This window comes from Thunnus maccoyii, chromosome 17 (assembly GCF_910596095.1).
Source record: "Thunnus maccoyii chromosome 17, fThuMac1.1, whole genome shotgun sequence".
Classification (NCBI taxonomy): Eukaryota; Metazoa; Chordata; class Actinopteri; order Scombriformes; family Scombridae; genus Thunnus; species Thunnus maccoyii.
In genome coordinates this window covers 23635730-23707818 of record NC_056549.1, presented here as the reverse complement: position 1 = coordinate 23707818, position 72089 = coordinate 23635730, and the positions used below count along the sequence as shown (strand labels likewise).

The following is a 72089-nucleotide window of genomic DNA, read 5'->3' as shown; positions in this document are numbered from 1 at the left end:
AAACGTTCATACAGTGTGAGGCATTCTTGGACTGGTTATTTTGTGTTAGGTAGGAGGACTTGTTGTTGAAACCGCATTTAGAAAATTCATCTTAGGCACCCTTGACTATACAGTTTATTTTTCATGGGTTAGTGTCCTCTTAAAGCATGGTTACCCATCCCGAACCTTAAATAAAACTCTCCACCACACAGGGAGGCAATACTGTCCCGTCCGATCCAATGGGACGTCCCTGTGGTGTTTTCCTAAGATGATGATAATATTTCATCAGTAAAACATCATCCTCATTCTCTATAATTTATCACACTGATTTTTAAATGCAGATTATCTTGAACCTTTATCATGAACATCAGCCGACCACATATAGAAGTTAGAGGGCGACCATATTGTTGTCAGGCTGCTCACAAAGTGCAGGATGCCTGAATGTGTGCGGGTGTATATCTGTGTGTGTGGTGGGAGTAGAGAAATTGAGTCTAGGAGTGTGTGAGTCTAATTAAAACGATGAAAATAATTACTGATACAGGCTGACAGACAGCCTCGCCCTCAGACATCCTCAGTAATTAGTTAATTAACCAAACGCAAATTAGCAGCAAGAATTAGTCAGCCAGGCTTAACGGAGAAGATGGTGAGCCCTCCTCTCGCTTTCTGCTTTGCTACTCTCTGCTCCGCCTTTGCTATCTCTGCGTGTGTGTGTGTGTGTGTGTGTGTGTATGTGTGTGTGTGTGTGCTTGCAATGCTACACTGCACTGTTTTTAAAAAGTTAGAAATAGGGCATGTCTGCTTTATTACACTTTATCACTACTTTGCATGACACAGTCGCAACATGGTATGTAATATTTTTATGCCTAAGTCAATTCATTCAAATTAAAATGTGATTTCAGGATAATGAGGCAGTAATTTTCAGTTTTTTTTTTTTTGCCTAAAATAAGAGTGATGCATGAAGTCAGTGTTTACTGTTCCCCTTCAAATCACCCTAAACATATAAAATGCTAATTTAAACCGACGCATTTTCCTCAAAATCTTGAAGCTGAGTAAAGTCATCGAGGACGAGCAGATATTCTCTCCATTGAAAGCAACACATATTTAAAAAAAAAAATAATCATACCTCCTCATCATTTCAACTCGCATGAATCCAAACAAGCCACTGTACTTCCTCTGAAGCCCTGCAGGTCATAAGAACAACCCCTCGGATCCACCACACTGAAGTCAAAAATGATTAGGAGAGCAGGAATGAATATTCGCCCACTGTTGGCTCCAGCGGGCGAGTTGAGGCTCAGTGCTGTAAGGGGCTGGTATCCCTCTTGTTAACACTCACTTTGACTTGCCTGTGGCTCATTTTAGTGAAGATCTGAGAGAAAACAATGCTCCGACTGCACAACAACCCTCAGTCCCGACTCAGTGTGGCCACATACAGTATGACTAAAGGATCATTCTGGAGATGTTCTGCATTTTAGAACATCTAACATGCTCAATCTAGTGAAAATATAACCAATTAACAGCAGCATGACAATGGTTCATGCCGTGGTCAAGCTGTAAGTTAGAAAGGGTGTTTTTAATGTTCAAAATCGAGCCTTACTTTCAGCGGGTGATTAACTTTTCTTAATGTTAAAATTGATATAAAAGAGGTGAAATTAAGTCTATAGGCTGTGCTAACTTTACTGTACAGGCTGTTTCAACAACTTTGTTAAATCTATCTGAATGACTGCCATTTGGCATATTTGGTAAAACGCACAGTAAATGTTATTGCTTTTTATAACTTTCACTTCTCATAATGTATAACGATTTTATGATATTGATGAATGTTAGCCAAGTGAGAGCAATTTGGGCAGTCAACAAGTTCAAAATCCTTATAATGAAAAGTTACATACTGTATGTATTACGGCTGTGTGACACAGAACAAATTTATCATCATGGGTGAAAGTCATGTTCATGCTTGTCCTTTTTTACATCGCTGCAGGCACAGTTGCTATAGCTACAGAAAGAAACACAAAATGACAAATTAAAATAAATACATACACATGAATAGAGACATAGATGCATACATACACACATAAATGAATATATACATACATGCATACATACATACACAGATGGAAAAGTGAATAGTTTTGTCAGTGAGCATATGAATGCATGCATGCAAGAATATATGTGTATCATTGTGTGTGTGTGTGTGCGTTTGCTTGTAGCTTGAGGGAAAGGAGCCATGTGCACATTCAGGTCAGAGCTGTCAATCATGCTCAATCTGTTAGAGTGTGTGTGTGTGTGTGTGTGTGTGTGTGTGTGTGTGTGTGCATTGACTCATAAGAGTAACCAAGCCATAGCAGTAGTCACTGGAAAAGTTTCTCCTCTGTCCATTAGCGCTGTCGCTTTTTGGTTTTTAAGCAGTGCAGTTAAGGAATCCAAAACTGTCTCCATGAACTAAAGCCTAATAAAAATGTAAAGTGACTATGACCAGATTGCTAAAAAAAAAAAACTCCACCGTAACACTATATTTTCTGTAATATACTCAACCCCTGTAGGCTTGAAATGTTCCTATGGAAAGTTTTCTCCCCTGTTGAGGATAGCAGTTTCATTTCTAAATTTTGCAAATTTCTCCACTAATGCCACTTCTCCACTGTCAATCCACAGGCTGCGCACGTTCCAAACACTAAAATACAGCCAATACAGACAATTTCCATTTGTCACTACTATCACTGTTTGCATTTGTAGTTTTTGAACGATGTGCACTTCATGCAAAGTTTTGGTAGTGCAATGCTGACAACTGAGACTGGGGTTTACATTCTGACTCCAGACCAACAAGTCCTCCAAATTAAACTACCAAATTGGACCATGCACTCCAGAACGACACGTAGGAGCGTTTTCTAATCTGATGCCCCCATCAGCAGTAATTGGCATTATACCACAGTCTGGTTGAATACTCTTTTCTGATTGGCCAGCAGGTGTGCGTTAAAACCATTTAATGCACACATAGTTCGGCTCAAGTTTAATCACCATTTTAAATTCATCCGCTACCCAACCGGTAACCATAGCAACATTAAAGAATACAGCTGTCAAAGCTTACTTGTTATCAATTGCGGCAAGCACAGCAGAGTTATCAACTTGATAAACTAACGACCGAGAAGGAAAACACACCAATGACTAATTTTAACATTTCTTTCAATCTATTTGGAGAAGACAACAATTTTAAAGAATGAGACGCAGCAGAGGAAAAAGAAATGGAGAAGAAAAGAAAGAAACCAGGTGAAAAATGTCACAAGGAATTAACACCTGAAGAGCTTAAAATGATAGAGAAAGAGAAGGATGAGATTAATATAAGGCAACTAAATGGGCAGTTAATATACTTTTCTCTACCAAAAACAAAAGAACACTGATTTGGAGACATACTCTGCAGTTATGCTTAATGACACCTTACGTGGATTTTATGTCTCATGTCAGTCCAAGGCTGGTGGTGAGTACAGTATGCCACGTTTAATGAGCATTAGAGCTGGTATCAACTGCCATATATCAATATAATAAGTGATACAGAGTTCAAGTCAAGCAATGCTGTAAAAGCGGCAAAGACACCAGTGTCCATCATCCTTGTATAACCAAATCTGACCTGGAAATGATTAGAAATTCAGCCATACTGTTTCCCAATACACCTGTGGGTCTGGTGAGAAAGATATGGTTGGACATCCAGCTTTGCTTTTCACGGAGGGACAGAGAAGGGAACTGGGAGCTGACAAAATTATCCTCTCTTCTGCTGCATGATGAGGATGGTGTCAGATATCTCAGCCTGGCACACAATCCCTGACCAAAAACCATAAAGATCCCACTGCCTTGGACAAGGAAAACCTGAGAAGTTTCATGTTTGCCATGCCTGGGAATCCCTTGTGTCCTATTCAAAGTTTTAAAAGCTACGTCTCCAAGTGTCCAGACAAAGCCTTCTATCTCCATCCAAAACGCATCCCAGACTCGCGACTTAATGCCACTCAAGTGTGGTACACCCTGGAGCTGATGGGGGTGAATTACCTTGGATGTGGGCCTGGAAAGTCACCAGATTATGTCAGTGACAGGCTGTTGATGTGAGACCAGCCTCAAATTATACGGGGTCCCATCCGTATCGGACAGGAAGACATGGAGCCAGATCTTGTCTTGCCATACCTCCACAAGCACCATTGCCCATCGTCAATCCCCAGCTCGGCCACCTTCCAATAAGCCAGACTTGCCTGTTTCAATGACAAATTGCACCATTAAGCTAGACCTGTTCTAAATTGTTAAAATCGACTATTTTGTTATCTGCTATGGTTTAATTGAAATAAAAATGAACCAATGAAATTGATGAACTAACCAACTGATAAATGAGCACCTGTTTGGTATTTCTCTTATTTAACCTAATCAATTTAGCGAATGTCTATGAAGTAGCACTGCAACTCAATTAACTAAAGCTCAGCAACATTAAAATTTTGTCATTGCCTGGTGAGCTGTGAGGCCTATGTCTGCATATTGGGTCATGACATGGTGTGATCCTTTTGAATACAAAAACCATCATAGCAAACATACTGCGAGACAAGTTAATTTTAATACTTTGTAATGAGTTATGGCGATTGAGCCATAACCTTAGCTTACCTCACCCTGTTGTAATTTATAATGTGACTAACTGACTGGTTGTAAATGGGACTAGAATTATTCCTTGTCATGACAACGGTAAGCTCTTGCTTCATAACCTTTTGATTTTGAGTGTAAAACTTTCCTCAGAAATTTGCGAATGCTTTTATTTTACATTGTTGGCAAATGCCCATAGTATAAGCTTGATTATCACAGTGTGTTAAATGGTTTTAAGGCACTACGTGTCGGGTGGTTCTTCGCCTCCATGTCCTGCCTTAAAACTGTTTAACACACACCTACTCATTGATTATCGCTTATGTAACTGGCAGGACAACATAATTTGTCTGTGCTTTCCAAAACCATTTCAAATCACTGTTAAAAATACAGTCATTACTTGTTTCCATTAACTAGGAATATCATATTTTCTAAACTCTAAAAAAGTAAGCATTTAAGATCATTCTTAACCTTGAAAATAGTTTGATAGAACAATCCCAACTCAAGTCTGGAGTTTGCTCAGTTGTCATGGAGATGGATCTTTTTTTCTAAAGTGTTAGTTTCCTAAACTGTCACATCCTTGGTACCAGAATCTACACCACCACATCTGTGACTACCAGTGATACCAGGGCTCATGGACAGTGTATCTAACCCTAACAGAAAGTCTCTTATTTCTACTGATGAAGATGGTGTGATACGATTGAAAGCACTGGAAAAAGCCAGTGAGTGGACCTTGCTTTGTTAAACTATAGACATTTTCAAGAATTAACTTTGATGCTTAACTTTGAAGCCAACTACGGATAAAATCATAATAACTACTGACCTTACATGTCAGCAGATCATTTCCATGACAACTAACCAAACTTCATCTGCTGCTGAAGAAGGTGTGATGTGGTTGAAAACCTATGAAAAAGGTAGCAAATGGACCTTAAGTTGGGATTCATTAGTCAAACAAGGCAAGTAGTTTTAGTTTTCTAAACTTAACCTTATAACAATAAGTTAAGGTATGTGGGTCATTTTCTAATACACTGAAAGAAGATCCAATATGTCATTTATGTACGAGGACTTGCTGAAATGAATAGATTGAAGGGTACACGCCATCTACATGATGCTTTTGGTGCAACGTCCAACTTACATCTTTTGTTTCAGTCATCCTCTGTCTTCCTCTTCCCTCGTCTTTCCTGCCACACTCCACTGTGTACCGCTTAGCAAAACTAGAATTGCTTTAAAACAGTCTGTAAACAGCACAGTTTCTCTAGTGGGAACGTCTGACTGTGTTTCCATTTGCTAAGCAGCCAGCAGCCAAAGAGCTGGCGCATTGGGATTCAAACTTTTTCTCCAGGGACCCACACTGGAAGCTCATCTACCCAAAACACAAAACAGAAATCTAAAGTAATAATTTTTGACAGTAGCTAAAAATATGAGAAACAACCCCAGGGGAGTGTGTGTGTCAATATTTTTTCTAAACAGGATAAAAATGATTTCTTCTTCCTTCAGTTTTAAAATGTCAATTTTCTCAACTTTTGAACAAGAGGAAAGACACACATAGGCTAAATGAGAAATGTATCTAGAGCTGCATTGAATAGCTTGCAAACAATTATGAACATGTCAGACATAAGATGAAATAGCTGAATAAATATATGGGAAGATGGGAACCAGAGTTTTGTTTTATTTTTTCTCACTTTCTCATGGAAACCGTGATGTGCAGTTATCTTTGGTACCTTACATTTTGGCCCGGTCATTATGAAGCTACTTTATCCTTTGATCTGAAGCTGTACTTGGATACAATAAGAACTGAATGTATGTGTTTTGCTTGGCTCTTTTCAGGGCCATGTCTGCAGACCACAAACAGCAAATGACAGTCCTGGCTGATGCGTGTATCGAGTTATTACTCAAACACTGATAGGTATATTTCAATATAGCATTTAAATCCTGTGTATAGTAAATAGTCATATCTCCTGACAACAACTCCAGTCCTGGATGATTCTGCAAAACCCTGGATTCAGTTCAGTGGCAACATTTTTTAACATGTCAGTATTTTTAAAATAGTCACTTTCTACAAAATCTGTGCCTGGCAACTATGTTAAGGTCAGCAAAAGATTGTTGTTGTTGTTACGGTTGAACTCCAGTCTTACTCCACACCCTTTTCACTTTACATAAGTAAAAAAAACATTGACACTATAACTAAATATGACTATATCTATTAAATATGGGTTTATAATTACCTTGAACAACTACCTTACTATGCTACCATGAGCCATTCATGTTGAGTTTTCAGGCACTTAAGCGCCAAGTTGGATGTATCTGAGCTTTCAGAAAAAATCTGAGATTCCCAGTTGTAATGAATTACACAAACGCCACTTACCAGTCTGAAACTGTTAATTATGGTAACTCTGATAACACGAATGCAGCTTGAAGCTTATTTAAAAAAATTTCACTTTATGTTGAATACACTTTTACGCTCCTTTCACACATGCAGTGTGAAAAGTTCCTGAACATTTCAGGGAAAGACTGCAGGAAATGTTCAGGAACATTTCCTGCATGAAATCATGTGTGAATGTGAGCAGGGATCGATATTCAGGGAATTCTGTACAGCCAATTTCCCACCTTAAGACCTAGTAACATTCCAGGAAAAATGACCTTACAGCTGTGTTGTGAATGAAAGCAGTAATATTGCAGGGACAAGCACGTAAAGGGTTACATCCATCTGACAAAATGCTTTAAAGTAGAGCGAGTGAACCAATCACAATACTCCACTGATGGCGTATTTGGATCTGCGACTTGTTTACGGTTGCCTTGCCAATGCTTTGGCGCATGATTTGGCTCACAAACTTGTTGAATGTCAAATACATTACAAGAACATTGGCACTGGACAAAAACAGCTCCTCGCCCACCATGTTCCTGAAAATAATAGACATATTCCGCTGCATTCACGTAAATCCAGCCTAGCCCCATCTTCTTCTTCTTCTGTTCAGTTTTATGGTGGTTGGCATCCATAAGTGTTGCATTACTGCCATCTATTGGACTGTCCCTTGTCCCATCTATTGCGCCATTGCCATGGCACGTATGAAAAGTCGTAAGACAGAAATGTTCCTGAATGTAGCTTCATGTGTGAGCAGTGAAAATCACTAGTGGTACTTGAATGGTTATCCCAGTAATTTACAGGGAACTATGTGTAATAAAAGGCTTTAAAGAATGTGTCAGTTGGTTCAACTTTCTTGAGTGCTAACTGATAAATGTGAAGGACAAATGCATTATAATACAGTATCTAGAACCTTTTGTCAGTGATTATTCAAGACTTCTTACTTTGAACATGGAAAGTCAGCTGGAATAATTAACTAATTAAATAGCTTATGGCTAGATCATATTTTTAGTTATCACAAGATACATGGTTTCACATTTGCGTTGTCATCTTTTACCTCTTCCTGAGCCTCGGGGGAACGTTACTTTGGGGAAAGTGTTTTTGGCTCCACCCTTTTGGATTCAGAAAGAGTTCAAGAAGTTCAAGTAATTTCCATTATTTGTATTGGAAAAACTAACCGCCACCAAATATTGAAAAGAAAACCAGCAATATAGGATAATATGGTGTTTTGGCCTCATGCAGCACCCAGATCGGCTGCTTGCAAACTGGTATCTCTTTGTTTCCATTGGCTCGGCTTCCATTGACTTTGCCCTAATGTCAGAGATATGACATGACCCGCAGGCATCTGTTCTCCTTCCCTTGAACACACTCCCCACACCCCTGTCTTGTGGTATTTCTCGGGTGTCCACGCCCCATGTCCTGTGGTGTGTCTCCTGTAGAGGAGTGTATGTTTTGTTCATGGTCAGTGACATGCACAAGCACTGTGGGGCCTAACTGAATGTGAGCACTGTCAGAAGAGATTAGAGCCATGTGTGTTGGTGTGCATGTGTGTGTTGGCTAGTTGACTGGTGGGGAGACACCAGTACAGATGGGGGCTTCAGATGTGATGAGCGTCATTGGCCGGGCCTCCTCCTGTCCTCTTGGTTCAGCGTCAAGAAAAACCCTGCTGCTGCCATCCAAACTAACCCAAGCAGCCCATCGGCCACACCAGTGTCCCCTTTGTCTCCTTGTCTGCGTCTCATACACGCTCACTCGCAGATACACCCTTGGTTCATCTGATATGGGTATTGAAAGGCCCATATTGTACTTTTTGGAATGACCATCCAATATTCCATTTCAAGGCTGATAATTTTCAAATTTCTGAGTTTTTAAAAAGTTAAAACCAAATTTTACCTGGGATTTATGTTCACAGGAATCCCAGAGTTGTTGCGTTTCATACTGCAAGAAGACATTAATCACCACAATTCACATTATAGTAGGTCCTTATACAACTATAGCTCAGAAAATGATTGTGGAATAGGAAGTGAAAAAGAAAATGGGGAAGAAAAGCAAATATGCTCCTCTTTTCACACAAGTGAATAGTACCTACTACTGTAAGTAAATAGTATGTAAAATAATAAGTTAATAAGTAGTAAGTGGTAAGAAGTAAGTAGTTAATAAGTAAGTAATAAGTTAGTAAGTAAGTACTAAGTATATAGTAAGTAAGCAGTTAATAAGTGAGTAGGTAGTTAATAAGTAAGTAGTAAGTAAGTAGTACTAACTTACTACCTATATAGTGAGTAGGAAGGTAAAAAAAAACTCAATTGACTCAAACAAAACTTAATTTTAAATTCTAAAGGAGTTTAAAATAGTTTGAAAGTCTCCATATATATCAAATACATCAGGTTGAAATTTGGCAAATATGTATAAAACGATGCACAAGACATCTTGGATATTTTCATTTGATGGAATGGTGCAGCAATAAAAAAACATGAAGTTGTGGGTTAGAATATTTCATCATATAGTTTCAATGAAGAGTTGAAACAGTATAGTTGTGATGCTGCCAGGTAGTGTGGATTAAGATATGTTTTACAACATTAAGTCTACTTTGTGGGAAATGATAGAGGTAAAAAATATGTTAAGCGTTTAAACTAAATAGTCTACAAGCTACAAATAGTATTCTTATTATTTGTGTTCTTGGAATCTTATTTGCACCTTTAAAAACAAACAGAACAGTAACAGACGTGTGCTTTAGAGCCGTACATTAAATATGTATTCAAACAAACTGCATTGTATATGTCAGAAAACTGATTGTAATATAGTATATCTGTCCAGTCTTAATGCGCACACACATGCTCTCCGAATGTGTGTCTACTGTATCTGTATGTCAGTCTCCCACACACAAGCACACAATGTTAGAAGTATTATGAGGGTGGACTGTATGCTATAGGGGTGGATGGTTGGTTCATGGCCTTGCTCACTCGATCAGACCAGGCATTTTGTTCAGACACTGAACAGAGACCTCTATCGCCCTGAGGCCATCTCTCTCTCTCACTGTCTCACACAGTCTGTGAGCCAAAGCAGAATTTCTATTATATCTGTAACAAACAGCAGATAATACAGTTTCTGTTCTCTCCCTCATCATCCTCTTCTACAACAACAAATCATCAGCCTGCCTCACTCATCTTATCTCTCTTCAGAGATGTCTGCTTCACCAAATCTTTGATCAAACCATATGTGTTTGCAATGTATTTACGATATGTAGATACACATCAAGATGACACTGAATGGGTAGTGTGTGCTTGTTGACCAGATGTCATTGTCAGGTCAAAATTGGATATGAACACAAAGTTTTTCCTCAAAGGGGATGTATCATGTACATTTCCAGGTCTATATTTTTTATTCTGGGGCTCTACTGGAATATCTTTGCAAAAACAATTTTTACAGCTCAAAAAGATCCTTAATTATCTTCTTTCAGTTCAGCCTCTGTCTGAAACAGGCTGTTTTAGCTCCTGTCTTTTTAAGGCCCCCCTCCTGATGAACCCACTCTGCTCTGATAGGCCAGTTTCCAGAAGATACCCCTTGGCAGACTTTCAGTGGTTTTGGAGGCTATGTAAACAAACAGTAGTAGCAGGATTTTACTTCTTTTTCTCATTCCTTATTTTAGATATGAATTTCTCAAATACACCTGTACATGTTCAAGGCCAAATCCCAATCGAAATCTGCAAGCGGACAATGGAAACAACCCATGGAACAACCTTAGCAACAAAGGCTAATGAACGGACAGCTATTTATGGGAATACTCAAATAATCTAATGTCATCACGAGGAGGAAGTAGAGGTTACATTGCAAATGAAGTGTTGGAACAGGTTGAAGCCCTGGCTTTTGACTTGCAGGGAGCACTTTACATACATTCACTTTATGTTTTGGAACTGTAAATCATGCAAAGATATTCCAATGCACCTGGAAATGTGCATAATGTGTCCCCTTTTAAAAGAAAAATGTCCCACCTGAACACATTAACTTTTTAAAAAACAGCTGTTAGGGATCTGCCTTGCATTCCAGGGTTAATTTTGCTCTTTGGCAGTGAATTTATAGTCTGAAACATGACTGGCCAAATATACACAATGTCACGTCATATAAAGGTATAAAGGGCACTGATATAATCATGTCTGATGACCAAAAACTTGCCTAAAACTAGCCACTGTGTACTGCTCACTGGGGCTGATTCCTTGTCCATCAACACCCCATGTCAGCAACCCAAAACACAGCCAAATCTGGCAGCCATATATGGGCCAGTGCCACCTCACATTTGGTCCTCCAGTGCCACAATACAGCTGTATTGTAAAAGGAAGGATTAAGATTAACCGTGCCAATGTAACTTTTGAATGTAAATCAAGTTACGCTGCCTGACAGCAGGCTTTAATGGTATTTAGCAGGGTCAGTCAATCCAACATGTTCTCATTCCCAACTCATCACATAAGGACGCTTGGTTAGGAACCGTCTGCGTCACTTTTTAATGCACTGGGTACCCATTTAGTGTCATTTTTCAACATGTAGGGCTGTCCATTCACCTTAATATTAACCTTCCTGTGGCGCTATATAACACTGTGAGCATCAGTCTGGTGGGCCAAGCCGACCCAGTATCACTGCATTTTTTGAAATAATCACAAAATTTAATCTATAGATGCTTGTATATGGACACGAATTTCCCATTTTTCTCATGACACTCAGCACGACTTTCAAACTAATGTATTTCAATTGGAAGTATTTTTCCTGCACATTACACCTGCTACATTACTCAACATTTAATCATAAGATTTTTTCCTTTTTTTAAAAAATTTCTTTATTTTAATTTTCATCAGTACAGTCAATGTTCCGCATCAGTCTGGTGGGCAGACCAGAGGACCCAGCCTGGTATCACCAAATGGCGAATGAATAACATGTCAATTTCTTAAGTCATTTCACGCGTTATCACTACGGATTTTTTTGCTTCTTGCGTGTCATTTTATGCCATTTAGTCTCTACTGACTTACACTGTGCAGAGATGGTGTGTCCTTTTATGTTCAAATCTCAAAGAGAAAAAAAATCCATGTGTAAGTGGATGACTCGCCACCTGGAAGTATTTTCCTCACTGTCACTATATTTAACATTTCTCAACACAAAAACACAAAAGTGTCCTTGATAACTCAACAATATGATAGGTTAATGTCGAGGCCATCAGTTTTAATTATTTGTCCTTTGATTCTGAGAATTGAAGTGGCTACATTACCCATGAGCCTCATCAACTGTTACTATAGAGACGAAGACATTCCGCTTTGCGTTGCTACAAAACTTTTATTTACTATTATATCTGTTATTTAGCACCCCCCCATTCACTTACACACACACACATGCACACACACACCCTCACACACACAACGTTGGATGACGTGGTTCAAGGATAGGCAATGTGTTGTGGGTGGACTTGACGTGTTCGACTCCTGTTTTGGCTAAATTATCTGATATAAACCAACATCTTTACTTTTTCTTAACATAGATCATCCAGATGCAATGTCATTGCTAGTTCAGCTGTACTAGATATTTGATATATTTAGTAGATACAGTTTATCTTTTTTACGACCCCATTTACAACCCTACTTTATAAACCGGTAGAACTACAACTGTGGTGTAGATTTGTATCAAGCTGCATGGTGCATTTTTCCTTGGGAAATTGTAAATATTGAATTGAGAGCACACTGAGGAGTTTAAGGGGATGGTAAACACATTTGCGTAATCAGATATTAAATATCTAATTGTTAAATGAGTGAAAATGAATTTTAACCATATTTTACTCATATTTGACAGCACCCCCAGTTGTTGACTGTACTCACATGATAGGTGAGGTAAAGAGCTCTCTATAACAGTTGGTCCCATGTCTGAAACCCCTTTAGTTGCTGAATTATAAGCCTTCAAACATGCACCGAGGTCAAGGTTCAAAGGTCAGTATTTCAAAGCTGTGGCCATGTAGAATCTTCATACTGACATATGTTACTCTCCAGGTTGAGACCTTTCCAACAATGTATTTGGTTTTGCTCTACGACAAAGTTTTAATTTTCTCATTTCACAGACACAAGCCATCCCAGGCCTAGTTTCAGAGAGCACTTTAAAGGCCCAATATATATAAAATGAAGCTTTTTGTTTGTTTGTGTGTTTATTTTTTCTTTTTTAGTGGAAATAGTGACCAAAATGAGTCACCGTCAGAGATTGCAATACTGCTGACAATCTAGTACATTACAACAGGCTTGGAGGAAGGCCTGAACTGCTTGGGTTGGGTTTATGTTTAAGGTTAGGGTTAGGGCTGAAAAGTCCAACCCGTTCTCATTTCCAGATCGTCAAATACCGACACATGCATAGTCTGCCAATTACACAACCTTGGAGATTTTTGTATCTTTATGATTTTTCGTTTTGGGATTTTATGTCAGCATGGCATAATCCATTCAATCAGAATCTGTTTTATTAGCCGATGCAAACATACAAAGAATGTGTCTTGGTGTTTGCTCCCAAAAAACACAACACAGAAGAATAAAAATAAGTAAGGTAATAATAATAATAATAATAATAATGAAATAATATTAAAATGAAATTGAAATTTTAAAATCTATTTACACAATGGAATAGTAATAGTTTTGAAATGGGATATAAAACTTGAAATGAAATATTGACTATACAAAGGAAATATGGACTGTGCTACGGGCAAAGAAATGAAGTGTATGAAATATATGAAGGGAACAAAAGCAAAAATTAAAGGTGCATAAATAATTTAATTACGTAACAGTGCAGGTTGAATGCAATGTACAATGTTAAGTCCAGTTTGATGAAATATATGAAAGTGACAAGTGCAGGGATTAAATGAAGTATGTGAAATGTAAAGTCCAGTTTGATAACCCCATCTTCATCCTGTTTATATGGTCATGGTACAAGATTTGATGCACACACATACACTGATACAACAGCCCTACACGTTGAAAAATGATGCTTAAGGAGTACCTAGTGCAAAAAAGGGGTCCTGACCAAGCGTCTATATGTGTGGGAGTTAGAAGGTGTTGATCCATCAAGTGCAGCTCTAAATATTTTCTCGCTGAATGAAATTGGAAAAACACTTTTGATTATTGCCAATAACATCCTTAATTGCTTTATTTCACACCAGTGTTGGTAGTTTTTCTTTCTTTTTAACACAGTTAACATACAAACACTTCAAGTAGTTTGTGTCATCGATTAGGTCAGTTATGTTTTATAGTTTTTCAAATTATTTTCTCTAGTTTTCCTTTTTTGTATCTTGAAAAAATGACTACTTTTGTAATTCCAATTTAAGTTGTAAATAGATTACCATTTTTGCTTTCCACATCTGAGGTCCTTGAGCCTTACTGCTTGGTCCCCCTGTGGTCATCCTCATCCTCAGTCCTCAGGAAACTGTTTTAAGAGTTTAGTGCTCTTTCTAGGTATCCACTATGGACTAAGTGTGGATTTATTTCTCTTCTGAGTTGAAACCTCATCTTGTCTACGATACTCTTGTCTCATGCCTGATCTCCTATAATGACATCCCTCCTTCCATTCAAAGGTCCTGCCTGTTTGTGCCTGTAAACGGTATGACCCAAGCACGCCTCCAACAATAACTCCGACTGGTTCTCAAGGGAGTGTGTGTATATGTGTGTTGTGGCTGGAATGAACAAGGAGTTGATAATGAACACGCACTCTCCAAGCTGGAACTCAGTGGAGCTGGTGTTTGTATAGTAATCCTCATCCCGCCAAAAATGTCTTACTCATTTCCTCTTAGCTGATACCTGCATGTTTTGATTGATCTATATGGATTGAGATTTGTCTTATACCAGTGTGCCTTCACCTCTAGTGGTACTGAATCCACGCAATACCTTGCCAGTTTTCATTACAGCTGATCGCTACAGCAGCTGTTTTCAATGATTATCACCGGCCCATGGTGCAGTGTAGGAGAGGGTGAATTTCAAGGTCAGCTCCACCAAGTACAACATTTGCACAGTTCAGTATGTTATATAATAGTAGACTTTAAACCACTTTGAGCTAGTGTTAGAAAGAAAATGATGTGGGTAGCACCAATAGACAACCTATGAGTAGATATTATCTTGGGTTTCAATTTAGTGTGAAATCCTTAAAACTACTGCTGTTGTTTGGTTGTAATGAAAGCTCTCACTCTTCTCAACAAGTCCTCATATTTACTACAAAAAGGATGTTTGTCAATGCATTCCCAAATAACTATTGTGAGCATCATGCTGATCTGACATCCCCATCAGTGCAATGAAGACACAACAGTAGCAATACTTCTTCTCAAGTTTAGGCAACCAAACCTACATGGTTGTTAGAAAGCTTGTAGTTATAGCAAACAAGTTATGCTTAAAGGATATGGCTTTTTCTATATTCTTCTTATTGTCAACAAATCTCATGTGCAGAGTCAAACCAACAATGAATTGATCTACTCAGAATTATTGTGTGTGCATCCAAATCCTGATATATGTTATTCCTCTGTGCCATAGACCTCTATTTTTATCCAAAAACTATTAAAAACATGTCAATGAGTCACACTATTGCACGGGGTGACATGTTCCTACCCCACAAAGATTATGGCTACAGCAGCTTGTTTAGAAACGGCTCCAAAAAGTAATAACAGCGATCATGTTTTCAGTCTCAGGAGAGTAGTTCCTTGTACAGCAGACACCACTGTGCTGCAATGGAAAGCGATTCTGTTTACAGATCTTTGCTAGCTTGTTGCACTACATATCACAACCTCTTGACTTTGTACTACATTGTAAGTTTCTTAAAGAACTTCAGTAAACAGCTTTGTAAATGGAGCTGCTTTCCTGCAAATGGTCAGTGGCGTCTGGTGTACAAGGAACTTCTCTCCTGAGTCTGAAAATGTGATTGTGATCATGGAAAGACGAAAAGAGCTTATTGCTGAGGATGTTTACATCTTCTCACGTTAGTTAAAAGCATGTTCACAAGTTTGTTTTTCATGTGTTAAAGCATTCAAAAGTGGGTGAAACCACTTTTTCTGTGATATTTGGTATAGACCAATGTGGCAAAGTCACTTCTTTTTTCTTTTGCGTTTTTGTAGTGGTTTGGCACATCATTTTAAGGTGTTCTAAAGTTTATTCTGCAGATTCGTCACCCCTCAGTGGTTATAGTAGATGTACCATTCACAGCAACACATCACAGGGAGGTAATAATCATGTGACAAGCACATATCTCAGCAGAGCCCAAAACTTGAGCAGGTGCAAGAGCAACTGTAAGAGGCCACATGACCATATACGCAGGAATGAGTCAGCCCTTATTTGTAGTGGTGCTAGCCAATCGCATGGCAGCATCAATCAATATTGGCAAGATAACATGACAAGATATAACTTATTGACGTGTGTAAAGTCTTAAGATGCTAGATAATAACCCGTTAAGATGCTGAACATGTCAAGATCCTGTGTGATAACATGCTCAAGTAACCAGATGTTTTTGACATTGCGATGCTGATTTAGAGGGAGCGTTGCTTTGTGTGTTTGTGTTTTTATGCGGGTGTCTATGTGTGTAAGTGAGCGCGAGAAGCGATGTGGCATGAGTGTGTTCTCCTCTGTGTAACCTTGACCCGTCTGGAGAGGCAGCCTTGCCTCAGCAGCAGCAGCAGCTGTGTCACTTCAACTCAGCGTCTTCAGTCCAACCTTAAGGGACCCGGACTGCCCGTGTCCCTGCCTGCCCACACATCCAGCAAGGACCCCCCTGACAGAACAACCAGCCAGATCCCCACCCCCCCACCCCCTTGAGCTACCAGCAAACACACATTCATGCACACTGTCCGTCATGCATACTGATAAACGCGTTCACTATCAACAGCAGCAGACAGTGGCCTGGCTGGCTGGCTGCTTGACTGCTGACAAAGCCCAGACTCAGCCTGCCTGGCCCGCAGACACAAGAACAGCGGTGGAGACAAACACTGGCCTCCAGCCACTCCCAGTCAGCTCTACATATGTCACATGTTAATGACATCAAGTCTGTGGCCACCCACAGATCACGGTGTACTTGAGGGCAGCAGATTGAGAAATAAAGTCGTTTCTCCTTGGAATGCCAGTCTTATCCCTTCGCTTTGGCAATCAGTGTCAGGACCAGAAGGCTTTAAACCTTCACTACAGGTCTGCTGTCAAGTCTCTCACCTTCCTCTACCTTCTTCAGCTGCAAACTATACACCCTGACACAGTGGTTTTGGTTAGCGGGTGATTAAGAATAAAATGTATTTGTACAACACAAATATATCATTATAATATTTATGATACATGTTTTTCTTCCTGTGAAATAATGAATATTTGTAGCCTCCAGGCTTCCTCTGTTAATTAATTAAGTGAACTAGACTGAAAAGGGAAAGTAAAAGTCATTATTCTAGTGTCTGAGTTCATCATTCTGTATATATTCGACTGTTTCATGGGAAACTCAAGTAGATACCCATTTCTTTTTGTAGGGATTTGAGCCTAAAACAAGGACGGCTGAGCCAACAACATGCACAGCTTTAATCTTTATCCCATTAAAGGACTCAGTAGTGAAAATAGTAAACAGCAGCCATGCTAGAGTCCTCCATGTGCAGAAAGGAAACACTACGGTGTCTTTTGTCAAACATGACTGATTCACTTTCGCCTTTTGTGTGTGTGGGAGCTTTTCCTTTCATATCGATCACAGTTGTGCCAACTGTTTGTTTTGTCTTTTCATATAATGAACCCTGGGCCCTCGGTGAGGCCCCGGCGGAGCTTTACTCCATGCTAAAGGGCTTTTTGTGAGACAGTGTCACGCTCCCTCGTTCCGGCGAGGCTCCGCGTTTCTTATTATTCATGGCTCTCTCCCCGTTTGTTGAGAAGGCCGGGATCAAACAGGCCGATTTGCCACGCCTGACACCCACTGCTGCGAGTGTGTGTTTTGTGTGTGTGTGTATGTGTGTGAACTCGGCTCTGGCTCAGTAATGACAGGATTTGTTAAACAGTAAATTAATGAATAATGAAATATCCAGCACGCGCCTGCCTTGCCTGGAGCACAGTGCCCCGAGCAGGAATTACTCCCGACCGGCACTCGGCTGTCTGCATGCTGGATAACCTGTGTGTGTGTGTGTGTGTGTGTGTGTGTGTGTGTGTTGGATAAGCATTTTTACAGCCCATTGCGTGACAGAGCGCTGAGGGGCTTTGCTGATGGGGGCCTGCTCTCTCACTTTCTGGCAAACTGACAGACAGACCGACGGAAATCTAGACATAACTACATATAGAGAAGACTGTCAGTACTGCTCTCATACTCTGCCTCTATCAAATGTTTTCATTGTTTTCATGAGCTCGGTCTATGTTCATAACTGGATTACATTCCACTGCTCTTCTCATTAAAGTAACAACCTGTGACATTTTCATAAAAATAAATTTTGCCTCCCATTATCACCAATTCATCAAATACAAGTGATTCATATTATATCCAGCTTCTGAGCGCCTGTTTGCCATCCTAAACACTCTGCAGCTGGTGGATCTCTCCCTGGTGCACAGGAAGTGATGCGCTTTAGCATCATCAGCAGTAACCACAGAGCACTACATATAAAAACTCAAACTTTGACAGGTGATTTCAAAGCACTGCAGCATTTACACTTTACACAAACCAAAAATTCACTTGTGTAATAGTCCAAAGGTTGACATTCCTCCACGGCTTAATTTTAAGGTCTGTTGAAGTTCTCAAACTGTTATCCATCTCCAGACTGTTGGTGTCTCTATAGATTTTGGTGTAAGTGAGTTGCCTCAACAGTGTCACAGGATCACAGCATATTATCTCACTGTTGGAGTTATTCTGCTATGACAAAAGCTCACAGAAGACTTTTAACAAGTGTCCTGGTGGGAATATAGAAAAGGGAATCAGAGGGTTGCGTTAGAAAGCTCCACACAAACTCCTGTTTTAGCCCTACAATTTTATATTTTCAGTTGAGCTGTATGTGCATATTATTATGCATTTGTTGCCTGAGTAGTAACCAGTGGTACTGACACATCAAGGTTTTGTTGTCTGAAGGTTTACATGAGGTTTCAAACTTCTGTATTTGCATCGATTTCACCTACAGGAATTATTATCCTGTGACAAGCTGCAGGTTTGTAAGGTTTCATATTTTATATCCTTAACAAAACAAAGATAAAATACAGCTGCTCAATGCCAAAGCCCACTGGTTATGATTATTGTTTTAATTCTATTTTAAGTAGTCATATATAATATATACATATTCTATATAACTATGCACTGACTACAGGTACAGTCAAGAAAAAAGAGGGAAACTGTGAAACATAAGTAAACTCAAAACTCAACATTATCTTTCATTATTAACTGGTGACATCTGCATATGTGTTTGTAGGATTTTTAAATAATTTAAAATCATTTTTTAAATAATTTTGTGAATAATGAAGTGTTACAGTAAAGCATTTCTAACCTCATATTTTTAGCCATGAAACTTGCAATACTTTTTTTTTTTGGCTTTTTGAAAACAAAATCTACAAACTTTTAATTAAACCTATTTACCAAAGTAAAGTTTGGATTGCCTATCTGGAATAAAAGGAAATTCTACCAAAACAAGATTGAATTGAATTTAAAATATTTGCATGACCTTGGTGGACTCATTTGTGAACATCAGGTAGTGCCTGTATATAGATGGAACCTTGACTTCACAATGAAGCATTTTCAAGGAGGCCTGAGGCTCGATACACAGAATGAGAGAAGCAACTTTGTGACTCAATAGGAACAAAAATCTTCTCCAACTACTCGGTTTGGGTTCTTATTTTGAGGAGAGAAATAGGCTACATGTACACCAATACTTAATGAGCTGCCTGAAAGACACCTTACTACCAATTAATTATGTATCAGGGAGGAAACATGTTGTTTTTGAGGTATGGCCTTTGTATTCCCGCTCTTTTTGATGTACGTTATTGAATTGTTAATTGCTTTGAGATGTTTATCACTCTGAGCAGGTTGGATGCTTAAACACACCTGTCGTCATCAGAGCTTGTCAGCCTATCGGTGCACATGGATGTATAAATATGGGTGTATTTTTCTATTTTTACAAGCATTTTGAACAGACGAGGATCCATGTAGTATCGAAACGTTGTCCTAATTAAATTTTGTGGCTTGGAGTAATTGTGTAGGTGTTACTTTTTTCATTAGGGAGGATTTTGTCATGAATTGATTACATTTACCTTCACATTTAATACCAGTTTTTAGTGTATTGTCATTTTATTGAGCTTTAATAACATTTTAGGATGAATTTTTGCTCTTTTAACTTTCTTTAGTCTGGTTGTTTTTGTCTTCCACAAACTCTAGTATCCATTTAATTATCATCCAGCAGAATTAATACATGAATTACTTTACAAAGTTTGTGAAATTTAATCATTTTTTTTTATCAGGGATTTGTCTGAACTGGGTTTGGCAGTTAATGACATTGCGACCTACAAGAGACCTATAAAAGTTATTTTTATTTATTTATAGGTACATAATTTGATTTTAATTCCTGGCCCAGACTGCATTGTAGCATAGCAAAGCTATTTCAGTCTTTAATAAATTCTTTGAAACATTCAGTGACACATTCAATCAACAAAAAAGTAAGCTAACATCAAAATTTCCTCCAGTTGTTTTAAATATCATTGATTTACTGTTAATGTTTAAATAAACTGTCATTTATCTTGATTGAGGGATATTCTCTGAGTTAATTTGCTACAACGTCACGTTCCTCCTTGTGTTTGTTGTTTTCTTGTTTTCTTTAGCTTGTTTGTTTATGGCTGCAGCCAACCTGTCGTTGTTGTAGCCACTGATGCTCAGCAGCTTCTCGTCTTTGTAGAGGCGGGAATCGCTCGCGGACATGCGGGTGCTGAACTCTGCACCTGCGTCACGCGGCGTTCCACTCCACGGGTCACACTCAGCCCGCGGGACACACACACACACACACACACACACACACACACACACACACACACACACACACACACACACACACACACACACACACACACACTTTCTGTATGTCTCTCCAGCTCCCCGTTTTCTTTCTCATTAGCTTTCTTTCTCTGCCTCTCTCTACTTTTCTCTGCGTGTCTCTCGCGCTCTCCCGTCATTAGCACACCGGCGGTAGATCCCCGCCGCAGAAGCGGGCCCGCGAGGCACGATTCTATTCCCCCTGCGCGCGTGCGAGAGAGAAGCCTCTCTGAACGAGCGCCTCACCGGCTGGAAAATACAGCCAATTATCTCCCTGGAATAAGACGGTATCCATCATGGTGTGTTTGTGTGTGTGTGTGTGTGTGTGTGTGTGTGTGTGTGTGTGTGTGTGTGTGTGTGTGTGTGTGTGTGTGTGTGTGAGTGTGTGAGAGAGAGAGAGAGAGAGAGAGGGAGAGTATTCATTTCAGGGGCTTTACATTATGTGGACTACATACATTTTATACCCTGCAAAGATTGTTATTGTTAATATTATTATCGTTGTTTTCATTACTGTTATTATTAGGTTATTATTACTATTATACATTATCCTTTTGGATTATAATCTTGACACTTTTACACCATTAGTGACCATTAGTAACACATAAGTGTATTTAAAGGACTAGTGATATACACTCACCAAGAACTTTATTAGGAGCACCTGTGCAATCTAATGCAATCCAACACAACAGCTCTGCCATAAATTCTGCTCTCACGAAGCATTTTCAGTTTTTGCTGACATTGTCAGAAAGGTGATAATTACAAATAGATAAATAGAGTGTTTCTAATATTTGTCCACCCCATGAACTTATGTAAGGGTGGCAAAATATTAGGAACACTTTTCATTTGAATGCACCCCAGTACACCACCACCACCCGCTATGACCTCAATAATAAAAATAAAGTAGAATTATCACCTTTCTGACAATGTTGAGAAAAAGTGAAAAAGCTTTGTAAAAGTAGAATTTACAGCAGAGCTGTTGTATTGGATTGCATTAGATTTCTCCTAATAAAGTGCTCAGTGAGTGTACAGGCCTAATGTAAACTTTGACTTGGACCAGGGACATGAAATATAAGCAGTGGCCATTATTCAAGAAATAAAGGCCTGTTTTACTCCTGTGAGTAAATCAGTAAATACTGATATTGAAGTAAAGCATCAGTAAATATTAGTAACTTTAGTGATGTATTTGTATTATATGTCCAGGTAATTCGTTTCAGAGTTACTCCAATCCTGCGTTATGAATTTTGGTGGGAATTTTGGTCTGAATTTGTGCGGGATAAACCATTTTTTGACATTTGAATTCAGGATTGTGCTTTTGAATATAACAGTTTCCACACATGTTCTTCCCTGCAGGAAGATGAAGGGCCCTCTCATCCAACCTCCTTCTCTTTGGCACTACAGCAAATGTAGGCTGGTAGTCAAGCTGAGTGGCTTTTAAAGAAATGTCTGAAATACCAATTCTTAGTTCTGTTTGTAATGCCGTCATGGTGAACAGAAATTTACTGTCTACCACAGCAAATAAAGTGTGGTGCACTGTAGTATATTAGCTAAAGGGAAAAATAAGGAAATTGGGTTACTTCAAAGCTGTATTTGCCCATTCATATTGACATGAACAGGTTAAACATTTCTCACCATTTCTTAATTCCTTTCAATTTGACCAATCCCACTTGAGGATCAGTGTTGGAGTAAATCCAAATCAAATTGCAGTTATTCAGAAAAAAAAAGCATTTTCTTATACAGTTAATACCCAAAAAGTAAAACACTTCAAGTATGGATTCATTCATGAATATTTCATGAAATAAGTAAAGGTAAATGCCCAAACATCAGCTAATAAATATCATGTTTTACATTTTGAATCGATTGAACTGAAGGTGAGTTGTCCCCCCAACCCTTACTAGTGGAGGATTGTCCTGGAGAAAAGGCGCAGGCTGCACACCTCGCATAATAAAACACATGGTTTATTATCAATGTGATAGAAATGAAATCACTGGACAATTAGAAGCATGTCTACCCATCATCAGCACCATGACAACAGCTCTATAAGAACAGAAAAACACTGGATGAGTCCTGTCCCCCTGCCGGCTCACAAAGGTCGAATCACAGATAAATAGGCCTACTCCAAAATAGCTGGCACACCTATTTACACAACCATCCATTTAAATTAATATAAATAAATATTTACACACATAAATTAACACCCTCCCTCCTCGTACTTGTGTTAAGGAAGCAGACAGACCTGTTTCACAGATAGAATGCTCATCACCCAAATCTTCATACCCACAATGCTTTTCTCTGTGTGAGGACACACACACGGATGTTGACAAACACAAGCACACGCGCTCACTCGAGCACACACACACACACACACAGACACACACACACACACACACACACACACACAACATGTTGTTTGTTGGCTGCTCACAGCATCTCAGTCTCACAGGATGCAGGCAGGGGGAGCGAAATGGATGTAACACAGTAACCACCATGTCCTCAGGGGAATGAAAAGAACGTAACACAGATGAAAAATCCCTCTGTGCTCTCTGACACTGGCCCACGGGTGTCTTCCTCTGCCTTTTTCTCTCTACCAAGCCTTCCTCCTCCTCCTCCTTCTACTCCTCCTCCTCCTCCTCCTCCTCCTCCTCCACCTCAGCCCTGTTTATGGCAGGTCAGTCGCAGTGGTGTAAAGCTAGAAGTAACGGTGTAACGCCTCTGTCTGTGTGTCTTCCTCCCCTGCTTCATTTCCGCTGCTTCTCCTCTTTGTCGCCGGCCTTGTTGCCACCGTCCCCGTGCCGGTTGTTGGGAGGGTTGTTGAGAAACATCTTGTCGAGTCCTTTGAGGGCCTCGGTGAGGTAGTTCTGGAGGGCGGTGAGTGCTGCGCAGATGGCGGGCGAGCCGAAGCCGTGCGTGATGAAGGAGAAGTGGGAGAGGCAGCTCTGGATGCCGGGCTCCAGGATGGGGGAGGGCCTTGAGTTGCCCAGGGGAGTCCTGTCCTGGGCCAGCAGGTCTGTGAACTCCTTACACAGCTGTCTACAAGGGAGAGGACACAACAAGACGTCAGGAGGGAGCTGACTATATTCAATAGCTTTACTGTAAATCTCAACATTTCCCAAACATGACAAATTGCTTACTCAGTGTTTCCTTAAGAATGTTACATGTTTTGACCTGACGAAGATCTGATTTGGATGGAAACATTTGGATTAAAATTTGAATTGTGGCTTTGACGTAAATGTGCAGGCATGACTGTCTTTCCATTGTCCTCTAATAGCCCTGCACTAACGTATAATTACACATCTTCCCACTGACACAGATTGTTGATCACATAAAAACTCCACTAAAAGCCAACTATCACTCAAAATATGTCTCAAAATCTGAGTTGGGGATCAGTTTTGCAATAAGTATATAAATAATTACATTACTTTAAATTGGAGCACAATGAGTTGCTAATGTTGCAGAGTATAAATGCTGTGTAATCCTACAACATCAGTAAATGCACCTGAATCAGCCACTGCCAAATTCAGGGAAAACATGATGTCAAGGGGATGACACTGCAGCATTAGATGCAGATGTTCTGCTCAAAACTGCCTGAAACTGTTGTGAAAATATGTTACAAATTTCAAAAAGCTTTTTTAAAAATTATGAAATTTAGAAGTGAGGGGAAAATTAGAGGTAAAGGATATTACAGTTACAGTAATGTTAGTGTGTAATGATAGAAAAAATGTGATGTTATCCATTGGATTTCTCCCCAAAAAACAACCGAATAACTCTTAAATTAAATGTGACACTGCCGTCTGAATGTGGCACAGCACATGTAGAAATAATGGTTGCAGTAGTTCAGTGGATCATGTATCTTGTTGTTTTAACTTATAAATATGCGTGAAAGGGCTGCCTTAAAATTTTAGGTCAAGTCAACAAATACAAATAGTTCTAACAGTAAAAAGACTAAAAAGCGCATGTTGTATAAACCCTCGTCTTCATTTCTTGGATTTAGATCTGTTAATTCATAGAAATGCCATATGTAATTTTTTGACATTGTAAAAAACTCAGATTAAATTTGGTTTTCATTTACTTTTTTTTCGTAATTTAAAGAGTCAGTTTTTCATTTGACACTTCCAGCTGTGGTTGCTGCTGTTGCACTCTAGAGTCAGTACATAGAAACATGCAAAGCTGCTCTCAGTCACCTTGTTATCCTACAAGTCTAAACAGGTTTAGGGACTGAATTCACTTCTAATCTTCACTGTGGTTGTTTGTATTGTTATGAAAAGAAAAAGTCATGACTTATTTTAATGTATATCACAGACACACAGACAAATGAACTTAAATGAAATTAATAAAACGTGCATATTTAAATTAAGTTAATGACAAAAGATCAGTCGATTTCACTAAATTCCTGTATAATGTACAGTGTAACACAAACCAGTATTGTATCATAATTATCATCAAGGTGGAAAAGACCCTAAAACAGCATTCAGACCATCACTGTAACCCCGTATAATGAAATCCTTGCAGGTGGTGCACCAGCCTGAAGGCCGAACGACCGCATCCACTTACTCAATGGAAATGGAAAGTGTGAGCTATAAAGCTTGCTGCATCAGTGCTGTGCTAATCATGACAAGACTGAAGCTGTTAAACCAGGATCCTTCCCTAAAATCCTGTTAAATCTCTCTCCATCACATGATGCAAACCATACATAAAAACTTCAATCGTTTCCTTCGACCAGACATTACAGCCTTAATAAATGTATTGAAATGTGATATTAAAAAGGGTCACAGGAATGTTGCACCTATTCTATCATCATCCTCTTATTTTATTCAGCTGCTTGAAGGAGTTAAGCTCGCCCCAACCATTACAGAAGTTAAATTCATAAAAAATTAAATGCAAAAAATGTCCCAGGATGCACCTTCATGACATAATACAATCCCAAAGGAAAAACTGCCCCCCTGATACTTTTCCTTTTATGTCCCCTTTAAGTGATATTCACTGTATCCCAGGGCTTATTTTGTGATGAAATATAGCAGTTTGCTTTTTTTTTTTTTTTTTTTTGCTGTTGAACCCTCTTTCCCTCAGCCTTTCTCTCATCTTCTATTTCATTTAGTGATTCCTCGTACTTCCCAGAATGCCTTTGGAAAACACTTTGGAATGAAAAAGCGTGAACGTGATGCAGTCTGTGGTTTATACGTGCACCCGTACAGAGTCGTAGCACCGTGAGAGTTGGAAAAGAGTGAGATTTTTGAGACTATTGTCCAGAGTTGATGCTTTATATGTGGTAAAAGTTTCAAATAGACTTCATTGGACACCATCTAAACTCCAGACTATCACCTCATGTTGTTTATGTTTAACAAATGATCACTGAGAACAAGAAAATGCCAAAAAAATCAACCAACAAAATGCGCTGAGAAATGCAAGGTTCATTTCAACACATTTCCTGCCTTGAATATCTGAAACATACAATGAAACTAATACCAGAGCAGTGACGCTGTATATTTTTGAGGCCTTCACGTTAGGTGTAATTCGAGACGTCTGCATTCTTCACTACAGATTTCATGGATAATTGCAACGGTAAAAGAAAAATCACCTCCTCGTCTCCTTCTCCTTGTTAAATTTCAGCAAATCATCTTCTGGTTTTTTTAGGCCCACATTTTATATTCAAGAGACCTCTCTATCTCTTGCTTTCCCTCTTGCATGCCCCATACACACACACACACACACACACACACACACACCCTGTAAGCGGCCCGAGGGCAGAGCTACAGCAAATGAGTGACAGGCTGTGCAGGCCGAGCCCAGCTGGGGTTAGGAGAGTAGAGAGGAGAAGCTGCCACCCCGGGCTACACTCAAGGCTCTCGCTGTTGTTTTCTGACGACTTGAAACACTTCACTGCTAAATAATGAATTTCTAACAGGCAGCAACGACACACAGTATTGGAACAGGTTTGAATCTGAGCATCAAACATCCAGCACCGAACCGTACATACTGAGCACCGCGTGGATACACACACACACATACACACACACACACACACACACTCACAAGCAGATGGTTTATGCAGTGCAGGCCAGCAGACAGCACTATTTATGCAAGCTAAAAATACAAGCTTCCTGAAGGGATCTTTGTTAGGTGGTTTACAGCTCTGCTTTGCAACCTTTTCATCAAGAAAACCCACATTCAGCTAAATAAATGGACATAGAAGAAGGCTACTCATCAGGGTTTCTTTGTTGAATGTAAAAATAGGTAAAAATCCAAAGTGATTGTATGATTTGATCCACATTTATACATCACCACTGTTGCCCTGGTTTCTTTCAAAAAAAAAAAAATAAATAAAAAAATCTATGCTGCTCAGCTGCTAAAGGTAATCACAAGATGCTGGATTCAATTCCACAGTTTAACAGCCATAAAAATGGATTAATATAAGTAACTTTTACAAGGTGGACCAGTAAAACGGATCGCCAGAAGCAAAGGTCAAACATACAAGCTCCGAGGCTGTCAGTGTGTTTTATGTCTGTGAGCTCTAAAGGCCACATAAAAGTGTTCTGCATCAAAAAAGGGCTCATCAAAAGCTAAAGCTAAAGGTTTGCTGTAAAAAAAAAAAAAGCTTGTAAAGATGCTAAGTTGTGCAGCTGCATACAAAGCGAGGGGATCAAATGTTGATGATACAGGTGATGCTTGATATTTTACAGAATTCATTTATATCACAATCAAATTCTATTTGTGTTTAGATGTTATAATATTCATAACTTTGCATAATTCTGCTCTTTGCTTTAAATGCTTGAACCGCCCAATTTTTTTTTTTATTGTGGCGATTTTTCAATCAAGCATTTCATTTACAGGTTTAATCCATATTGAGTTTGATGTGTTTCATTAAGAAAATCTCAGTCTCTTTTCTAAATGTCAGTGCCATGTTCACTGTGGCAGAGTGGACTGTGTGTGATATAGAGTACAGCACAGAGTAGAAGCAGGGCTTTGCACCCTCAGGGGCTCCTTAATAGGAGGCCATGGAGGCCTCAGGAAAATGAGGGAAGAGTTTAATTTCACAATAATTTCATTAAATGTTGCTATTTGGATAAGAAGGATGCCCTGTCTTCACCCTGCATGAGTGCAGTTATGTAATTAAAACCAACAGCAATCAAAATGTTTCAAAATGGAAATGTCTCTCTGTCTTGGACCTTTGGGACATTGAAATATGAGAACATCTGCTGCGTTAGGCCAGGCTAGAGTGGAAATGTATTGAGACTCACTGGATTTTTGTTTTTGTGAAACAGTTGTCTGCATTTTTCTTGGTTTTCTCCGCTCTTTTCTCATCTTTTCTCCAACTCTCACTCTGGTTAAATCTGTCTAAATCCCGAAATATCTCGTTTAAACGGTTCAAAAACAGCTAATCGCGGGTTATAATCTCGTTATTATGGTCTTCTTATGTGCAGACATTTGAGTCTATATGAGAAAACACCATATAAAAGCTATGAGGGGACAGAATCTAATCAAACGCTCCATCAAACTCACTTTGTCGCCAGCAGCATGTTTTTCCGCGTGTGCAGCTCGTTGGGGTCCGTGTGCTGCCGGTTGAGGTACTCGCTCACGGCTTTGGTGGGAAACTCCGTCTCGCAGATGTAACCGAAATCCCGGGCCAGGTGGACCGCTTCACCTGAAGGAAGGTGTGTATATGTTAGTCAATGTGAATATATATATATGACAAACAAGGAGCTGCAGAGAATGTAAATATTTTACTCACGAATTTCTATTTCAGTTCTCACATTTTATCTTATTGAAATCAGCTAAAATAAATCCTCAGACCCACTGGCCGACTATCTCCCTCATTTTTTTTATTAACTATTAATTCATATATTGTGGTGCCATCTTTCTTGGTGTCCGATATACAGGAAATGGTTTCAAATGGACACGTTATCCCTTTACGCACCAAGTTCACTCACCTGTCGCCTCTTTAACTGACGCAGAAACCATCGACAGTGGTACAAATCTCACTGATTTATTGTGACAATTAAAGATACCAGACAATGAATCGGTTTTCATGGTTTTAAAAAAAGAGGGAGATGATTTACGTGGTCTTTTGAAGGCAAGAATGAAGAATGGTCACATTTAAACATGGAAGTAGGCAGTGAAGAAATAAAGTTATAGCCTGTGTTTGAATGATTACATATTTTAAGTAGGTGACAGCAAATTATTAAAGAAAACGTTTCCCTTTAGATATGATTTCAGAACAGTGTGCCTCAATGGAAATTAGCAGATGACCAAATTAGTGTGAAAAACATACTGTGTGTGTGAGAAACAAGGCTACTGAAGAAAAATATATAACTTGTGGTCAAATCGTTGTCATACAACGGGGGCAGGCCCAACCTGTGGCCTCTAATGAATTAATTACAGATTTAGAAACTTTAACCCTCCTCTGTCCACCTGTTAAACACTGAACATTTCTTTTCCTGGCACTGCTTCCTTACAACTTTTTTTATGGAAACAGGGACATTGCCAATCTCCTCAGGCCGTGACCTTTGCAGTTTTTGTTGCGCGCAATTTTTGGTGATGGTGGTTCACCGTGGATATCATATTAACAAAAGACTCCTAAAATACCAAAAAAAAAAAAAAAAGAGAAAAAAACCCAAGAAAAAAAGTAGGTGTCTTTTCTGTTGCAACACATTTTCCCATTTCAGAGTAAAGATGGCAGTGCGTTTCTGCTGTTTCTACGTTTATAGATTTAAAACAATGAATCAATCACCTTCTACTAGTGACGTTAGTAATGTAACATTGGCAGCTTTGCGTCTTCCAGCAGGTAAATTCAGTCCAATCTTCTCCAGCTTTTCTCTCAGACATTTTCCACCGTTTTTAGATTTTGCTCTGTAGAAACAAAAGAAACCAAATGCATGTGAAACGAAGCATCCAATGCATAAATATTAAGAAATATCTACTATACTCGGTTTAGTTTACTGAATAATATCTTGTCATATCATCAGCTTGTGCTTCAGTTTGTCTCCAGAGAATTAGTCATTGTTAAGTAGAATCTAGGTGGCGTTTTTCATAGCTCAAGGTTTAATTAAAAGACGCTCCTGCATAGCTAAATCTCTCAGATACAATCCACAGAGTTTCTACAGGTTATTCTCTCTGTCATCATGCTCTGCAGGCTGCAGTCATACCTTCTCAACACGCCCCCCAACAAGGAGGCGTTGAGGCACTCGGGCGGGGACAGTCTCCTCTGCACCTCCCCTACGGTCACTTTGTACTTGGAGGTGGAGCTGAGCAGCGACAGGCGGCCCGGTACCGAGCAGAACAACTCGTTTATGTTCACGGTCACTCCACCGATCAGCCCGTCCTTGCCCAGCATCAGAGAGCCCATGTTCTTGGGTGGCATGGGAACTAAAAGAGGAAGAGGATGGTTGAAGGCATTTATTAATATGAGTTGATATCTTACATAATAAAATATTTGGGACAACTTTAAATCTCTCTGCTATGTCAAACTTTGATTCAGTGTATGAGACCACACGCGCTCAGAGGGCGGCCCGGGCCTAATGAGGCGCCCACGCGCCGGGCATTTGCTGTTATTTAATGTCGCGCGACATTCTCATTACAATATTATCGATTGTTGATTGGCTCGCGCTCCCAAATCGCATTAACCACCTCCCCGTCTTTTCTCCACGGCCGGTTTAACTCCCACCAGCAGCACTGGATGTTCCTTCATCCCGGTTCCCGCGTGTTAATGCTCGCGCTAATGGCATAAAAAAGAAGCCTCGTGCGTGCGTGCGTGCGTGCGTGCATGCGTAGGGGCCAGTGCGAGGGGGTTTTGATAGCTCCACGGGGGATAATACCGCAGATTAGCTCTAAACGAGCTCACGAGATCTCCGTGAGCAGTGCCATTTATTACATCAGCGGCTTAAATGCCCCGCGGGGAGCTCAGTCACTCAACATCCCGTAACTAAATCACCGCACATCATCAGAGCTGCAGCATGGCAGCCTGTCAGCGACACACTGCCTGGCAGTCAATATACCGGGATCGTTATCCCGGCTTCCAGCTCCTCATCCTGGACCCAAAAAGTAGGGAGCACTGCCTGGTTGGTCTGGTCCAGTGTAGGTCCCTATGGTGCCCACATTTACCCCTTTATGAGCGAGTAGGCTATGATTTATCCACGTCTGCATCCCATAAACATCATAATTCACAGCACACATAAGAAAATGAATTATATTATAGCAACACATAGAGTATATAACCCCTAAGAAAAGGTGCCACTTCTTGACAGTGGGTGCACATTTGCTAGTCTCAGTATATGTTATGAATGGATAAAATTGTTCCCAAATTCTAGTTTTATTTTGAAATATATTTAATAGTTGTATTACATATTGTCATTTTATTATATTGGTACATTGGTGCTACATTGGCAACATTACTCAGACAGAGATGTGTGTGTGTGTATGTGTGAGAGAGAGAGAGTGTGTGTGTGTGTGTGTGTGTTTACCTTTTTTAATTACTGATTGATCCATTATGTTCGTTCCGTTGGTGTCGTCAATGGTCTGTTAGAACCAAGATGATTAAAAATCATTACAGACCGCTTTATACAAGATGATCCACACTGTAACAGGCCACTTAACGTCTAACTTAATTTCAGTTGAATTCAATCACACAATCCAACACCCCAAAAAATCCCTACAGGATTCCTCACCCCCACATTTCAGCTCATGTAAAGCAGGAAAATTACATTTTTAAAATCTTTGTTTGCAGACATCAATCAAATGTAGTTTACAATCCATTTATACTTCATACAGTTGTCATAAATGTAAATCCTCATTCATCATCCTGCGAAATAAACTCCTTGTTAAATAGATCTGATGTCATCATTGCTTCACACTCGTATCAAGAAAGAATAATTCGTAAAAAAAAACAAATTTATATAGGGTTAATAAATGCATGGCACACATAGGAAATCCAGAAATGAGAATCAATTCACAATTTGTGATGGTTGTGCCCCGAGGGGGAAACGAGGGGAAGATGAAATCCTACACAGCTGACTATAAAGTCTATTTCACCGAGTCTTTAGCAGCTCGCTCTGTTAATTTGGCACCTTTGCACCAAAAAAAAACCAAACAAACAAACAAAAAAACAACAGCAACAAAAAAACGTAGATCATCTTAAAATAAAAAAGAAAACAATCTAATTGTACAAATTTCAACAATATTTATAATAATAATAATAATAATATAGAGGATCCAGAACACAAAATGAATATTCTTCTATATTAAATAACCTATATTAAAATGTTGCAGCTTCCCCTTCAAACATTTTTGTTTTCGAATTATTTTTTTTTTATGCTGGTGGATTTCAATCCACATAAGCAACATTTGATCCATGCAGTCATTTGTGGAGTCCATTACGCCACATATCAGCGTCCTCTCATCAAAGAAGATGTCTCTGGATGTCTCTTAAGACACTTTGCTTAGCTGTGGGCCATTTACGTTCAGGCTACAGCTGCTTGAGAGTCCAGCCCTGAGGGAGCTGCTCGGAGTTCACTGACCTCAACTCTAATGGCACGAGAAACATGCGAGACAATGAAGAGGACTGTCAACTATTACCAATCCCTGTCTTTCATCTCAATTCTTGGCATTTTATTTAGGATTTTATTTTAGTCTGGTTTATTTGCAGCATTTTCTAACTGCCCTCCAAACTAAGAGAAGTTGGTAATGAGCTGTTATATTTTGGCATGCAAATATTTGTAGGCTTTACCTGGATTAAATATTATTGTTACAGATTGTTTTTGGTTGATTGTAAAGCTGTCTTTGTTGCAAATATGAAGGGTTAAATTCATGATTATAATTCATAAATTCCTTGTCTGTTATTGAGATAATATTCGATTAATTGTAATATAATTGTAGCGGCATATTCCCTGTTTTGCCCAACGGACCCTGATAGTCCCTGGACCCAACTTGAAAACACTTGACTTAGAAGCGGTGTGTAGTTTTACCTTTATCTAGTAAAGTGATACCAGAAATTATCACAGAAATCACAATAAATGGAACTAGAAAATAATATTTCATGCCCTATACCCTAGTAAATCTCAGCTGTGACCTTTGACTCACCTGAACATCCTCCATGCCGTGAAGCCCTTGCAGAAGTCCGTCGCTCATGGGATCCAGTCCCGGGTGAGCGGAGTGCAGCAGCACATCGGGCCGCCTCACGCCACCGTAGTCCCGCCGTGGGTCCAGCCCGGACAGCTGAGGCAGCGAGGCCCGAGGCTGCGCCAGCAGAGCGGAGCTGTCCATCCGCTCCCCGGCGGCGTCCTGCCGCTGCCGCGCCCCCCATGCGCCCTGCTGGCTCTGGTGCAGGGAGTTCAGGGAGTACGGGTCGCTCACGTGGGAGTACGGGTCCTGGCTCTGGTAGTGAGCGAGCGGCTGGTACGGCGGCGGGAAGTACGGAGGCTGGAAGTCCGACGAGGGCGCATGAGACAGCGGCGGGGCGCTGGAGTAGGGTCCCGCATGTGATACCGAGCCCAGCTGGGACAGGCGCGAGCTGTGGCTCGAGACACCGTCATGCCGGTCCTTCAAGAGGGTGCAGAGAAGAACATAAAAAAATCAACTCCTTGCAGAATGGGAAGCACATTTTAACGAAATGAAACCATATGGAGGCCTAGGATCATATGCATTTATTAGAGTATTGCCCCTGGTGATGTAGCCAAAGCAGCCTAACTGGCATTGAATCTCCTGAACATAAAGCACACAAGAGCCTGAAGGAAAGATGTTATAACCTCATTTAAAATGTCTCACTACTAAAACCTGAAAGCAATATCAACGAATTCACCATTTGCGCAAACGAATTCTGAAATACACAGTGAGGAGTAAAACTCACCGCGGTGGAGTAGGAGTGAACTAACATCTGTATACCCTCTGTTGATGTCACGAGCGGGTTCACGGTAAAACAGCAGGATAGTAAAGAGCGCGTTTGGGCAGAATAACACTAAGTCATTCCAGGTAAAAGCAGCGCGTGTGTATCTGCAGGCACGGCCTGGTCTACAGCTCCATACAGAACCTTCCTCCGCCCGGAGCTGCCGCCGCTCTGAGTGTGAGCACCGAGCTCCCGCCTCTACCCCCGGTATACGGTGTAATTGTTATTCATGACTGAGACTTACAGGAATATTAATGTGCGCGAGGCAGGGGACTGGCGACACATGGAGCGTGAAGCCTCTCGCGCAACCGTGAGTGACGTTTAAATTCCGTGGAGAGCCGAAACGACGCGCGAACAGCAGGAGACAGAAAGAAGACTCTCTCTCACTCGCAGGAGAAAGCGAACAGGGTGTCCAGACCCGGGAGGAATTCCCCATCACAAAAAAAACACACTCTGGGGGCCTTTTACAGGCAAAATCTGACGTTGGAAAAAAAGAAAAAAACGCACTGAAGCCTTTGGAGACAAATATTGTACAAATATTCTTTTGCACAAACAGACTTTGACGTTATAAAACCCAAAATAAGTGAAGTCGGTGGGTAACAATAAACGAAGGGTGCTGTTAATCATATTGGGTGAACCATGACACTAATACCACCAGGGTCAGAGGCTCTGTGTCCACACCTGGTCACTGTGCCAAAGAAAGGAGATGTGGAAAAGGCTCCCAACAAAGTAAAACCCTGTCTTCTTCTACGCACAGACACAAAATACCTGCACACATATGAACAGATTTTTTTTCTCTAGTCACTCTCAGATATTTAAGCTACTAAAACTTAATCATACCAAACTAAGACTAATATAATATAAAGGGCAGCTCGTGTTGTGTTGCAGCTGCCTTTTATTACTAGGAAACACACTCAAGACGCTACAGGGCGCGTGAGGGGCTCGTGTGAATGGTGTCACGAGTCAAAAGAAGCGATTAAACTTTATATTGTAAACTACCGGCCCCTCTTACCCTCTTGGATGACTTGTTTAACGACATTATATCCTCCCCTCCCTCGCGCCGTGGGAGAAAAGCCATGTGCGGCACGAGACAAGGGCTTCCCACCGGGTTGAGCCGAGGGGCCTCGCGAGCTGCCCTTTCTCTTGTGCTTTGTGCTCGAGCCCATTGAGCGCGAGCCGGAGCAGCGTTTCGCCCCCGCGCGCGGCGGTAGGCTATTTCTCCCCTTCTCCCCTCTCGTTTTCTGAAATGATTGTTCTGGGATGAAAGCCAAATGATTATCATACATCTGACACACCAAAGCTCTGCTCTGCACATCCAAAATTATTTTCTCTAATTAAAAAAAAAAAAAATCTAAAACGAGCCATTCATTTGTTCTTCGACTATTTTTTGAATGGATGATTTTGCAGCATCACTGATTTATCTACAACATCTTTTAGATATTTTTAGAGCTGAAAAATATTCTAAAAGTTGTGATTTTTAGATTTCTAACAAACGTTAATTCATACAAAAAAAACGCAGCGCCATATTTACATTAAATAATATTTGTATTTGTATTTACAAATGACAAATATCGGATTTTTTCCTCTGCTCCACCATATGCTCCAAATAGCGACTCGACTCGCATCTGAGTCAGAAACAAAACTGAAATATGAAATAATACACTCACAAAGATATGAGCGCAAAAACGAGACACATTTCTTCCAAACGATACTGTGCCATGTAGTAAAATGTCCTCCAATTCATATTCACAGCATCACAAATAATAACAGGCCTAACGCCTCCCGGAAAACACCTCACTTAACTTTACACAGACTAACATTTCAATTATCCTAAAAGCATGTCTAATAAGTCTGTTTCCCCAAGACACAAGCAGCTGGACGGCAACGTTACCTCGTAAATATCTTCATACTTGACATTCTCAACTAGCTTCCACAGCATGGTCGCTTCTCCGGTGTCGGTAAACCGAATGCAGCCAAGTGAGGAAGGGATGCCTCAACTCTCTCTCTCTCTCTCTCTCTCTCTCTCTCTCTCTCCCTCTCTCCCTCTCTCTCTCTCTCTCTCTCTCTCTCTTTCTTTCTCTCTCTCCCCGCCCTCTGTAAAGTCAGACAGGCTGGCTTTGTGAATGGGGAACCCCTGTAAAGACTCCACTACTGTGAAGAAGAGCTATAGGGCGGGTTGACAGCAGCAGGCTCCATGTATATGCAGCAGCAGCAAGTAAATACATAGAATTAATGTTTTAATGGTATTAATCACGTGTGTCTGTAATTATACATGCAAAATAAAATAATAATAATGATAATAAAAAAAAACACAGAACATTAACTTAACATTATTGCATATTGGTATGGACTTTTTTCTTCCTACGGCTGAATGTTTTGGGACAAAGTGAAGCAAAGACTGATGACTGAATTGATAAATTATTGAAGGTAGGTCACATTTACTGTCAGCTATAGAGGGAAAAGTCATATCAGATAGATTTTAAGTTACAGATGAATGACACATTAAAGCAAAACATACAATTTTCAATTTTCATTTTTTATTTACTTGCTTATTTTTTAAAGTTTGTTTTTTAGTTTTCTAATATATGTTAATGTCAAACACTGAGTGCCTGGTTAGATAAAGGTTGGTGGTTAGTTGTAAACATTGGAAACAACAATGGAAATCAGTTCAGGATTTAACTGTTATATTCCTTAAAAAAAAAGTCTGATATGTTGTTTATTCTAAATATATTTGGATGTTGTGAATAAACCAAACCAAACCAAAAAAAAGTGTCTTACTGAGGTATTAATTCACCACAAGTTTCCAGAAGAGCTTCATTGCTCTTGGCACAGACTTACTGGAACTCTAGTAAAGGATTGATCACCATTCTTCTCATAAATATCCCCTCATCTGGTGTTTTGATGATGATGATGATCATAGGGATCATTGTCTACTGGGTTGACACATTGAAGGTCAGAACACATAATTCACATCATTCATCTGTGGCCATTCAGTGACCCTTTGTACCCTGTATGGAAGCATCTTCAGTCATTGTATTTCTAACTTGATTTCCTCAGGTTTTCCTTAAATTTGTCACCTGACTGCATATTTCAAGATCAAGATTCAATATTTATTGCCATATCAACACATGGTTGTTGGGGATGTACAGCAATAAAAACAAGTACAGACTTTTGTTTTGCATTTTGACTATGGATATGGATGACAAATAACAAGCAAGCTTCACTTATGTTGTAGTAAAAGAAACAGAGAAGATGTAACACAAACCAATAGCACAAACTATGGCATCTTTACAGAGAACAAGAATTAAAAATCAGAAATGAGACTTATAGCTGGTAGTTGGATTAATGAAGTCATAATTTGCTGATGTCTTGTAATTATCAGGTACCACAATCCTGTGTTTAATTATGGGTATTGTCTTATGCAGAAATGTTTGGGTCTAACACTACATCACTGATAAACATGACAAAACATAAACAATGCCACTTAAAGATTATCAATAATTACAGTACAAATATATGATGATATCTCACACTTTGGTATGTATTAGGCCTATATTATTATCATATATTACTGCACAGTCATTACAAAACAGTATCAGATGTTTGGTGATGACAGTGTATTAAAGAGCTCAGCAGTGATCGTCTTATATCTTGAATTTTAAGGTTCAGCATCAAAACGCATAATCATCTTGTCACGTTGCATCATGTTTGGTTGGCTGATATGCACTAAATGTTGCATCTCATACTTGTTATATGATGATATTTAAATCTCATTAATTTAAAAACTGGTTCACCCCAACAAGTCCAATTTTTAAAACATTTCAATGAAACAAAAAAACGATTATTTAAAAATATGTTCTCAAATATTCAGGATCTCATACTGTGAAAAATTTGCATAAAATTTTGAAAGATTGTAATGAATCATTAAAAGAGTGTAAGGAATGATGATAATAAATGATATTGATTTATCCTGTCCTATTGCATGGCCATGACATCACAAGAGTGGGAAAAGTGTTTATTGTGCCTTTAAAGTCAACTACTCGCATTCAGCAGATCTACAGAGAATCCACTATATGAAATAGACTCTTTATACTGAGTTTCACCTATTTTTTGCACAATTAAGGCTTCATCTTGACCTTCTTTAAGGGTGCCTGTCTTTTCTCAAGCTTTCTTCAGTGCATCTACAAAACAAAATGAAACAGAAAACCACAAAAATCACAGCTGTCACCCGCAGTTACAAAGGTCACTGGCTCCATATTTTCTTCAGTAGATCTGCTGTATTTGTACTCTCTCTTCTGTGTCACACATAAAAATGAGTAGATACAAGGACAGATATTTAGTGTATTGTTAAATTATCTAAAAAAAAATCACATTCAAGTCTATATGATACAGTAAATACATGTATTTCATAACTGTGGCGTTCCCTTCCAACTTCCTCACACTGCTTGCCTGTGATGGTTTGTCCAAATGTGTGTAAACTGCTCCCCCTTGTGTCATAAGATCATAAATGCAGCCAACATATGTTCACTAGAAAATTGTGTCATGTTTTATTGCAACTCGACAGGCTTAATGAAGTTGGTGAAAAAGGGAAATTCATCATTATCATTATTTTAATGAGTAAGTGTTGCAGATGTGAAAATATTTAATGAATCAAGCTACAAAACTTTACGATCAAAGCTGACAGCAGGTGCTATCTACAATATAAATGTCTTTAGGAGGTCTGTGTCGATAGATATTCTTCATTGTCCCAGAGGGAGTTTTATTTGTTTGTTTGTGCATATTCTAGACAGAAAATACAAAATATAAAGAGTCATGCAGCAACCTACTGATATACATGTGCTCACATCTACATATACAGTATCTTCACACCTCTTCATGTATCCTTGAGTGTTTGCTTGAGTTAATACTTGAAAACGATGCCAGAAAATAGCTGTTATGAGGATTTTTATTTTTAAAAAATGCACCTTTCTTCATTTTTCAGCGGCCTTGAGGATCATTAGAAGCTCTACTCATTGGCTTCGATTCTGGTGTCGAAATATGTTCTACAGGTCTGGACTGAGTTCAGATGTCTCATGTGAAGTTCTCATGAAGTAATCAATGCTCCCATACATGAGTCCATACACTCCTGTTCATGTGTGTGTGTGTGTGTGTGTGTGTGTGTGTGTGTGTGTGTGTGTGTGTTCTCTCTGACATGGCTGCCATGGTTAAGCTCCTTTGATGTTTGATGCAAAAAAAAAAAAAAAAAAAGCCACAGAGGATACCAGACATGAATGTTTAAGAAGCACGGCTGTTCCCATGTTCTCTGGAATGACCCGCTGCCAAATATGCACCCATTCAACCCTCTCTCTCTCTCTTTCTCTCTCTCTCTCTCTCTCTCTCTCTTCCTCACATACACACTCAGACACGCACACACATGGCGGGGCATATGACTGTCAGCGATGACAGATGTCCTGACAGTCTGGAAGTCTGGAGGCATGGTTGTGGTTGTGGTTGTTGTCCTGCAGGGCTTTGACACACGATGTATCAGCATACATTACACACATGTCACACTAATACTTCTGTTGCCTCCCTCCATGCCTTTTGTTTGCAGTCATGAGCCGCATTTGTCTTTGCTTTAACTTTCACTGGGAAATGAGGTTTTGGTTCCACCTGTTCTGGCCCTTGTGGCTGCGAATCTGTAAATATTCATGTTTTTTTTTTTTTTTTTTTAAACCTTTGCTCAGGATCTGGAACATATCCTGTTTGTCTTGCTTTTAATACCTTGATTCACAGTCGTGCATTTACGTACTTTCAACCCATACTGACCACTGTTGCAAAAGTAGTTCATTAAGTGTGTTAAATGACTGGACATAAGGCTGAAAATCAGATCAGTGATGTAATCCTATAATCGTTTACTTATTTCTCAAAGCACTTCATTGTCTTCCACCAGTCTGCTTGTCTGACAGGCTTGAAATGTGACATTTTCATAGTTTTTATGCCTCCTGTGCATTAATCTCAAATTATTATAATCTTTCAGCTTGTCAGTCATGTGTGAAGCACTTTGAATTGCACTAACCTGTAAGAAAGGCTTGATTGAAATGTGATGGTGTTGAGTGCTGTCTGAAAGAAAAAAGAGAAATACTTGCACTTGTTTATTTGTTTGGATTCCTATGAGCCTCTCTATTACAGCAGTTATTCTTCCTGCACGTAAATTTACATGGTGACAATACAAATGAACACTATGCACTCATGTCAATATCAACTGTACAAATTAGAATGACATTATATCCATATGATGTATACACAATATAACATTGCAAACATCAGGTCATTGGTTTAAAAAATGTAAATAGATTGTCAGTGGTGGAAAGTAACTAAATACATGTACTCAAACACTGCACTTAAGTATAATTTGAAGTACTTGTACTTTACTTGAGTATTTCCATTTTCTGTTACTTTATACTTCCACTCCACCACATTTCAGAGGGAACTATTGTAGTTTCTACTCCACTACATTTATTTGACAGCTTTAGTTACTTTTCAGATGAAGATTTGACACAATGGATAATATAGCCAGCTTTTAAAATACAACAAATTGTTAAAGATGAAGCCAGTGGTTTCAAACCTTTTTAGCTTTTGACGTCTTACAAAAAGTAGTGTGTAGTCGGGATCACATTTCAGATGTCTATGAGTTGTTAACAGCTCCACCAAATAGTGATTTTTTTTCCTCTAAACTTCTCACATGGTTTCATTTCAATAAATGTTCAAAAGATCCAATATTTCACCAAAAATCAAAGATTAGAGAAAAAGTCCAAAAAGTGAAAACAGATTTGTGTATCAGAACTTTGTTTTTTCTTCTTTTCTCTCCCATTAATCATCTCACGACCCCTCAGATTTATCTGCTGACCCTTTGGAGGGGCCCGACCCCTAGTTTGGGAACCACTGGACTAAACTAGCTAACTGTATATAAAGTAGTTCAAACCAGCTCCACCTCCAGCAGCTACAACAGTAACATGCTGCTCTAACACTGATGCTTCAGTATTAATAATCTAATGATGTCATATATAATAATATATCAGTCAGAGGCACCAAACCACTACTTTTACTGCAATACTTGAACTACATCAAGCTGATAATACTTATGTACTTTAACTTATGTAGGATTTTTCATGCAGGATTGTTACTTGTAATGGAATATTTTTACATCACTGTATTGGTACTTTTACTTAAGTAAAGGATCTGAATACTTCTTCCACCACTGTTGTCTATAAACACCATGAACCTCTGTTGTGTTACTTTCTGTCTTGCAGTGGTAACAACATCTTCTAGATAACAGTAACAAGATGAGGGGTTATATACTGTATTTATCATAACACAAAGTATTTTAACACTTTAAATTACAATTTCCTCCTAGTTTCCTGGGATTCCCTTTTCCCATCTATTATTAACAGTCACATAAGGTGCTAAAATTGTGCAGACTCAGGCTGCAGTTCAGCTTTTGACCACTAGGTTGCACTAGAGCACCACAGAAAAGAGATTAAAGACATGCAAGCAGGCAACAACATGGATACTGAGTTCAGCTTTTTATTTGGTGAACTATCAGCACTGAATATCCACTCTTAAGTGTGTCTTAAGCCTATAAATGTAGAATTAACTGATGGGTCTTAAGGAAAACTCAAGGAGAATGTGAGCAACAGATATTTCTAAAACCTGAAGTCATAGCGAATTTTACAATTTGTTTTGGATATATTTGAAATTGAAAATGAGCAATTACAGGCTTAAGACTTACTTCAGCATCACAGAAGTAAAAACATGCTGAGAAGGGAAAATCAAAATCTATGTTGTCAGACTCATCAGTGGCCATCAGCTGGATTTTGAGGCTTCTTCAGTAAAAATAAAAACATCTTGACAATGATGACCACATGTATTCTGGAGGGATTGATGGATCTTTAAAGAGTGGGGGGGGGGGGGATTAGATGATTAAATATTAGTTTTTTGTACCAAAACCAATACTGTAGCGGCATTTTCAGCTGTATTCCACAGATTAACATTAACATACTTAAATCCTAAGAATTCCTCTCATCTTGGTTGTGTGAGACTCTCGCTGGTTTGACTGAACTGCAGTAGCTCTTTAAGTGTGTGTGTGTGTGTGTGTGTGGACAGAGAGTGACGGGGGGGGGCGGCAGTCAGGACAAGCAGCTGAGGAGAAAAAGGCCTTGAATGTTCCAGAAGGACTGAATGGGATCAGGACAGAGGAGGAAGAGGTTTTAGCAGAGAAGCAGGAGAGAGGAAGAGGAGGAGGGTTATAGCTTCAGAGGAGAGAGACTGGAGAGATGAGGCTTAGAAGTTAGCAGAGTTTGGTATTCGTGACTGTGGGGCTCAGTCAGCAGGAGTTATAGTCCCCCCGGAGACCTCAGACTCTTTAATTCACTTCTATATAAATGTCTGTATTCATTGCATGCATTACTGGCTTGAAGATGCACATTTCTGCATGTTAAACATTACTTCCATGTATAAACATCCGTCCTGCATTGAAATGATTCTTAAATATGATTGGATGAAATCACCGAAATAAAGAATATTGCATACAGAGAGGAGTTAAAGCGGAATAGAAAATATATTCTGAAGCCTAATTACTGATAACAGAGCGTTGCATTGTAATATGATCAATAGCCTCTGTGAATAATGCATCGGCCACCCCATCACATTATGCACCGCTGATGTCAAACTTATGATTCATTCTTGTCCGTTTGTCAATTTACAGAATCTCTGGCAGAGGCGATGTATCGATTTCATTTTCCAGCTCATTTTGATCAAGCTGCTTATTATTCGGACGCGGAGGGGTCAGCGGGGATGTCTTTCACAGGGATTACATGTTTATCACGTAAGTAATAAACAAAAAGTGTGTGATTGGGTTACTTTCTGTGAGTGTATTTGCATATGAGTATCTCCGTCTATGTGTGTGTGTGTGTGTGGGTGTTTACAGTATGTACATTATGCTCGTGCTTATTTGTCGGTGCTCATTTACCCTCCAGTGAGACGCAGCTACCATCAGAGAGCCAATTTAGAAAGCTGCTTTGCTTCATACACATCACTCGGTTTACGTCTTCACATACACTGGTTGAGATACATGAGTTTTATCAGCTCATATATCAGGCTGATTCCTCCACATCATATGATATGATTGATGTTCCTTCCAGCTGTCGACACTATAAAAGTCATTAAAACAGCACAACATTAGGATCTATGTGACGCTGTGGCTCAGAAACCGCCTGAAAAATGTGTAAAATTTAATTTCTGACATTGTTTTTCACTCAGTTTAATCTTGGAGTAATGCTGCATTCATGTCATAGTCGACTGATTAATCGATTAGTCCATCGACAGAACTATTTTGATAATTGATGAATGATTTTGAGTACATCTTTAAAGGAAAAAAATGCTAAACCTCTCTGGTTCCAGCTTCTCAAGTGTGAATATTTTCAGCTTCCTTCAGTCCTCTGTGATAGTAAACTGGTTATCTTTGGGTTGTGAAGTGTTGGTGGGGACAAAACCAGACATTTGAAGTCGCATCTTGGGTTTTGGTAAACAGGGATCAACATTTTTCACTGTTTTCTGATAGTTTAAAGACCAAGCGTCAAATCGATTAATCAAGAAAATAATGGACAGATAATAGATGATAAAAATAATGGTTAGTTGCAGCCCTTCTATCAATCAAATCAACCTCATGGAGAATATTTATGAATGTTTGTTTCTTTGTTTCCAACCTGGCATCATGAAGTGCTTCAAGACATGCAACAAATATATATCCAAGAAACCACCCAAGTCAGGATTAAATATGAAAACGATCAGTTATGTTCATATTTCAACTGACTGTACTTCTTGAAAATCCTACTAAAGTTTCTTTGTAGCTGATTTTTTGTGGATTTTGGATCAAGGTGTTCTAATGAGGAAAACCCTGAAGCAATGATCTGATGAACAAAGAAACATGAATGTTCAATATTATGTGAGTACATTGACTGTCATAAACAAAACAGGCAATAAATGATTTTTATCATCAGATAGGCAGTCGATCATTTTTTGGATTCATTGCTTAGTCTGTGAAATGTGAGGTAAAATGTAATTTCCCTGATCAAAGGTGATGTCTTCAGGTTGCTTGTTGACCAAAATATTCAACTTATAATGATATAAAACTGAGAAAACCAGCAAATCCAGACATTTTGGAGGCTGAAACACAGAATGTTTGGCATATTAACTAATCGTTGCACTAAAGCAAACTGTTGGTTGCATTGCACAGGACATGTTTGAATCATTTTTGGTTTTGTAACTGGATATTTGCTTTGCTTGTCTTGTATTATATTGGATAGAAATACTACAGTAGAAGTGTATTCATAGATAGACTGTGGAGTAAGTGGTTGCTCCCAGGCAATAATGCATCGCAGTAAAGGCTTAAAAAAAAAAAAAAAAACACCTGAGAGAAAACTGTAATATACTTGTCATTGTGCATGTTTTGGCCATTTTGCAATGCATCACCAGTGGCCCGGCATTGTCCCCCGGATCATAACACATATAGACATATTCTCTGGGTAACACCATCTGCCAAACACAAGACCAAACAATAACAGAAAAAAAAACTGCAAATACGTGAAAATCCTGCACCCGTGTCTTCTTCTCTTTACATCACCGTCTTTACCTCTATCCCACCTGAGGCTTCACTCGTATTGATTCAAGGTGACAAACCAGCGCAGGCATCACTGTAAATGCATCCTGTCTGATTATGTATTTTTCCGTGATACACAGTGAACGTGACCTCCTTTTAAATGAACTGGAATATTAAAGAGTAAACACAACCTACAGAGCCTGGATGGAGACGCTAGCAGGCAGCTGCTCCTCTCTCTCTCTCTCTCTCTGTTTTTTTATCATCTTTTTTTTTTTTTTATAAATATAAATAAGCAGAAAACCTGACAGAAGTCACTCAAACTGAAAGAAAACACACATGCTTGTGCACACAAAGGAGGCTCTTGAACTTTTTTTTTTTTTTTTTTTGTAGGTAGAGCCTTTTCACTCACAACAGAGGACTTTTTGTAATTTTAACACTGTGAACTCATATGGATAATTCACACAAGCTGGCTTTGATCTGCGCTGCCTCTCTTTAGTCTTTTCTTGCTCTACTGCCTCCTTTTCTGTGCAAGTATGTTTATTATATGTGTGTGTGTGTGTGTGTGTGTGTGCACCACATCTTAAAGCCAGAGTAAATAGTAGAACACAACTGTCTTTATTGAACACCAGCATTTTAGAAGGTAGGGATTTAACATATATATAGTTGAAAGCCTACAAGAAAAGTAATTTAAATATTTATATATTATCTTTACAAATGTTCATGGGCGAGTCAGAGAGCTCGTGTCGGCTAAACTTGCGATCTGGGGGGGAGAGTGTACAAAGATAGACATGCACATGGAGGAGTAACGACGGCAACCGCAAAGTCACCTTTTACAAAATGGCTGAGTCGGACCCTTCACTCTCTTTATCTCTCTCACACACTCACACACACACACACACACACACACATACCGCAGTGTAGCCTACCCCGGGGGAAGTGGCGTCACGTTCAAAAACAGTCTCTTTTTTCTCTGTCGTCCACATGGTAAACACACTGGTTGCTATGGCACTGATCGTGAGAATAGAAATAAGTCTGCTCGGTGGGGTTCAAGTGCTCTCACAGGTACACACAGGGTGGGGGGGTTTGTAAAACAGACTGTGTGTGTGTGTGTGTGTGTGTGTGTGTGTGTGTGTGTGTGTGTGTGTATATAAGGGTTTGGGTTAGTTGTTTTAAATGTTATCAGTGAAAAATGTTAGGAGGTTCAAATTTATTTCACTTCAGTCCGCTGACAATTTGAGCAAAACTGGGACTTTTTTTCTGGCAGATTGAACAGATTTCTTTCAATAATTTAACACAAAACAGATTAAAAGAACCTTCAGAGGAAGAAAAAAAAAAAAAGTGTTTCAGTTTTTTGATTTTTGCAGAAAATCCACACCTGAATTAACTAGATTAAAGTAAAAAAAATCTCCAAACCCTTGATGTGTAAAATGTGTTGTATTGCGTTGGCAGTTACCCACCCCTGTCCTGGAAAACTGTGATGTCAGCATGTCCATGTTCACTTCCTGTTTTCAGAATGAATAAATAAAGAAATAAAAGTCTCAGGTGAGTCAAAGCCGTCTCCATGGCGAGGCTCCTCCTTTGCTATGACGGACACACATGCACAAACACACACACACACGCACTAACATAGGATGTGTCATTTCTGCTCACACACATCAGGATGTCTTGTCTGGGACAGCTCAGGTTTAGTGTTACATTTCAACATAAGATAAATAAATAACCATGAATATGAATTGTCCCGAAGAAGACAAATTAATGCATATAAAATAACAAATCCCTCACACACACACACACACACACACACATACACACACACACACACACACACTCCTAAACGCAGCGCTCCAAGGCACGGGGACCAGTTGGGTGGGGGCTACTCAGTCTTTTCTGTTTTCCCGTCTTTGCTCTGGGGCTCGGCTGTTTTCCGGAGCTGCGACTTTTCCGAGCTGTTGTTGATCTGTTGGTCGGTGGGTCCGCTTGTTTTCCCGCTCGTGTTTTTGTCCAGGTAGTTGAGCATCTCGCTCAGGACTGTCTGGAAGGTGCTGAGAGCTGCACAGACCGCCGGCGTGCCGAAACCGTGAGTGATCAGACTGCGAGGAAGTGAAACACAAATGATCATCAGGACAGTGATGAACCTTTGTTTCATTTAGATTCATTTAAAAGTGGGACATTTAGTTTGTGCTGCAGATTCCCTTTTTGTTTCATCAGCCTGCAAACCTGCAGTCAAACTTTCCTCTCTCTGTTTTATGGAACTTGTAATCCTCCTAAAAGAGTTTCTTTAGTCTGTCAGAGAAGAGTTTTATATCTTATGATGGTCTAAATGCTGTTTCTACAATCATTCATGGGGAAACAGTGAATACTACAACTGTTTTAGCCAATTCTAGGACATGAATATTGACAGGTTTAAACATATGACACACTAATTAGACCTGAAATGATTTGTTAATGAATCGATAGTTGATTGACAAAATAATCAGCAACTACTTTGATGGTCAATTAATCTTTTAAGTCATTTTTCAAGCAAATAAGCCAAACATTCCCTGGTTTTACTTCCCACATTATGAGGATTTCCTGCTTTTCTTTGTCAAGTAAACAGATTTTTCTTCTGGTTTTGGTCTGTTGATTGAGGAAAACAAGATATTTGATGACATCAACGTGGGCTTAAAGAAATGTATCATTGTTTTCTTACATTTTATAGACTCAACGATTAATTGAGAGAATAATCAGCAGATTAATTGTCAATGAAAATAAGATTTACTTGCAGTGCTAATAAAGATATTATCCTACATGATGACTTCAAAACATACAGTAGCTGTTTGCATCTTCAAAATCCCATGTGGGTATTTATAGTGATCAAAAGTCAGAATTAAACTTATTCCAGTTCTATATCTATTGTAAAACAATGTGTACAAAAGTTCCTTACAATCAATCTCAGATAAAATCTGTGAAAGCACCATGAGATCGCAGGATAAGAATAGAGAATACATTTGTTGGTAAATCAGATAAATGGTCAAGAACAGGCTTTAGGAATCAATTTCACAATATGATACTGATTGATTCGCCCTATCAGATCCTCAGAGCTAAACGCCTGGTAACCTCTCAACCGGACTCACTAGCTGCCAGAAGGGTTGTGTTGTTCAGTCTGTCATAACTGTGTTTATATAACCAGGATCACGTCTTGTTTCTCAGGCCCAGCAGTGCTACAGTGCGTCTCCCTTTGGAGGTTTGATAAAACTTTGTATATTCTGCAAAAGGATGACGCCATAGATGTGACATTTCTGCTAATAAGCCGCTGTTCCCTCCTCCTCCTCCTCCTCCTCCTCCTCCTCCTCCTCCTTCGTTTGTGCCAAATAACAAACTGCACAGCTGCATCTTTGGAAAATAGCAAAGAGGTCGGAGCCAAAATGGAGGGCAGCAAGAAAACTGTCTGCGCTGGGTAGTTTTAATTGTGAAGCGGGACTCCACACTGGAATCATTGTGTGTTCATTTCCTACACATAGCGTGTGCGTAGTTGTTACCTGAAGTGTGTGAGGTGTCTCTGGATGTCCAGGTCCAGGATGGGGGTCGGTCTGGAGGAGCCCAGAGGAGAACGATCTTGGCTCAACAAGTCCTGGAACTCCTTACAGATTTGCCTGACAGACAGAAGGAGGGAGGGAGGGTTTACCATCTGTCTCCAACACCACCATCGCAATTTGAGTCTTTTTTTTTTCTTTATTTCTTGCACCTATCCTCAGGAGTTTGAATCAACCCACGTGTTATTTCAAGTTACTTCTCCTCAGAAAACTGTTGATGGACGGCTACATGCAGGAGCAAGTTGAGTTCAATGTCAGAACAAAAACACAAGCAGAACATTTTCACAACATGATGCTAAAAGTTCTGCAGGTGAAGTGTCGGGTTTCATTTCGCTGCCATATTTAGGTACGAAGGTTTGCAACGCCGGACCAGACTGTCTCATAACTGTTTAGTCAGTGCTGAAGTCAACATGACTGGAGAAGATTTTGAACTGTTTCACTTCACTGCATTAAAATTCTGTAAGAATTTACCATATATGTTGCTCATACTGTTAAATAAACACAAGCAGAGGGCAATGGGATGATGTCCTTACTAATGACAACAACAAGATCTGGTATTATGGTCCCTTTTTGACTCATTTTTATAAATACTGAGTCTATTTTAAACATTTCTGTGACATTTTATTCACCAAAAGTTGTTTAGATTTCTATAAATCCATCTTTTCTCACAGCCCGGATTAAAAAATTAGCATTTTGGCTAACTCTGGCATATTTTCAGAAATGTAACTAATATGCATTATCCCTGTAATAAGAAATGAATAAACCAAGCTTTATTGTTGTAAAACACATTGGTCCAATAAGTTTTATCAAAGAATTACGTCAATATAGGAGCTTAGACGCAGTAGATAGTATTAATTAATGGCTATAAAATGACTTTCAATAGAAAACAGGTGAAGTGATAACATAACCTCTGATATTGCATTTTTGACCTGATGATAATCGTGGCCAAGAGATGAAAACATGAACATCCTTTCATCATAATCATGAAGTGAATGTGAGAATGAAACATATCTTTTGGAGAAGTTATATGATCTAAGCTCTACACCTTTTTTCAGTGTGTTGGTGTTATTTTATTTTCATCAGTATGTGTGTATTCTCACTTTGTAGCCAGAACCATTTTCTTGCGTGCGCTGGTTTCTTTCGGCTCACTGTGCTGCCTCGCCAAATGTTCCCCCACCGCCTTGCTGGGAAACTCTGTCTCACAGGTGTAGCCGAAGTCCCTCGCCAGGTGGAGCGCCTCACCTGCACACGAACAGCAGAAAAACAGACTGATGAGACAAGCGCTAAAGGGATTGAATATAAATACATCAGAGCATGAAACGAATACTTCCTGGAAGAATTTTATAAAACCTTTTACTCCCTTACCTTCCACCAGGGAGGTGAGCAGCGTGACGTTGGCAGCTTTCCTCCGTCCTGCCGGCAGGTTGAGGCCTAGACGGTCTAATTTCTCACGAAGACACCGGCCTCCGTTCTTAGACTTTGCTCTACGGAAAAGTAAAATGACTTCACATCACATACTGTATTCCACATCACCACATTAGCACAAATATTTTGTGAAACATTAAAAAAAGACTCATCTATCATCACTCATAATCCAATCACTTCTCTAGGAAATTGTACCAAAATACAAATCATATGAGCTCCTGATTCCAGATGAAATATTTCTCTTGCAAGTAAGGATGAAAGACTATAGATTTGTCTTTATTTTTGACAAAGCCATAAAATCAAAGCGTGAAAAAATTAAAACATGTCATGTTCTCAATTCTTTAATTAAAGCACATTTGCATATTTAATATATACTTTCAGGATACACATCCCCTTGAGTTAACTGTCTTTCATTGTTTGAGCGTTTATGTCTCTGACTGTACATCATCAGCCAAGAGTAAAACAGCATCCATGTCATTTCTGGTGTTTCATGTCTAATTTTGACAATATATTTGCTAGCTTCGTATACGGTGTATCATTTCACTTCTGATAAAAACTTTTTAATGATCCTTTTGGGATGTTTGATCAGCTTCCTGTTCCACTCAAGAAGAAATTCTCTACTTTTACTTTTTGTATTTAAAAAAAAAAAGGGTTCTGATACTTTGGCAGATGACACAACTCCAACACAGAAAACACAATTCACTCCACGCAATGATCAACACCTCTATTTGCACATTTTCCACTTTGTTGATGCCTAATCTTGCAGCCATATTCCCTGCTCTCTCTTTCTCTCTCTCTCTCTCTCTCCTCTTCCCCCCTTTCCCTTTCTCTCTGCCTCATCAATAATACAGCGCTGGCAACTCTTGCTTTCCTCTGGTTCCTCTGATCCTGGCATGCTTTGGCCTGGTCTCGCCTCCCTCTGGCTCCCTGGGCATGGCGGCGCGTGCAGCCCCAGCCCCTCGTTCGCCCACAATAGTCTTTGTGGGCCCTACTGTATATATATCGTCCGTTTCATCTGAGGGCTACAAAGACTCAGGCGGCGCTCTTCAATCCTCACCAGCCGGATTAGTGCTTTTAAAAAAAAAGTGTTTTCACTTTTAAGATACCCCTCTGTCACACTTGCCTCTTTACTTACAGAATATTTGTTCAGCTACATACAGAGGTGGGAAAAAGTGAGTAAAGCGTTGAGCAACCTAAAGTGTATTTGTTGTTAGAGGATCCTTTTAGCCTCAACAATTCTTTAAATATTGTTTCTTAACTTATCGTAGAGCCAGTAGAGAAACATAGCTGTCAGATTTCTGCCTTGTGCGTGTGTGTGTTCGTACTGACCTGCGCAGTATTCCGCCCAGTAGGGAGGCGTTGAGGCACTCTGGCGGGGACAGTCTTCTTTTCACCTCAGCGATGGTGACTTTGTACTTGGAGGTGGAGCTGAGCAGCGACAGTCGACCCGGTACCGAGCAGAACAGATCTGTGGGATTCACCACACACGTTCCCCCTGCACACAAACACAACACACCTGTTACAACAAGCTCCAGCAGCGGCGTCACTAGAACATCTAAAGGAAGAGTTCAAAAAACGATTATTTTTAGAGCTGTAGAGATTTGTCGATTAGTCGGTAGACAGAAAATAAATCTGCAACTAGAAAAAAATGCCCTAATTGTCTCCAGCCTCTCAAATGTGAGTATTTTCTGGTTTCTTTAGTCTTTTATGGTAGTAAAGTGGATTTCTTTGGGGTTTGGACTGTTGGTCGGTCAAAACAAGACAACTGAAGACGTCACCTTTGACTCTGGAAATTTATAAGTCATTTTTCACTATTTTCGGATACTTTATAGACCATATGATGAATCAATAATGAAAATAATCGTTAGGTGCAGCTCTTAATTATTTTAGCATCAGCTGAAGCACTGGTTAAAGTTGGATGTCCTCATAACAAACACAGTGAGCACAGCTTCATGTCAGCCATCTTTAAGACAACTTCAGTGGAAACTGTGTTTGTACAGCTTTTTAATGACAAAGAAGTGGCCATCAGATTACTGCAAACAGCTTTTGCTGCATAATCCACCTATTCTGAAGTCAAACAGCTGTACTGAATCCAAAAGTGTTTAATGGAACTGTAAGTAACGAGCTCCTGTTGATCAACTATCATGTAGATACTGCGATGGGCGAATGATTCCTCTACTGATAGATAGCATGTCTTTCAATGATGTAAACTGACATAAAGTGAGAAAACTTCATTGCTGTAATACTTTGCTAAAATAATGAACTGTACAGATTATTTAGGTTGCTAAGAAATAACATCTCAAAATGAATGAGATGATTTATTGTTCACTGTACTCCGTTTGTATATCTGTGTTTTGTTTTATCATACACAGAGTATAATGTACCAAACTGTTGTGCCTTTGAGAGACTCCTCTGTCGTCGGGGTTTTATAAATATTTTCTTGCACTTTGCCAACAGAAACCTCCACAAGACTGATTCACCAACACTGATTTAAAATATATTTTAAAAAAAAGCAAAATGTCAACAATTAAGTTATTCTGCATGTTGAAGTCTGCATGTCAAAGTTGTTCCTGCCTGCTGGTTTAACACAGCCAACAAATCATCATTTAAAGGAGCATTACACCAATCTTCTGTCAGTGAAGTAATGACCCCCTGCAAATGACTTTTAGCTCTGTCTGTACTTTAGCTCTACTGTGCAGACTTATACTGCAGTTATAATGAGAAGATTCATACTTAAAGGGATGTTTTCAAATTTGATTAGATACTGACCAAAAGGGCATCAATATAATAAGGAGGATTTATCCAAGAACTGTAAATTATAATGAGTGTTTGTAATATTTAGGGCATTTAGCAATAAGACAATATGTCACAATAATAATAATAATAATAGTAGTAGTAATAATAATAATAATGATAATAAATGTTGCTCCATCCAGTAGCCAGACAAGGAGCAATTAATTTTGAATTACTAGTTTTTGCAGTGTATGCCTGTAGTATGTGTATACCTTTTTTTTTTTTTTTAACCACAACAGCTAAAAAACCTTTAAAAACAAACAAACAAACTTTTAATGTAATTATAATAATATATCTGTGTTGAACGTATCCAATAAAAATCCATTTACACCTTGAAGAGGCTTGACTCATAGAAAAATCCTCAAAATGTTTTTTTCTTGTTTTGGTCTAAAAAAAACAAAAACAAAAAACAAACAAACAAAAAAACAAAACAAAAACAAACGGATGCATAAAAATATAAAATAACCATGTATCCATCAGTGAAAGTGAAGTCAAATTTAGAGGGTTCCCTCAGCTGTGCACAAACTTTGCATGAACTTTGCAAAGAATCCCACATATCAGGACTTTATACAAAGAATAAAAAGCAGCTATGCATCTGCGAACAAGACAAACACAAAGTCTCTTCTGTATTTTCTAATGTGTTGGTGCAACCAGTCTGCAAGCTTCTAATTGAAGCCTATTTTGAGCTTGCTAGTTCGTTACCTATATCATCCCTGCACACCGTATAGCTGTATACAAAATATATGTTTAAATACTAATATAATCCAAACAAAACTGAGCCAAAAACGACTGTGATAGTAACTGCACTCAGCCCATAAAAAATACATTTGATCAAGCATCTTTAATCAACACTAGCATGATCAATGTGTTTCCCTCAGCACTTCATCAGACTCCTTTTCACCAGTTAAATATTATATTTAGGTCTTTTTTTTACTATGTACATATATTTATATTTTTGTTTCAACTCAATATTTGTCTGTATGTAAGAGTTGCCTGCTCTAATCCCAGGAGGCTGAAACAAAACCTTCCTTTAATCACCTTCCACCAACCGCCGAGTTGATTTCATTGTGTACTCCTGAAACTCTGAATAAATGATTGCGGTTGTGATAGTGAAGGCTCTTTCACATTTTTAATTGCATCTGAACGAGTGTTGCTGGATCCTCCTGGAATATATCGACTGCTCTGTATTATTATTAAACTTTCACTTGAACTAACGTCCCAAGCAGCTGAAACGCAAGGTTTCTGTCTGATGTACTGTAGGCTATATTCTATTATTCATCTGCCTCATTATCAAATCTAACAGCAGGGTGTGTCGCTTTGTTATTAGGCCGTGCTGGATATGATGGAATGAAGAAAAGGATGTCATTTAGGCCGAACAGAACAACGCTGCAGGCGGAGATACGCACGCCAATCTTTTCGGGGGCAATGTGGACAATTTGGCCACCAACTGAGCCTCATATATATCCAACTGTAACCTATATTTGTGCTCTCAGAATCTATTATTCACAATCAGCAGAAATGCACTAGTTTCGTATCATTCTTTCTAGCCGCAGGAAGGCAGTTAGACATGTAGCTTCAGGAACATGTCATCCAGGTTCAGCACCATGGACAGCGGCTTGCGCCTTTTTTTCCCATGTCAGCACCTGGACAGCGACTCGTGCCCACAGCACAAGTGTGACATCACAAAAGTGTGGTAATAAAAGCCTGATGTATTCCAGCGGGCAGCACTTTGTAGAAAGCTGTATGGGACTTTCACTCAGGCTGTCAAGAATAGACGATTGCAGGGAATCGATTGATACTATTGGTTAGGCTATGTGTGTGTGTGTGTGTGTGTGTGTGTGTGTGTGTGTGTGTGTGTGTGTGTGTGTGTGTGGCGTGCACGTGTGAAGTCCGGCTCGTGTGTGTGTCTATATGTGACACAAACCGGGCAGACCTGTCTGTCAGACTCACGCGCTCTGACAGGGGCGCGCGTCTCTGAAAGCCGCGGGTTCACATCATATTAATTCCCCTAAAAATGTTTTGATTCAAAGTAGTTTGTATTTTATGTTGCCAAGGGCAATCGAAAAGAGCTATTGCCGGTAGTGCAGTCAGTGGAGCGCGCGGGCCCAGAGGCGATAACGGTATTTAAGCAACGGAGAGTAGCCTCGGGCTGCGGCGCGAGCGGCGGGCGGGATCACACGCGGAATCAAGCGCCTTTTACGAGTTTGCCACGAAAATTAAAGAAAAAGAGACACAGGCCAAATGTCATTCTCCTGATGTTTTAACAACAATGTTTATAGCTTCATAAAAGCCCGCCAATGTCTTGACAGAAAAAGAGAGGTGCGCGTGCACGGGCCAGTGGCGGGAGCGCGCGTCTGACAGATCAGCTTGATCTGTGAGGCTGCTGTTAGAGCTGAACTGGAAAAGGGATAGCAGGGTGATTAAAAACACAGACGACTCCTCCTAAGTAGGATCCGCGTTTCTTGAGTGATTTTCTTTTGAAAAAGGTTATGTGAATATTCATGCCGCCAAAGCCGCAGTCAGAAAGAACAACATTAATATGATCTCGGCTGAATCCGGGGCCCCGCTCGGCATTAGCATATCAAAGCGTCCGCCCGAGGCGAGAGAAGCTATCGATACGGGAGCGGGAGGTAAAGCAAAGATTATTGGTTGTGATGGTTGCAGCGGCTGAGCTCAGGGCCAAATACGGCGCACCATTAACCGAAAGTGATAGCGAAGGGATTCCCGCGTCAATCCGAGAGAAAAGCCCCAACACCTAGGCAGAGCTGATGAAAAATTAAACCCGAGACACAGCCTTCCTCTCTGTATAGAACACTACACATGAGTGTGTGTGTATGTGTGTGTAGTCCCGACTAAAAAAAAAAAAAAAAAAAAAAAAAAAAACAGGAGCAGGCTTTGATGGAGCAAACGCAGATGCACAGCGTGTTTAAAGCCACTCACGAGGAAAGTGGCCGGCCTGCTTTGTGCAGGTGCAGGCCGAGTCCACATCCACACCTTTCCCCCCCTGAAGAGTCAACCCGAGCCGCCTTCAAGAGCCAGCTTTTAAAACGCTGGGATTCATTCTGCTATCTCAGACAAGAATTATTACACTCCAAATACGTGATTATTCCTGTGACATGGTTTACATTACAGCACACACATAAACACATGAAAGAAAACAATACAACAGGAAACGGGATTTGCCCAGAGGCAAACAAATATGTAAATACCCAGAACAGCAAAATAAAATATATATGTTTGATTGATCAGCTTCACGCAAATTTGTTAGCATACCACATTGTTTTACATAGTTTAATTGATATTTTAATTGAAAATAGACCTATAATTCAACTGGTATGATATCAGTTTGTTAAATTAACCCTCACTCCTTTGAAATTAAGAATAATTTAATCCTGCTGTCAAATTATTAATCAGTTTAGAGTCTGTTAAATTATGCTTTATATAGGTTATAGTTATAGCTTAAATAAATTCAATTGTAGGTGTATTCCTATTTTAATTTTTGTTACAGGAGATAAGCTCATCAGCAGTGTATGATCTCAAAAATAAACATGAATATTAAATCAGAGTAGTGTGTTTATTTCATGAAAACAAAAAGCCGTCAGTCTACACTGTTAAAATGTTGCCTACAGGTTTGACTTTAAAAAAAGAGATATATCTGATGTTTGTGTCTATTGTGTGACAATAGAATATAATATGTTAAATACACATTTCAGTACAGTATTATATAGTAGGTCTACATTAATTTGGCGCCAGATTAATTCATGACGTTAACATTTTAGCGCTCACAGACAGCGTTTGGAGCGACGGCTGAGTGTTGAGTGACAGTGCGTTTCAGAGTGGAAATGGGAAGCACCGCCGCCGCCGCTTGTACAGTGTGTTAGTGTTTAAATAGGCGAGAAAATGGGGCCGTTCCCGCTGTAACATGTTGACAGCAGACAAGAGGGGAGTGTTCCGCCTGTTTGTCTGTCTGCTCGCTGTCTTGTCGTGTCGAGCCGTGAGTGTTCACGGCCTCCGGTGAAAGTAATCGGGGGGCCTTACCTCTCCGGATGACGCCCCCTTGGCCGTTCAGCACGAGCCCACACTGCGCTTCCACGGAGCCCTGCAGAGACACGCACTCATTAGGACGAGCAGAGACCCAGGTTTTACACTGCTGGAGCACAGTTCACCCAGCCGCCATGCAGGCAACAGCTACAGCACCGCATCACGTTGCTTTCGTTTTTTTTTTTTTTGATGTGTGAGATGCTTTATGATCAATGAATGGAGGCGTTTATACTTTTTCATACAGAAAACAGAACATTATCAAGGCTTTTAGTAACACCATCATATCATACAATGAAAAGTGTGTATTAGAATGAAGGAAACGGTGATGAATAAAGCTGAATGATAACAGTAGCACTCCCCATACCTGAATAACTCTTCACACCACATTATAAAGACTATATGAATGTCCAGTAAATCCTATAGATGATGTTGACTTCTGTCCCCATGAAAAACAGCAACTTATCTGTTGTAATAGTTTTAATTCAGTATGAATGATTTGCCCTTCTCAGGTTGTTTAATGTGAATATTATTTAGAAGCATCACAAGAAAATACGATAGAAAAATCAGACAAATAAACAGATTATTTGTAGCAGAATATCTGTCCATCTATGTATCTATCTGTCTATCTATCTATCTATATTTTCAATCTTTTACTATCCCCTTAATCATCTCATTAGATCTATCTTGCGACCCCTTTGGGGGACCCTAACCCTCAGGTTTAGATCCTTAAGGAGTAAACAAAGGCACGTTATAGCCTCTGAAAATTGGTCCTGTTGCACGCCCTTTGAATCGTTTTCTACTGGCGGGAGCTCTTTTAGTTAGAAAGTGTACATCACTCAGCAGGCTTTGAGTAAAACTGAGGGCAGTAAGATGCAGCTCACGGTTCACCCAGAAACGAGCTTTACAGAACAGCTCCTCCAGACTGAGAAATGAGGCAAAGTGTCCAGAATTGGATGCAGCACCAACCTGTTGGGGATTTCTCCATATCTACAGCGCGCACGCGCACACACGCACACACACACACACACACACACACACACACACACACACACACACACACACACACACACAAACACACACACACAGCAAGCAGCCCACAGTCGCTATATGGGCCTGTAGCTTTATAGAAACCTGTTAACGCAGCCATTTTGGTCCAGATCAGACTCGCGTGCTATCAACAATGTCATCAAGAAAGGGGAACACGCGCTTTTTTATTCAGAAAACACTTAATCCCCCGTGCGAGCCTCGAGGCCTGGCCCGCGCGGAACCCCCTGATTAAAATAAAGTGGGGAGAAAAGGAGCTTGTTGCAGCTCTTTCTTAACCAGCTCCTGCTCTGTTTCTTTTCTTCTATTCCGAAGCTAAAGTGATTATAAAATCAATATACAAAACGCAGAGGTCTTGCATGAATTAGCTTAGTGACGGGAGAAAGGTGTGGCAGCTGCTTTTGTTCGGCATGAAAATCTCTTTAACGCGCTCAAAGATGCGACCGGGCTGCACGAGACCATAGGCGCATCTGTTCACGTTCATACATCCGCCTCGTGCAAGCTCAGGTTCACGAGACGTTTCTTTCTTCTCCTCAATAAAGGGTCAAACCTGCGCTTTTTTAAATGTCCCGACAGCTTAAATAAATATGCTATTTGCGGTAATAATTAAAAAAAATAAAATGTCAACATGACATGAGCACACCATTAATTTTAGGGGACTACTATTATAACAACAAATATAAATTAGGATTAGTTGCATATTGTTGTCATTATCATGCAGTTCAAATAATTAAATTTCAAGCAAATCTAATAACAAAAATAGTTCATGATAACATAAAGAAAAATAAAAAGTCTTGCATGTATAATTATAATTCACAATAAATGCCTGTTTACATTATTTTTATTTTAATACTCATCAGCTGTTGCCACACCTTTTGAATAAAGTAAAATAACTCATTAAAAGAAAATGTAATGTTTTTTATATAAAATATAAATAAAATAAATTCTGATTAGGCTACTCCTCGGGAAAAAAATATTATTTATCATCATTGAAATAATATAATTGTTAATATTATTTGAAACATATTGAAAACTTTAGGTTATATTCATTGTTTGTGAACAATGGTATCTAAAATGTCAATGAAAGCGAGATTTATTATTATCGAGCTGAACTTGAAGTTAGTTAAATTGTTAACGTGACTGAAATTATTTGTCAGTGTGTTAAAGTGTGTTTAACTAGAGACGTGTTTTAACCAGCTCAGATGTCGCTGTTTAAGTAACAAAGTTGATTGACGTTAAGTCGGTAATTGGATAAACTACGGTGCTTTATGGCGCTCGAGCTGGGCATTGTGCCCTGAACCCCGATCCGTTAATCCGCCCTTTACCGGAGAATAGAGAAACCAGCGGCTTTTCTTTGCCTCAGCACACACACACACACACACACACACACACACACACACACACACACACACACACTCACACACACACACACAAGCTCAAGAACCGTGCGAATCCGTTTTCATCTCGACCATTTCTTTGCATCGAAAAGAATTATGTAAAATATGGGTCACGTGTGCTTGTGGAAAAATAAAGGGCGGATTTCACAATAGGATTGTATAGACTGCCAGTCAATTAACCTTTAGAAACAGGCCTGCCTTTCAGGGGCACGGTGCCGTGCAGACTTGACATTTACTTAGCCTGCTGTACAGTCACGTTTGGTTTCCTCCTCCTTATTCCTGGCAACAAAATTAGATGATATCCAATATTATTTACTCCACAGTGGGACAGAACCATTGGCTGGAGATAACCTACAGGCCAAACAGTATACAGCCTTGTCAGTGTCATAGACAATAGACAGATGAAGCAGACAGGCAGACAGACATCTGGCGCTGTCTTTCTGTTCAATATTTTGGAACTGCTGTGTGGCTGGTACAATAGGGGGGGAGTTTTTCAATAGTAGGCCAGTGGGGCAGGGGTACTGGGGCACTGGGCCTTGTGGCAGCAGCTGTAAGGGTCTGTTATCCTATCTTATTCTATCATTTGGAGCAGTGTAAAAAAATGGTAAACCAGGCAGGAGAAGCTGAAGGAAGTGCAGAGGAGGACAATAATGTGCCTGCCTTGAGGTGAAGGCAAGCTGTGAATTAAAGGGGAATAAAGATGGAGGCCGCCGGTACCTGCAGGTCGTCTGCCGCGGGCGTAGGGAGGCCCAGGCCGGCGGCGGGCAGCAGCCTCTGGTCCGGGTGATGCATACCGACGCCGTAGGCCTGGGAGCCGTGTGACGTCATCAGCGACAGGTCATGGCGCCGGTAAGCGTCGAGGCAGCCCAGCTCGCGCCGTTGCTGCTCGTCCAGGCACGAGGACTTGAGGGCCGAGCGAGCGTTGTGCAGGTTGATGAAGTCGGCGGGCTCTCCATGGTGGATCTGCTGGTAGTATTGGCCCGAGTGCAGAGAGTTCAGCCCGTAGGCCTCCGGGGCCACGGCCGGGTGGGAGTGCTGGAACTCGTAGTGGAAGGACTGGTGGTGGAGGGGCGTGTACTGGTGGTTGGCCGAGAAGTAGGGCGAGGCGAACTCCGTCCCCGCCGGCGCCGGGTAGGTGAGCGGGGAGGAGGAGGAGTAGGCGACCGAGGAGTTGGCCACGGACTCCAGACAACCGAGCTGCATGAGCCTGTAGCTGTTTGATCCGTCGTGACGTATCTACAAGATAATAAAGAAACGGGGAAATATATGAGCCGTGTCATTTAGCATCAGCCGGTGTCTCCTCTCTCTGCCTTCCCAAACACGCTCAAAAACACAACTCACACACTCAAAGCGTTTTTTTTTTCACCCCCACTTTAAACCACCTGAAGGAGATGTCATTTCCACACGCCCGGGAGGGGAACGAGCGCACGGCAACAGGAGCCATCGGTATTTTTTTTTTCCTCCTCCCTTTGGCATGCCTGTCACTCTCCTTACAGCGTTTTAAAAGGCGTGCTGTTATATATTATTATTATTACCGAGCTGCTGGCAAATTTACTGTCCCAGCTCTCTCGCTCATACTGGATGGGAGGTAAGCAGAGTGAGACACAGCGGAGAGTGTTCCGCCCTAAAATGTTCTAATCACACTGTTATCGGCTCACACACGAGCCTCATTTGCTTCCACACACTAATAAAAAGCTCCGTTTTTTTTACCGGCAGCTCCAGTCAGATGCACGACTCATTTCTCCCTACATGCATATTATTTCTTTTCTTTTTTTAAAAAAAAAAAGAAGAAGAAAATAAATCCGTTATATTCCAGTTTTCCGGAGAGCAAACCTCGACATGACTCCGTAACTCAGTTTAAAACCAAATATTTTCCTACTGCTCACATTCTGTAATTTCATAAATATAAGTAAATAAATGAGCCTACCTCTGCGTCGTGGACAAGTCCGGGGAAGGTCGCTGACATTGTGCTTTCTCCAAAGTAACCCGTGTTTTTTTTCTCTCCTCCTCTCTCTGGCTCGATCGAATAATAATAAAAAAAAATGCCTTAAAATCCCCAAAAAGCGATAGAAATGGAAAAGTCCCCCCTCGCGCGCTCTCGGTAACGGCAGAAAGCTGGCGGAACGCGAGCGTCTCCCCTCTGCACGGACGGGGCTGGCTCACGGATTTTGTACTTGCAGGGTATTTCTCGGCTGATGTCGTAGGTCCCTTGGTAATATAGAAGTTTTGAAAATTAAGCATCAGCACTGAGGAATGGGAGGACAATAGACGGAGCGGAGCATCCCAGGAGACAGGGAATAAATATTGTATCTTCGCCTTAATAAGGAACCAAGTGCTTCTTTCAACATGTTCTACGCTTTTTGTGGACATTTTCCTTTTTGACCCGTTTGTATTTTCACAAGCTCTTCTGCTCGGTTTCGTCGTGTTATTATTATTTCTTTTTTTTTTTTTCTATTCACACCGGCTAAGTCGTTTTTTTTACAAAAATATGTACGGATTTTCAACGGAAATGTAAGTTTGCTTTGCAATATTATAAAGCTAATTTCGATAATTATCCACGGAATGAAATAAAAAAAAAAGGATTTTCGATTGTTTCTAAAACCAGACTGTGGTTTATGTAGGGAGCTTCCATGAGGAATTTGATCCTGTAACGGGGTTTTTTGACGCTTTCTGCAGATGTTATTAGGTGAATTTTCATTATTATTATTTTCAGGCTGTTTTACTGGTGTACGGATTTCACAATGATCACATCTGTGCACAAACATTTTCAGCACAGATTCATTCGATATACTGAGAGAGATATTGATGAGAAATATATTTTAGAAAGTTTATACATTTTTATAGCTTGATTTAAATCTATATTTCAGTAACGGTAATTCTCTTGGCTTTAATGGTTTGTTTTTTATTTGCAGTGGACTGAATTAAATCTACAGGACTTGTCTTTATTTTTTATTTTTTTTGGTTTTTGTTATTTTTCCTCATGCATGGAAAACAGCTTTTGATTTTCTCTTTTCTTTTTTTATTGGGGGAGGGGGGTTATGCTACTGTGAGTTTTGCCTTTGTGAAGAACCGACGAAAGCACGAGACCCTTTCTCATCTTAAATCAGCATTGTATGTGTGTGTGTGTGTGTATGTGTGTGTGTGTGTGTGTGTGTGTGTGAGCAGAGAGCGTGCATGGTTGGATCGAATAACGGATGATAGCGAGTGTTGCTTTATTATTATTATTTTATTATTGTGATGTTTGGACTGACTAATCAGAGCTGGGACCCCTTATCGGTCAGTCGGTCAGCCTCGTGACCCGTCTCTCTCTCTCTCTCTCTCTCTCTCTCTCTCTCTCTCTCTCTCTCTCTCTCTCTCTCTCTCCTCTCTCTCTCTCTCTCTCTTCCTGCCTTTCTCCTCGTGCTGTAACTCACCTGAACACGCGCCCTCGGGGTGGTCCTGCCCAGCTGAACGGAACCGTTGTGGTGTTGTAGAGAAAGATAGTAGAAGAGGGTTTTTTTTTTCTCCAGTGTGTTTACATTTGTCTGAATGCTTATAGGTTAAAGGCAAAATTGAGTAATCAGATGAAATAACACAAACAGCTACATTTCAAATTTACAGGTTAATAATAAAGTGAAATAGTAACAGGTGTACTGAGCCAAAAAAAAGAGTTTGAGTCAAAAATATCCAGCCTATATAGAGTATAAATAAATATACAGAAACAAACACATAGCCTATAGCTGCCTTGCCCTTAGGCCACCCGGGAAGCAAGAGAAATACAAAACGTGAAAGCAGAAGCCACAGCCTGAAGAGAAGAGAATGAAAATAAAGGACTGAAGGAGGAGATGATGGAGGTCTGACTTCACTCCACTGACTTATTCTACTGTCTGTCAGATTTCTGCCATTCAAAACAAACCAGCCAACACACACAGAGAAAAGAGAGAGAGAGAGAGAGACCAATAGCTCAACCCAGAGCAGAGATAAGCCCTAATCAGTCTTGTTTTGGATGTTTTTTTTTTTTCTCCTACTCAGCTGTAACTGTAACCAAAGCGACTCTGATATTATTAAAGTGCAGACTGTGACCGTGCTGACGCCGGGACGCCGGGATTGACTCTGCACTTTAATTAAACAACTATTTCCCCTCCCATCTGTTCCTGCATGCGTCTCTCTGTCCTCATCGACCATAATAATAATAATAATAATAACTTGGATTTTTAATATATCAGAAAACGTCGACTTGTTCCCCCTTTTAATATAGTTTTTATTGATTTTTCTTCATATGCTGCATGGTGTTAATATATTTTCCACTACATCACTGGTGGCATCGCTGCAAATGGCCCTAAACAAGCTTATAATATTCTGCAACATCTTCCTTTTTTTTCTTTATCAAAACTATTTAGTCTATAGTCTGGCAGTCACATCTAAAGAGAGAGAGAAAAAAACAACCTCTACATAACAAACACAAACGGCCCAGGCGGTGCAGGGGTCGCCTTACATAGCCTCCTTTAAAAAGTTCTCAAGGCCTTTTATATTTTAATTAACCGTTACCGATTGTTTTGCCTCGAGGCTCGTCGTGAAACCTCTGCACGACGAGACCGGTGAAGGCCGGTTGTCGCACGCCAGGTATTTAAAAAAAAAAAAAAAAAGGAGGTGGGAGGAGGGTGGGGTGGGGGGGTAGAAAAGGAGGAGGAGGAGGTGGAGGAGGAGGAGGGGGAGGGATGAATGGGAAGGCCACCGGGCAAAGATAGATAGAGAGAGCTTTGATGTCAATTAAGGTACCTTAAGTGATTCTAAATGTGATCATATGATCATCAGATTCTGCTTTTTTGGGGGGGGGGTTATTTTTTGGACAGAAAATATCAAGAGGATGTTTGGAAACCACAATCACACCTGGAGGAGTACAAGGGTGTAGTTGTGATTTCAACTTTTTTTTTTTTTTTTTTTTTTTTTTTTTTTTTGAGGATGGGAGGGGGCCAAGCTTGATCAAACTCTGGGGCGGGAAATCATGCTGACGTACAGTACAGGCCTTCAGTGGAATAGTTGTTTCTCCTTAAATCATCATCAGAAGACAGATATTTAACTGAAAATACAGCAGGTGTTGCGGGTTTAAAAGATGAATTGGTCAAACCTGGTGGTCTAATTGGATTTAAAAACAACTTTTAAATACATTTAAATGAGCTCCAAAAAAAAAAAAAACTAGAAGCGATGAAATTCACATTAGAGGAGGGTTCCCCCCCAAAATCTGCACACTCCATTGACCAGAGTCCTAACAGACCACTGAATGCATGAGTCAGATTTAGTTTATTTATGGCAGGAGGTTTTGGTGGTGAATGCTGCTGCCTGAGACAGTTATATGTATGCAGGGTGTGCAGCCACCGTCGCCGCCAACCCGAGGCACCAGTTGCACGGTAGACGGTCCTAATAGGGCTTAATGCCGACGAGTGGCCCCGCTTTACCGGGGGCTGGGAGCGCCGCACCAGATGCGCACTGATCTCCGGACAGGAGCCAGTCCATCTGCCGCCTGACGAGGCAGGGAAAGGCCCGAAACCCCGCACAGTACAGCCCAGAGGCGAGAATTTAGATCAGCCCCAAGGTTTCTGGATGGACCGCTGCTCCTGCAGAGAGCAGGGGGCCCTGTTGTCATATTTCTAGAGCAAGTGTCAGAAAATAAGACAGCATGGAGAGCAAGAAGATTAGGATTTGAGCTCATATGGGCATGTAGTAGGCTGTGTCATGTGTGCACAGACTGATAATGTGACCTTTATTATCTCAGTGGAAGACAATGTTCGCGCGATATTTGTAGAAATGTATTTGGAAGAAATGACGAAACAATCATGTCAGAGAACATTAATGACCACAGTTCCTTCTGCAATGAAAATCTGGTAACCTTTTACTTATTTATAACTGACTTCTTTTATATTGAACAAATAGTATCAGATCATATGGATATATCCTCAGTTTTGGTCTTTTTGATGACATATTTTTTTTAAATGAAGGGAGTTTACTTCAGCATAGGGTTTAAATTTAAAGAAATAATCTAATCTCCACTCCAGCATAATGTCTTCAAAATCCACCAGTTTCGATTAAAACACGTTCAAAACTAGTTTATAGCGGGAAAAACTCACATTTCTATGTTATCAAGCGAGATGTCAGCCCTCTCTCTCTTCTTAGATTGACCATCAGCCCTGACTGGTTTAAATGGTTTAATAGTGAAACAATTTATTTATAATAGATCACTATATAGCCTGCAGTCATTTAGCCTATCGCTACCAGTGTAAGCAGTAGGCTTTAATGCTTATTGTGTCAGATTGTAACACTTACAGCAAGTGATGATGCGTTTAGTGAGTATATAGGGATCAATGCTGTGTTAAAATGGGCCGATAGGCTATACAGGCTAATGTTTATCCCTGTTTCATATTTTACACGCCTCATATAAACAGGCTATATATGCACATATAGTGCAAGAGGAGCATAGTGTTTACAAAGTCATTCTTCATTAGTGCGTCTAATAGATCAGTTGGAGGAAAAGCACAACTACAAAAATCACAACGCTTGTCTGCTTCCTGTCTATGTGCACATGTGTTGGCCTTGTTTATGAGTCTGTTTTGGTTTTAATCAGACACCGACCTCATATGGCCAAGAGCGTCCGTTAACTCGGTCCTGCAGCCTTTAGCTGTGTGTGTATGTGTGTGTATGTGTGTGTGTGTGTAGGCCTGCACCTTTCCAGCCCAAATAACGACTGGCATAATGAAGGCAACATAACAAACGGCCCAGAAGATGTTTGTCCTCCATCAACAGCAAAAGCAATTAAGAAAATGGTGTCTGACCTACATAAAGGATGCGCCTCGGAAGGAAGCACAGGTTAATATGCTAATATGGATCTGCTAATTGTGGGGATTTACTTGTCGGTTTGCGGAGGGGAGGGGCCGGGGCGTCACTGCCTTGTTTAAGCCTTCAAGATCTGCAGCAAATTAATTTCTCCCCATGCAGTGCGTGAGGTGAGGAGAGGCAGGAAACAGGTGGTCGCTGTTACACGGACAGTCAGGGAGAAACAGATTGACTGGAAAAAAAAACAACACATAAAATCTGGATTATTGGCACTTTTTTCTCCTCCTACTTTTCTTTCTTTTCCCCATTTCCTAAGATTTACTGTCGAATTTGTGGATTAAAACAAATATACATTTAGGTCCTGTCAAGTGCATACATCTTATTAATTATTATCGCCCCAGGGTGACACCCCCTCCCACCTCACCCCCACCCACACATACACACACACACACACACACAGCCGCAGGACATTTCGGCTACTTCAAGGACCTTCCATCTCTCCAGGAAACACTTTAAAAAAAAACACCCAGAAGTCCCTAAATGCAAGAATAACATGGGTGCTCAGACTACCTGCCATGAGAGGCAGCCACCGGGTATCATCGCCGGTTTGTGTTGCCAATTAGCGTGTTTAATTGTTGTTCTTTGTTGCTGTAATTACTCCCGAAGTCAATTCAGAAGTTCATTCAGAGCAGACACGTGTCAGCTGCTGCGAAAACACTAAAGAAAAGGCCAATCTGCTGCCAACGGACGGCCACTCACTAACATATTGGATATACATGGTTAATCCTTCGGCCTGTTTATGGCAATAATAATAATTATAAGCACTGCGTTTGGAGATCACAGCTTTTTGTCTGTTATTGTGGGAATTTAAAACGTGACCTCTTTTCTTTGATTTCTGGGTTTAGGATGAAAACAAGACAAAAAAAAACTCCTTAAAAAATGTATAGACTAAAAAAAATAAAAACCTTGAAGTGATCGGCTGTTAAAAAGTCATCTGTTGATGTTTTTTTTTTCTTCCGTTCAAGCAATCAATTAAATGTCTTCTGCTGTGAATGATTAACAATATTTTGAAGAGACGATTACAGCCATCGCCCGGCCATAACCGAAGCTGTAAAATTGATCTCTAAAACTTAACTTCAGCAGCTGTTGGATCATTGAGCTTATGGTGTGTGTGTGTGTGTGTGCGTGCGTGCGCGCGCGCGATCGATGTTCATTAACTTCTCTACTCAAGAGTTTCTGAAGTGCTCCTGCAGATCACACGGAAGCTAAAAGTCTTTTGACTATTTCCCATCCAGTTATTTTTGTGATGTGCAGATGGGGAGGAAAGAGCAAAACGTATTTTCAGATATTCATCATCCCTTCTTCCTCCTCCTTCTCCTCTTCTTCTTCATCTCTGTGTGTATCTTTTTTTTTTTTCTTTTAACATCCTGCAGCTTTTCAATCCAGATGCAACAGGCAGTAAAAATCTGACTTTTATGACTTATAAATTAATCAACTATCTCGCTGGGTTCAGTTTTGGCTGTTTGTTTAAAACAGAAGATGTATCTCACTTTGTTTGATTGTGATTGGAGTCTTTGACCTGTTGGCTTTATTCTCACCGCAGCCAGTTGTAATTAATGTCAGACAGTGGATGAAATACTCTTTAACTGTAAAACTGACATACCGTACATGTACAATACAAATGTAATACAGTGTTATACAAAGAAACAAACAAACTGACAGAGCTACTATAGCTGGTTAGATGTGACTGTGTAAAATGGACCAAATACTGTTTCTAATATGACTTTCAGTCATTTCAGAGATGCAGCTGTTCCCTCAGTGGTACTATTGCAGACAGTATGACCTAGTATCTATCATGTATTGCTGTTACATCGCCCCCTGAATTTATATCAAGAGCTTTGCTAAGAAATTATAGTGTAAGACAGTGGTTCCCAACCTTTTTGCTTAGCAAATCACTTCAAATGAAGGGGTGTATACATGCTATAGTACCCTTCACCATGTCTACCAGTTGAGACCTGTCAATCCAAAGAGCCTTTTAGTTGTTCTTTGTTTTATTTGAATGATTTTTGTACACCTGAACAGGTAAAACAATCAAGTAATTCACAAGATAAAAAGCAAAGACTGGAGACATAGTTTTATCTGCTTTCCTACTAAAAGTAACAGAGTGAGGAATTCCTTTATCCCATCATAGCACTCTGTAACATACACGCAGCACAAGGGAGGCAAATGTGTATGTTTTACACATATCACTCCTGGTATTCTCAGCAGTATTATAGTTAGTGCTGCACAGTGGAAAGTATCATATTGTGTATATTTCTGCTGCATTCTGTCTTCTCTCACACTGAGTCTTTTTACATCCTGACCTACTGTGGAGTAGTCTTGTGTATTTTTCAAAGGAGGTATGCTATATGTGGACTATGTATTGGATCGCTGCAGATTGCTTCTCTGTCTTAATGTGTATGTTTTTTTATTGTGTATGTTAAGTTTTGTGCTCACATTGGGATAATACTAAAGTTAATCAAACTATCCTCTTAACCATCTTGCGACCCCTGAAGTTTATCTTGTGACCCCTTGAGCCACAGCTCAAAGGGCATCTTCAACCACATCGCTCTGACCGGCTCCCTCCTGCCTCTTTGACCTCAGCTTCAGGTTGTTCAATCTTTAGTAATATCCGTCTTTTGTCTCACTCTACTTCAGGTTATTGTATTCTTCTCTTCTGAATATGTGTAAACACCTGACATGTGTTGACGGATCAACCGTGCTGCTGTTGTTACATCTTAACTACAGCTGAAAGCATCACAAGATCCAAACTGGGCTGCTTGAAAAGAAATACTGAAAATGAGTTTTATTACAGCCTGTTTCAGGTTCTTTGGTCCAGAACTAAGACCTTCCTCTAGACATATATTAATGCATTTTAACTACGTGTAATAATCCTGCGTGAAATGTCAAAACATGTCCATTTAAAGTGTTTTATTGTTGTTTTTATGCTTGAAAAGGTGTTTCCCTTTTTTTGCTGTTCTTGTCCCAACCAGCAGAGTGCGCCGCTCTGGCAGTGCACCCCAAGGGGAGATTAACCTGCAGGTCTCTGAGAAAAGAGAGGACACACACACACACACACACTCTGATTCACACCCTGTCTCACTTTCAAAGCTAGTAAGCATACACATGCAAGGGGGGCGACGCAGGTTCAATGACTTTGATCGTGTAATTCCTGTGTAATCTCTGTAATCTTTTAAAGCAGAGCTGTTTGAATGTATGTTGTATGTGTGCGAGTGCGTGAGTCTGTGTGAGTGATGATGGGCGTAATGTACATTGGATTAACAAGATGAAGTAGAGGCCGAGACTACTGCTAAAAGAAAATCTTTAAGAATCAAACGATCTGGGCCAGTCGCTGTTTTAGAGCTTTTCAATCCACAGTTCACAGTTAGAAGGGTAGATACAGGCTGGAGAACATGACAGAAAGTATGGACTTTGCACTGGATATACTTCAGTTTCATTTCTTTTGAAGTCTTTTATCATTATGAAGTACACGTGATTTGGCATGTGGACGGATATTTAGCTTTGAAAACAAGAGCAGAGACATGAAGTGTTCAGAAGTCTTCACACTCAACTGGAAGACATTAACAGAAGCCATGGAGGCCTCCAGGCTGCACACTTTGACCTTTTGACTCTTTTAAAATATTGTTATGAATGAAGATTGATGTTCCACATGAAGTAACTCACCAGTGTTCCTCTTGTTTGTTGCATAATAAAAAATTTGAACACAATATACTAAATGCAAAATAAACCCCGATTTTGAGAACTTTAACTTTTACCTTTGTGTGTGGTCTTTCCTTGTATTCTGCATGTTGTACGTACAAAACCATACAGTTGGCTTTCATCCAATTCTTTCCACAATACAGTAGCAATCTGTCTGCCACTGTCTGATTAAACGCTATTAAACAATGATGGTTTGAAATTAAAAAGGAATCCTGTGAGAGTTCAAGCGAGGCCGCCAGACCACAACTTTGGCTGCCAGCCCAACATACACAACCTTTAGTCTAGTGTGGCCTTCAGATGATGCAGTGGGCACCACTCAGCATCACATTGAATGAAACTAAGTCCCAGAAAGAAGAGGTAGCAGCTCTTTTATGAGGGGCAAAAATATATTTTAAAGTGATCATTTTTGAGTATCAAACACTCCCTGTAGACTTGAACATTGCCTGTTCAAGGCAATGTGGTTGCGGTCAACTTGAATGACCAGTTTCCATGATAGATTCTTGACGAAGAAATCTTCCTATATTATTCATATATATTTATTAATCTGGCATAAGAGGAGTATTCTGAAGTAAGAAGCAAAAGCAATTCCACATATAATACACTATAAGGTTAAGGGTAGAGGTGTTCCGGACTTGTTTTGGTTATAGTGATGGTTTGGACATCTTTATCTTATGACATTGAGACGTTACAGCTTGGAGCCTAAATTGTTTCTTTAACGTTGTACTCTTTCTAAATGTAATAAGGAAAAATACTTGAAGGGAGCATTTTACAGCATTGCGAGTCCTTGGGAAACAGAAAGTATCTACAATTTCTTGGACTCAGCACCTGGACATGAAAGATGTGTGTGTGTTCTGCACACTGATTGCTTGAAAAGTAACAAGGCCCCTTCAAGTACTACTTCAAATAAGTCGGTAATTCTACCAGAATAACAGTATAAAGACATCCACAGGAACTCCTCAATCCATCTTGGCAGCTTAATCCACGTCTTAACCGTCCCTCCATACGCACAGTATTCTCTAAACCTGTTGATGGCAAATAGAAGCCTGTAGGCCAAATCTGTCCCTCCAACGAAAACATCTGACCCCCAACAAAGGTTTTCTCTGTTATAGACTACATCAAAACTTTCACATGATTCTTCATAAATCTACAGTAGATAACAAAGTAAATCCAAATAATTATGATCCTGTGATGTCTCATAAATGAAGCAGTGAATAAACTATCAGTTACATTTCTAGTCTCATTTATGAATCATTTTACAACAATGACAAACTGTTGTAAGTATGTTTGTCCTCATTTACTAATGGGAATAAGGGTATCTGGCCTCTGATACAACCCTGCACGTGTTTTATAAATCAATTTTATTCCTGAATGAATTAAAAGAAATAAATAAAACATTTTTTTTTTCACTGTGTCTGTACCGCTACAAGAAACAATGCAAAAAAATTCTGGCCCATGATTGAACCTAATTCCTGCTCTAAATGGTCTATGGTTGAAAGCACAACTTACGTCATCATAGCGCTGATCTAGTCAGGAAAAATATGGTTTCAGGTGTTTTGATCAATTAGTAAACTACAACAGAAGTTATGACTACTGAACAGACCAAAGAGAGGGTTACTCAGGCTCGCCAATAAGCGAGGTGGAGAAGTACTTTAATGTGCACATGCTAACACATTCAAGATTTAGTTTATTGTCATTTTCTTGTGTATTTGCACACACCAAAAAATGAAATGTTGTTCCTCCCAGCCCATAGCAGTGCAACAACAACAGAAAGGATAAAGAAAGTACATGTCTCAGTTTTATGTTGTCAGCTTTTGCATGTCACTCCTCCGTGCTCGCCCGGCTTCTGCGTCCTGTCGCACCGCTTTCGATGTTTCCTCTCCGGTGCAGCTCCAGGCAAGGCCGTGGTCTTCATTGGGTCCACTGGGCGTAGCAGACCAAGCACGCTCAGCTGATTTAGCTTCCAGCCAGTATTTCTCGTAGCAAATGACTTTGTTACGAATGTCCAAATTAAACTGACGATCATAGACATATTTGTCTTCCACCCGATGACACAGACGTAGACGTAGACATGGAGCTACAAGCTAGGAGAGGCCGCTGCAAACGTCAGCTGCGCCGCCATCACACTAGTTCATGGAGAGAAAGAGAGAGAGAGAGAATACCAACAATAAGGGCCCCTTCATTCCTCTTCTTATCTTCACAAAATAACTCTTCTGTTAGCTTCCTCGGCACAGTTTCTCCTTTGGAAGGTTGGTATCAGTGGCAGGTAGCAGCTAGCAGTTGACAGCTAGCTAGTTGTTTTGATTTAAAAAATATATCCAAAGATGATAATACTTCGTCTGTTCTTGCTGATTAATGCTGTTACCTCTTCTTCAGAGTCTTTTCTGAAGATTATTTGAAGGTTATTCTGCAAAATGTCCCATTTTTTAGGTCTGAGTTTCAGATGTATTCAGGAGCCCATCTCTGGTGAAACCACTCTCATTTGAGAGGAATGAGAGACATGCACGAGGACTTGATTGTACTCGATTGACAATCATTATATAAATATCTACAGCGGGTGAGTGATTGATAGATAGAAGATAAATGTTGCGCAGAGTATCACTTTAAACTGTGTTAGATGTGCAACATCTTCAGGCAGTGCTTTGTAAACTGGGGTCTGAGGACTGCCAGGAGTCCTTGAAGGGGTCACATTGAGTTCTCAATAAAATAAGTGATAAGTTTCTCCAGGGTTCAGTTAAATAGGTATCCCAAATAGAGAACGTATTACAATTAGATTATTTAAGGTTTCACTCTTACTCTAATGTGCCTGTGTGTTGTG

The 72089-nt window shown here is 39.9% G+C and overlaps 2 protein-coding genes across 2 annotated transcripts; both read right to left on the bottom strand.

The window, feature by feature from the left end:
- Positions 1 to 23596: 23596 nt before the first annotated feature.
- On the bottom strand, positions 23597 to 33472 carry tfap2b (transcription factor AP-2 beta; the record flags this gene model as incomplete). Its single annotated transcript, XM_042391247.1, has 6 exons — positions 23597 to 23959; positions 28427 to 28568; positions 29655 to 29773; positions 30070 to 30289; positions 31384 to 31438; positions 32999 to 33472. Coding segments are annotated over 6 exons (1302 nt in total), but the record flags the coding sequence as incomplete, so codon positions are not given.
- A 12516-nt stretch (positions 33473 to 45988) lies between these two features.
- tfap2d (transcription factor AP-2 delta (activating enhancer binding protein 2 delta)) lies at positions 45989 to 61629 on the bottom strand. The gene is made up of 6 exons (XM_042390291.1): positions 59426 to 61629; positions 56265 to 56325; positions 50763 to 50928; positions 49109 to 49492; positions 47955 to 48068; positions 45989 to 46526 (listed from the first exon to the last, which is right to left on the bottom strand). Exons 1-6 carry the CDS (start codon positions 59909 to 59911, stop codon positions 46310 to 46312), a joined length of 1428 nt encoding a protein of 475 aa, XP_042246225.1. The 5' UTR covers positions 59912 to 61629; the 3' UTR covers positions 45989 to 46309.
- Between the last annotated feature and the right edge of the window lie 10460 nt (positions 61630 to 72089).

Bases quoted from the DNA above. Each gene is read 5' to 3' on its own strand.
- tfap2d (XM_042390291.1), bottom strand. From the start codon at position 59,911: ATGCAGCTCGGTTGTCTGGAGTCCGTGGCCAACTCCTCGGTCGCCTAC. The intron at 56,326-59,425 runs GTACCGGCGGCC...GTGTCTCTGCAG, and splicing joins CCGCGGCAGACGACCTGCAG to GGCTCCGTGGAAGCGCAGTG. The intron at 48,069-49,108 runs GTGAGAATACAC...TCTGTCTGTCAG, and splicing joins AAAATGGTTCTGGCTACAAA to GCAAATCTGTAAGGAGTTCC.